A 72,089-nucleotide genomic window follows, 5' to 3' on the forward strand; every position below is an offset into this window, starting at 1 on the left:
GGTCCTGAAACAGGATACCGGCATACTGATGCACCTGCTGATGCACCTGTTACAGCGTCTACTAACGCACCTGTCCGACCGTCTAATAACGATGATGGTGAGGATCAAATCATCAACGAGATCTTAAACAATGTACCACAAAGGAGTTTAAAAAACATATAAAAATAAAAATACCGTTTTCAACTATAAGTAATCCACAAGTTAAACGCACGGTCGAGGTCCTTAAAAGAAAAATGTCCACACAAAGCCAGCAGATGTTGCCAGAGACCTCCACCCCATTGAAAAAACTGAGAGGTAAAAAGAAGCGGGCGGTTACCTCGCAATCTAATACGCCCATTTGAAATATGTTTAGTTCGCCATCTCTTGATGCTAGTGCCTGGTTGTCTTTTTAACTTATTGTTTGAAAATACATTTCTAAATATGTTTGAAATATTTGTATTAAATCCTATGCTGAATTATCAACATGACTGATTAAGTTTGTCTTTTATTTATACATCACACACACACACAGATACATTTGATTACATATTTATTAATCACATCTTCTTTCATTTTATACAGTATGTATGTTAGTACATTTGTCTTTTATTTATTAAACATGAAATTTATAGATGCGTTCTAGATGCTTTACAGAGATTTACAGATCTGTACACACCGAATACAATTAAATGTATCGCAGAGTCTAGGTTTCAGTCTCTTTACAAAGCGAACGACCATGTCATCATTTTTAATCGGATCATCATAATACATTTTAACAATATTTTCATAATCGACACCTTTTGACATGTGATACAGAAAAAACAGGCAATGTTGCCCACACGTATCTGATGTTAAATTTTTAACCTGTTTGTTAGAGTATTGTACGCGAATATAATTGTTTTTTAAAAAGTCCCTGACGGTCTTTGGAAAACGCTGATCTTTAGGGTCTCCGCCAAAGCTGTCAAAAAAACAACTAGTGTGGTCGTTATGTAGATGGCCGCCCAGTGTTGACCCGGTTCTGTGGACGGATCTGTGTTAAAAATAACCATGGCCGGTAAATTCTTTAACGTCGTTTTGGGGAGGTAATCGCAGGGGAGCACTCCTAAAAAATAGGTGTTGTGCACAATTTTATCCATGACTGCCGTTAGTTGGACTGTATTAATTTCAACGTCTCAGTAATAATCGACCAGCACCTGTCTTCGATTGGTTATTTCAACGATCGAATCAAAAATCGCGTATACGATAATATTTTGTTTGAGAGGCTGTCTGAATCGGGCCTCCAATCTAATGTTTCCCGATCTGATTAGAGATACGTGATTTGAACAATTTTCATCGGGTGATAAATTAAACCCGTAGAGGGTGTATCCGTTGAGAAAATCCTGACGGTCTATTGCCAGAGGGTGATTTTTAAGATGTCTTCAGGTAGGTAACACGAGTTGATAAAAGTCCCTCACGGCAGATCCGTTCTCATACTCCGGCTGTAGGGGTTTGGACGGTATTTGTATACCGTCGCGATATGAAGCCAAAAATTCCAGATTAAAATGTTTAAAAGCAAAGGGGTTTTTATCGTAAGCCCCTGAAAAAGCAGAATTTTCTGTCATTGCTAAAATTATGGATTTCGGCAGCGTACCGAGAAAAAGATTTTCTTGATTAGACACGCGAGATCCTATAGGGATAGAGAAATTCTTCAGACATACGCGTTCTATAGGGTATTTAGCGGTGGTTGATAAAAGAGCTTGTGCGTGTCCTAGCCGTACACCCGGCGAAACAGAGACTTTTTTCACAAAAAGAGATGCTGATACAATATTGAGTTTATATGCGACAAGGTCATCTCGCATCAGACAGAACTCGTCTTTACCTCTCGTCATTCGTATTTTTATATCTACGCCGTTCAACATTAATTTTTCTTGAAAGAAAATGTCGCTATGAATGGGGGCTAGTAATTCTACAACGTTGCTAGCGTTGGTAAATGCAGCAAGTTTCATTAACCCCGTATTTTCTCCAGCAGGATCGGTAGCGTCCATGTGTCCCGGCGTATCTCTGTAAAACAATCCTGCTGAAAAGACGCTTTCGAGAGTGTCTTTTCCGAAATGTATCAACGCTTCGATCAAACACCTGTAAGGATAAGTGCTAGAACTCTGCGTTATTAGACCATCGCCTAGAGAAACATCCACCTGCGAGAATATACACGCTCCGGGGTAATTTATTAACCCGACGGGCGCACCGTCTGCAATATCGCTGCCGTCCGGCCTGGTTATTTTGATCCGTGTATATAACAGAGTGTTATTTAGATCGATGTAATCTTCACCTGTCCCGGCGATAAAAAATTCTAGTGGCGCTGAATCCGTTATCGCGGATAGAGGTGGTATTTCGACGTATGTATTTTTTTCAATAGCTGTCTGAGTCATAGGTACGGTAAATAAATCTAACTCGGATTTAATACATTCCTCCGACATGTTGTGAAATAGAGACATGGTTTAGAAAATAGTATCGAGCGGTCTTTTGCGCCGGACAGTTTTCTTTACACGTTTTGCACGGACACGTCGTGAGCGTTTTGCGACCGTGCGTTTCCTACTTGAGGGTTTAGCTTTCTTCACGCGGCCACTCCCCCTACGCATTCGTACTCCGGGCGGTTTAAAAGATCCGTGTGACATAACCATTAATCCGTTACCGTTTTGGATGTCCTTGTTATTATCATTATACGATCTCGATTGAGCTGTGGTTACTACGTCGCTAGCTATATTTCTCGCAGCAGCTTTTAGATGCGGTTTTACTATGCTAAAACCTCTTTTGAACAGAGGTAGTGCGGTTCTGAAAAGTGCTTTGAAAATTACACCAATAGCGGACCCGTACATAACAGGATCACCGGTATAACCGGGTAAACCATTACCCGCTGGGTTTCGGTAATAAGCAATATATCGTTCGGGGTCCATAGTCCTTATAGTTTTGTTAAAAACAAAAAATTATTTCACAGGTCTAAAGTGGAGTTTAGCCACGACTTTACCGTAAGTGAAACGGACGTGTTTGTTCTGATCGTCTTTGACTTCGATGCAAATGTCTGTAATATTAGACTTATTCACAGGTGCGTAATGCGGCTTATCGAATCTAACACTAATGATGTCGTTAGCCACGCCCTCTATATGTACAGTTCTCAGTAGCGGTACATACGAATCACAGACTGATTGATATTCGATTATGTCTGTGTATATATACATGCTATAAAAGCACCCTCTTATGTCGGCCTGATGCGGTGCATATGTCACGAGGGGTGCGCCATCAGAACGATCTTTGAGAGGTTGATTTACAGAACCTAGAGACACACCAGGTTTTAAACCTAAAATATTAGCCAACTTTCCATAAAATATCAAAGATGTGCTTGTCGGTGCTTTTAGAAATATCCTGTTTTTGACGTGATCGTAACCGAGGCTCACTCTAGGAGGTAGATTTGCGTTTATTTCTCTAACCAGAAAAAGCACGTCCTCGTAATATCCTGGTTTTAAGGTATTACACACTTTCGATGTGCTTTGAAGGTTTTTTCTTTAATATAGATAATCATGCCCTCTGTCTTTTCGTAACGATCCTCATCATATCCCAGTATGTCAGGTGTCGTGTTGATAACAAACGCCGCATCCTCCTCATTAAACGCGTACCAGGATATAGGATAATAAAATTCGATCAAGCCAACTTCCCATTGTCCTTTGAAGTTCATACTTCTGGCTGTTTTGTAATTAGAAATACGATTGTCAGGATACACGTCCATTGATGCGTTGCAAGGAAGCGTAACATAAAATCCACCTTCGCTCATGATATAGATTTTCACGAATGATGCTTATGACAGACTCGTTGTTACTTTAAGGGATTCTGTATGTCCAAGATGTCCCGTTCTGGCAGCCATGACGAAAATTTAGACGGCCATCCCCACCATTTCACGAGACAGTACACCTGTTTCCCCCTCTTTTTTCGATCTAAAATTTTTTCTATTTTAAACGATTTATTTTCATTCACAATAATTTTTTGTAATTCTTTTTCATAAAAACATCCTTCGATAATATCCCCGTCATAGTCTTGTAATCTGTACACCGGTGGGGTCCGGGGTATACAGGCGGCTATAGTGAAAAACTCTTCCGTGTAATTTAGCGCATATCCCTTAGAAAATACATTGCTGACTTCAGACACTCTAACCACATCGCCGATTTTATACCTAGAGACAGGTGCGTCTTTACGCATGCTTCCATACAGATTATTAAACACCTCCGCTTCGTTTTCTTTATGAACATCCAGAGGTCGCATTTGAATGCTTTTGTGATAACTCGCTGTCACGTATCCTGTGGGTGTGCCCTGGTTGGCCACCAGATGTCACTGTCTTGTCTGAGCACATGGGTTTGTGTTGTGATTGTTCCATGTGTTCAGACAAGACAGTGACATCTGGTGGCCAACCAGGGCGCACCCACAGGATACGTGACACTCGCGTTATATCCGTCTATAAGATCTTGTAAGATGTCATAATAATGCTTTGAATTGACAGCTGTTAAAAATCGTGCCATTCTACCTCGAAGTGTACGATTAAAGTGTTCTACCACACAAGACTTCACGTCACTCGCCGTAGCAAAATGATGTATGTTATGCTTTTTCATCAATTGCTGGAAATGTTTGTTAAAAAATTCGGTGCCTTTATCAGTTTGTAATTTTTGCGGCACGCGGTTTTCTTTGAGTATAGATTCGAACGCTTTGGTAACCTCCTTCCCCATCTTATTTTTCAGCGGCCGGGCCCATGCGTACTTACTAAAGATATCTATACACGTTAGTAAAAATTTTATATTATCGTTTTCTTTTGAATAAGCAGACATATCAGCCAGGTCTGCTTGAAACTGAGCACCTTTCCCGTACACCACTACCCTATTGCGCTTGTATTTGACAGGTGCAGTTCTGTGTAATGTATAGGCATCCTGAGATGCTAACCAATCCGTCACTTCTTTATCCTTCAGAGCTACTCCATATTCCTGTAACACTCCGCGTTTTAACCGTGCTTTACCCACCAAAGATCCTGGATCTGAAGGATTGTAGTACACTTTTTTCATTAATTCAGACATCTTACTCCTGTGTTTTTTCAGAAAATAATGACAAAACGTTGTTAGCGTCAAGGACTTTTATTTACAACATATGTAGAAGCAATAGTCAAACATTAAATATGATTGGTTACACAACATCTAGATATTGAAGGAATTTCACACACATTATAATATTTTTCTCAATCATATATTCGGTTAATACAGCAATAATTTTACACACATCCGTCATTTCTTTTCTTGACAACATCATCACACACACGTCTGTTACATAAGTACAAAGACACAAAATGTTACTAATTTTAAGACTTCATATTCAGACATAATTTCAAGAATGTTTTTAACAGTCGTGTGGATATCATAACCCTTCGCAATACATTGACATGTCATAATGCCCCACTCATCCGACATACAGCATACAATACTCATTTGATTTTTTAATTTCATTAAACGTTTATTATCCACATAACAATCACTCTCATCATCAATAATCTTATACAATAAATGTATTATTTCTCTCTTAATTTGTTGTTTAAATAAGAGTTTTGTCAGGCAGGTCGTGTTGCAGAGGTTTCCCATGTTCCCAGTTAGTCAGAATCTGCAGGTGCACTTTTCTTCCAGTTGTCAACAGCGTCGTAAACAGCCTGTTCACAGGTTTCGTTCACAAGCGTTGTCCTGAGTTCAGCCAATCCTCCAGCTATGAACATTTCATCCCTGAGCTCACACAGAACAGCACCGACGACACCCTGAATCCTTCGGAGGTGTGGGGATAAACCAAACAGTTTCAATGTTCGGGACAGAATGTGTTTTAGGTCAGGTTTACACACTTTATCCCTTAGTTCTTCAAAATACCCGAGAAAATAGTACGCAGGAGCCTCATAGAGACATGAATGCTGCGTTTGCGATAGATGATCCACTGTACAGCCGTAACAATCTTTTTTTAACTGTCTGTCTACCAGATGTTCCAGAATGATCCCGACAACAGCTTTAATGATTTACACCGATACATCCGTCGACGTTGTCCGAGACGGTATCAGAGGTTGTAGCATTGTCCGCCGCTGATTGAGACGGTCCGTACTTCGCCAAGAATGCAAGGTTATGGTATCCCAGTTCTTTACAAAATTTGTCCAAGCAGTCGATGTTGGCCGTAGACGGCCATGCGGCGCATGCGTTGTCATCGCATGCACGACTAGGTGCCGTTGAAACGTTTTCTTGGGACATGTTGCTGTCGTTAGCGGTCGAAGCTTATTTCCTCTGAGTCCTGCCGGGGAGGTCTGTATTTAATGGTTATAGAATGTAGACGGTGCTACGTGAACTCCTCTCCGACTGGTCACACACCATTCAGGGTGAAACAATTTCACTTTTATGTTGTTGTATCTGTCAAACGCATCACACCACTTAAACAATTTGTCAATCTTTCCGAATATGTCTTCTAATGCAGGCACATCTTTCCATTGGAACAAGAATTTAATGCTATAGTATTTGAGATGATCCTCTTCAGATATCGGCCAAACGCGTTCAGGCAGACCTTCTGTGGTATCGCTGCAAAGTATATAGATGTAGTCGTCGCTGTGTTTGTTAACGTGATCCCCTAACACTCTGTACCGCATTCCAGGTGTGACACCGTTCCACTCCCCTATGAATCTATGTGACACCGTCCCCACTCCCCTATGGTCATCGCATCCGTCCTTTAAATCACGCCAAACGTAGTTGTAAAATAAACACCAGTCTTTTACTGTGAAAAACAGTCCGGGGTCATCGCTGGTGTCGTACGTGCATCTTTCATCGGTGTCCACGGTGCACAGCCTGACCTCCCTGTTGGTCTTGTCAAAGTTGTAACTGCATATACGATTACCGGATAAATGAAACTCACGCTTAACGTTATCCAAAGGTTCGTAGAGGAATTTGGTCAAACACGGTCCGTGTTTCATCTTCCTAGGCGCTAGAGTGAGATCATCCATAGTGTCCACAATGGACTTCTCGGGGGTTTTAGGTGTTGATGCCTCAGCCATTGCAGAATAATTTTTCTGTTTTTCCTATTCGTAAAACAGATGTTTGTATTTTGTGTCTAGGTGAAGATAAGTTATCCTCAGCTCACCTTTTTAAACCCACCGTTACAACCGGGGACGCTATCGCTACACCCGTGTTAGGAGGGCGGTGATGTAGGTGTGGCCTGACAGCGGTCATCAGCTCATTCTGAGTCTGACACAGAAGGGAGAGGGTCTCTGAGGGACGCTGCGCAAAATATGCTCTCCATATTTTTTATTGCTCTTTAATTTTCTAAGTTGGGACAAAAGCTAGCTTTTAAATTATATCTTATACTATCTTATACTATCGTTTTAACGGTCTGATATTTTTATTTCACATCACGGTAAGATAAGTCAACTCTATTTTCTTTAACTTTGTATCTGTTATAAAACTCATACTTTTAAAAAAAAAAGTACGACATAGATTTGTACAAATCGTATAGTTTTAACTAACAAGTACGATACTCTTTTGTTTTAGATGAACAAACCGCTCAACTCTTCTTTTTATTTAACTTTGTCAAACGAACTAGTTTTAAATTGTAATGATAGAAAAGAAAAAGAAAAACTAGTGTATCTAATGCTTTTTTGTTTTTATTTTCTACGTTTTTCCTGTTTTAACAACGCTAGCACGTCTCAACTTGTAGGGGAAAAACAGTCCTTGTACGTTTTACGTACACGTTTGATGTTTCTTCTTGATATGTGTGTGAAAACACTTTAATAAAAACTTCCCTTTATCCCATTTAACACAATTTCACCATTTAAAGTTTAAAGCACATAACAATGTATTCCCCCACACACAAAAACACATTGTCATAAATTCCTTAAGTTCACTGGGGTGAATAACCAGATGGTCACTTAGACGGGGTGGGGGTGTACAAACAGGTGTCCAAACAGGTGTCCAGTTATGGGTGGGGGATGGAATTTTTATGAGGGGGCAATAAATCATTTTTGAACGATAAGGTGCCCTACTACCTCTCTTACCTGAGCCAGATGACCAAGAACAGCAAGATGGTTCTGAAGTCATGTAAGTAGATATATTTTGAAACTGTTGTTTGTTTAATTTTATGTGACCTCCTAGTTGTATTTGAAAAAAATATTTTGATTAGTTGTTTACTTAATGGCTGACTGCTGTGTGATGACATTGTCAGGTATTTGGAGGACCTTGTCTCTTCTACAGAGGAGATACTTTTGGAGCTTGGGCGACAAATAAACTATAACTTAAGCTGCAGATTCAACATTAATCGAAAAAATGTTCTAGATGGTGCATTCAGAGCATTTGGATGAAAATCCTATGATCCTTTCAGACTTTGAAGAGGCTGTGGATTTGGGAGGCCCAAGGAGGGAGTTCCTTAGTTTGCTCATAGAAGAAATTGAAAAATCTGCAATGCTTGCAGGCCCAGATGGACGAAAAAACCTTGCTCTTGACTCAGTTGGTGCGACCTTTAATTTGATCTTTGTCAATCACACAAAAATTAATTTCAGTAACTTAGAGACACCAATTCATATCTTTTTAAGTTAATTTTGAACAAAGGTAACCTGTTGTGGTTTATCCCCTTTTCACATTGTAATAATAATTGTCAATTTTCCACTTCAGCGGTCAGAGAAGACAGATACTATCTTGTTGGAAAAACTGTAGCTGTCAGCATGGTTCACGGGGGACCATCTCCGGGATTGTTTTCGTCCACTTTATTTGAATGCATCAGTAATGGACAAGTCTCACCCACCATAGAACATGTGAATGACTTGGACTTGCAAGCAAAAATCAAAAAGGTAATTTTTGTATATTTATAAAAAATATTTGTACACGCAACTGCAAACTATTTTATAAAAATGTTTTGACTTTATTTAAAATGTCACTATTTCCATAGTAATGGATTAAAAAAATGTGTGCATGGATTTTTTCCCAGATTTCACATGCTGCAACCATGGAGGAGTTATGAGAGGCAACAGAGTGTATGAGTGAATACCTGGCAAATGCAGGATGCCTTCGAGCTGATTCTATTTGGTCAGTTGCACCTTTAAAGGGATAGTTTACCCAAAAATCTAAATTCTGTCATGTACTCACCGTTAAGATGCTCTAGATCTGTATGCGTTTCTTTCTTTTGATGAACACAAAAGATGATATTTTGAAGAATGGGTAACCAGACAGTTGTTTGGTCCCTATTGACTTCAATCTGCTTGTTAAGTGGTGACATAAGAAGTGCTGTTTCCGGGTCCAAGCCTCAACTCGCTTCACTTGAGAATACTACCTCAGCAGCCGTTTATGAGTACTGTTTATATTATTAAACATTTAAGCTAAACGTTTTCAAACTTACAGTGTATACAACAGTCTCCATGCTCACAGCGTCCCAAACACAAATCATTTTTATATTTATATTTTCATTGTCTGGCTATCTGGGATTTCGGTATGGAGTTGAAGGTTAGGATTATAATGTTTTGGTAGTATTATATCACATTGTGAGTGTATATTAGCACCTTTTGTTGTTTTCTCGTGGTATCTGATAGAGCGTTTGGACACGGAAGCGGTCAGGCTTAACAAGCAGATAGTATGGATATAAGTTGTTGTGTTCAGCAGAAGAAAGAAATGCATACAGGTCTGGAGCTACATAAGGGTAAGTAAATGATAACAATGTTATTTTTGGGACAACTAGCCCTTTAAGTCTGATATTTATTGATAACAGTTGCATATTTAAACAGTAAGGCAGAGCTCTAAATAACTATTACTACTTTTTATTACTTAATACTATCCATACTACTTGTACTTGTACTTGTATTTACTATTTAGGCGTAAGAGTGGTATGGGCAGTATGCCATTCCCAATTTAGTGGAAGTCATTTCATTTTTATGTAGCTATTGTATTCTTCCTTTTTTGTTTTGTAAATGTGCTCTTGTTCTCTCATGTCACTACAGTCCTTAGTTAGTGTTAGGGTTAACAAGCTAATAGATAAATAAACATGAAATATTGTTTGAGGTTGAAATAATATCATATATTTTGTTTGTCAAAAACACTTTTAACACTTTTTCTACCAAATTTTGTAGCATTTCAAGTTTTTTTTTTTGTTCTTGAAGACTCAAGGAGGGCCTGAGGACTCTAGGATTGTTGGCGGCTGTTGTTAAACATAAAGAAGCCTTCAGACCCCTTTTTTGCAGCCCACATCAGCCACTTACTGCAGATGCCCTTGATCGGTTGTTTGATATTCGCTACTCCATTGCTGGAAGTAACAAGCGGGCAGAAGAAAACACTACAGTCGCTTCTGGAGGGACTACCTTCTAGATGCAGAGGGCAAGTAATTTGACTCATTGCTATGTTGGTGGTTTCCTGTGTAATAGGAACTGTAAACACTTAAAACTGTATGCGTTTACACCAAAAAAAAAAGGATTCACTTAATTACTTTGGCTTGATATCTTTAGTAATTAGACATTAAAATAAGCTTGAAAATTGAAAACATGCCATCCAACGGGACAGTAATTCCTCTTGTGTTTTTTTGTGCTAAAGCAGGGATGTCCAAACTTGGTCCTGGAGGGCCACTGTCCTGCAGAGTTTAGCTCTAACTTGCCCCAACACACCTGCCTGGAAGTTTGAAACACAGAGGTTGTCAACTCTGGCCCTCAAGATCCACTTTCCTGTAGAGTTCAATCTGGATCATATTCACCTGCCTGTAACTTTCTAGCAATCCTAAGGACATTAATTAGCTTGTTCGGGTATGTTTGATTAGGGTTGGAGCAAAACTCTGCAGGAAAGGGGCCCTCAAGGGTCAGAGTTAAGAACCACTGTTCTAGCATGCTTAGCAATACCTTGATAAGTTGGTTCAGGTGTGTTTAATTAGGGTAGGAGCTAAAAGGTGTGTTAGACTGCATGCGGCGCTGCGCAGACCGATCAACTTGAAGCAGTGCATGCTGGTTAGAAATTTTGTCCGACTTGAGACAATGCCGATGCCAAGTCACTGACACATAGCATCAAAGTACCGCAAGAGTGTTTTGAGAGTAGCCGGCTAAGTCAGTCAGCACAGTTTCTCCAGACCAACTGCAGGAGCTCCGATGACAACACAGCTGCTTTAGAATTCACCACGTTCACCACATGACAACGATGACGTGTGTTTTGGGTTTATTCTAACATCTTCAATTGCAATAATGCACACAAATCTGTGTTTTTAGAATAGTAAAAGCTTTTTTACTGTAGTCGCAATGTTATTGAGTTGTAATCATCATAAAACACTGATAAAAGCATATATACCCCCACTTTATTGGTATTTAAATAGTATGTTTATACTGAATTTTACACCAGGACCAGGATTGGACACCACTGATCTAATTATTCAGCCTTTTCATGTTTATTTATTTATTCTTTTCACAGAGGGCAACTCTGGCTGCTCACTAGACAAAATTCTTAAATTTGCAACTGGATGCAGTGTTCTGCCTGCAATTGGATTAAAGCCACAGCCATCCATTGAGTTCTTACACCCCGTTGATGCTTCACCTTGGTATGCCTCGCCGAGAGAGAAGTTTCCAACCGCAAACACGTGCATCAACTGCTTGCGTCTCCCTTTGCACAAGAGCTATGACATTTTTAAGTCTAACATGGACTTTGCCATTTGCAACACCCAAGGGTTTGGTCAAGAGTAAGATGAGAAAAATTTAAACAACTACTTCGTTGATAAGTTTGTTGTGTTGGGTTTCAAACATTGAGCTCTCAATTAACATTCTGCGAAGTAAAAAACAAATTAAGGAGTTTAGAAAAAGTTAGTTGGTGACAAGCCAACAAGTTCGTGAAAAACCTTAAATATTAAATCACAGTAAATTTCATAAGTTGTATGCTGAAAGAGTTTTAAACTGTTCTTAATACTGATTTAGAAAAATAAGGGTATCAAAAAGGGTCAGAGTTTTGCATCAAATTTTGTATCAATTTTAATGGACATAACTGAAAAATAAAGACATGCAAAGAGTTTTGAAAGGGTGTTGATTTGTTTTTTTTTTGTAGTATGACATACTATACAAAACTACATTAAGGGCACTAAATCATGAAACAATATTTTGTTCATGCTTATGAATGTTTGTTTAACAGAATGGAAGTTGAAAAACCTGACAAAAGATAATGTCTCAGCAGACAATTAACAAATATTGTAAAACTTTGGTTGTACAATAACAAAAATATTGAAACAGAAAAAAAAAGAGAAAGCAGGTTTTCAAATCGGTTTTCATTCAGTGAGTGACAGTCGTTGGTAAATTTCATTGCAGCACATTTGATATTTCAATTTCAAGTTTGCAATGCCTTCTGTGGCTCTCAAAACCTCTTCCTGTTGCTCCTGGCTAAGGTCAACACTGGGTTGTTGGACGTTAACAGCAGGGAACTGGTCATCCAATTCAAATGGGAAGCTGTGAATGCCATGTTGTGCCAGAAGTGCCTCTATATTGTGCTCTCTGAATGGATCATCACCAAATACATGGTTGATAGAGGTGCTATCTACTCCCATGTTTGTTAGCATCCCCTCTGTCCAGATCTGAGAGGGTGTTCGGTTATTTTCTGTCCTTAGACGGTGACGATTCCATGCTTCACGAAGCCTGCTCAGTCTACCTTGTATTTCAGGTAAGTACACAAGCTGAAGAGAAACCTTGTGAATGTCTCTGATTTACCTGCGTTACCTGTCAGTGAAAGCAGGTGATGGAGTTTACTGCTAATTACAGAACTGGGTTTACTGACAAAATGCGCATGGAAATCGCATTAGATAATCGTGCAGCCCTAATTCAGAATCAACAAAATGATTTGTTTGATCACTCAATACACTGTTACATGACATTTTTATAAGAAGTGCACCAGTTATTTTTTCTAATTAATGTAATTGTCTATTAAGATTAGTTTTTACTTGTTTAAACACAGTTTCATATCAGCTAACATGTTGTATATTTTACAGATGACACATTCAATGCATGACAACTGTTTTACAGATGAAATGTTGAACTAGCGACAGTAATATCCAGCACTAGAAGGAGCTAGAGTACCACTTCCTCTAGTGCCACGCAGAGGAATCACTCAAATACATCTAAATTAAAGTTAAAACAGTACATTTGAATTTAATCTTTATTAATAAAGTAAAGTTGCTATTACATTTAAATACAGTACAGTTCTTATTTAACTTTTAGGTAAAACACATTTTAATTAATTATTGAAGTTTTTTATTTATTTACCTGTATGTAAGCACAGTGCAGTTAATGTTCAAACTGTGTATTTACAATGGTAAAGTGTTTTTTTTTACTGTGCAGAGCTGTAGCTGAATAGTTAGGCCTATTACTCTATATATTTTAATGTCATTATGGTTGTACTTGGAGAGCCAAATATTTTCTGAGGTGGTACTTTGTTTAAAAAGTTTGAGAACCACTGATTTACACGATTCATGTGATTCCTAGCTGAATGTGACAAGAAGCTGAATGAGACAACTGCTCTGCATTTTCAACATATTTGGCAAACAAATAAAAGTGCATGAGTGCATATTTTAAATTATTATTTGCAAATCAGTTAAAATGATCACTCCCCAACTAGAATTAGACCTAGAATTTCCATTTATTTATTTATTTGTTTGCTTTCTTTAATTTATTAATTAACAAAAAAGCCAGTCACACCAGAACATGGGGTTTAACAAAATTGTAAATACCTGATAAGGCGCATATTGACTGTTTGGATATGGCACATGATATGTTCTTCTGGCCACAGCAGCACTCCATCTACGTGCAGCAGCTGCTGGGTCAATGTTTCTTAACATCACTCTCACTCTGTGTCGTGTGACCAGCAATCCCTCGGCTCGCAGTAATGCTCTCATCATCTGTGATGTGGTATGCAAACAATGACAAAGAATCTGATTGAAAGTATTATCATTTAAGAACTTCAGTCTTAACATAAAAAAAAAACACCAAATAAAAAGCATTTTTATAATTTACTCACTTTTATAACACACTCTGCAAACCGGTATGAATTCAAATGTATTTTATGTTTGTATTTGCATGTTCATAATTCCCAGTTGGTTTTATAAGATATAAAGAATATTGTTAACACCGTTTAAAAAAAATCAGTAGCTACAAAGTTCATATTTACAGTCATTTAATGTTGTAGAACAAAACTTGAAATGAATAGGCTAACTGAAGTACAATGACAATTAAATTAAAATAAATTCATATTTAAAATTAAATTATCATATAGATGTTAAAAATTTTAAAAAGTAAAAAAAAGTGACCTCATTTCCAGATCTAGGATAGAGTCTATGAAGTCGTCTAACGTGCCTTTCCAACTCCTCGTCAGTCAGTGAACTTGATTGCCTAATTGACATCCCCAGTGCTTTTGTCCTCTTATATAGAAACGATGCAGAACATCCCAAAAGTCGAGCCATGCGCTTGATGGTGTAGCCCTGTGCCATAAAGAATTCCAACTGCTGTCTCGTCACTGTGATTTTGGGTCTCCCTCGCCGACCTATTAATATACACAGAACCATTATACAAGTGCTGTTAAGCAAAATTCACTAGCAACAATTAGAAACAGACATTTAAATCAAAATAAAAGGTTCGCCTTGTTAAGTCTTGTTGATTGTGTAAAAGTATACTGGACAAATCACATTTAGCCTACTTGAGAAGCAGCACACTTATTAAAGTTGCACGAATCTGGATACATTTGGAATATTTTTAAATAGAAATCGACATGATTCTGAAGAAAAAACCATGAGACAAACAAAATAACGTCTACATTTACTAGAAGTAAAAATGTTCATTGCTTCGGTCTTAAAAACTTTAATATTTCAATGAAATATTGAATACTAATTAATGGATTAATGAATCAGTGTCTCATTTATAATTTTTCTCTTATAATTATAATTGTAAATAGGCCTACTTGTTTCATTATTAGAAGAATCATCCCTCACGAAAATGAACCATAGTTTTATTACAGTAAAAGTCTGTTTTTTGGCAGACTGCTTACCATTGGTATAACCACAGTTTTACTACAAATAGCCTACCGGCTAAACTGTAGCAAAACCATCTGTTTCATTTGTGGTTACAATGTTTGAACCATGTGTTTTGGTTTTATTTGTAGTAGTTAATTTTTTTTATAGGCCTACATTTAAATGAATGATTCATTGTCAAAAGCTTTTTAAACAGTCACTTACATGGCTAAGGCCTATAGCTAATAATCGATACAATACATTAATGCCAAAATATTTTCAATAGGTAAGGCTAAATTGCTTGGATCACTAGCACTGTTTATACTCTTAACTATACAATTTTCCCGCACATTCGGACTTCTGCATTCAATTAGTTTGTTAAGCACACTACATGGACATTCAGCGGACAATCGCAAGTAAATATGACATTAAAACAATACTTGCCCAACTTGATTGATTGTGAAAAAAAATGTAGTAACGTTAGGTTGACAATGATGTCGCTGATTAGAATTTGCAAAAAATAACTTTATTGCACATATAATTAGAAAGTTATTGAACGCGGAAATGTGTGAATGTTGTGAATGTGCCAATATAAAACCAACTTTACCCAAGTCTCTATAATCACTTTTCACCTAAATAGTGCTAATTCTCTTGCCGGTGTGTCGCCAGAATCTGAGCCGGTTATGGGCTGCTGTTCGGCGGGGGAGCTATTAGACCGCCGCCTCGCGTTTCACTCGTAGCTGAAAGATGCCGTGACTCCATAATATCTGTATTGATAGCCTACCTGAGCGAATTCGAGGGACTGTGAAAGCTTCTTCTCCGCACTCCCTGAGTGACTGTCTGAGGAAAACTCTGAGATCTGATAGGCCACTGACAAGTTCTTCCATCGTTTCAGAAGATAACAGTCCTTCAACTCTTCTCAAATTTAATAATGATGACTCAATGGCCATCAACTGTGCACTTCTAAGGTTTCCCTGACTTAGTGATCTTTCAACAAACTTGCATTTTCTACATATTTGTATAAGCACTTCTGCCATGTTGCACCTTCTTTTTTCTCCCTTCTCATCCTCTTCTTTCTGTCTCCTTATTTCCGTTTCCTGTCTAATCTCTCTCTTATATGTTGTTGGTTCATTAATATTCAACATACTATTAGCATACTGAGCAGAAATGCAAATTTAAACAGTACTAGTATCTATTAAGTTCAGGATATCTTTGATCTAAAAAGTTACTAGTGATTAAAAAATAACTACTAGTTCTAAGTTTTCCTTAACAAGTAAAGCATAATTACGTACTAGTCACTATTGGAATAAGCACTAGTACCTAATGAATAAGTACTAGTAACTTTACAAAAGGCACTAGTAGCTAAAGAATAAGCACTAGTACTTAAAGGAAAAGATACTAGTATCTAAAAAATAAGTACTAGTAGCATGAAAATAGATACTAGTACGGCTTATAGATTAAATGCTAAAACGGCTTGCCGTAATCTTGATAAATTATTGATGACGACTCAGTGTAGCGGTCAAGTTCACAGATCATATCAGGAATCTCATGTCTGACAATGTTAGCTGTTAGTTTTGTGATGTTATGATAGTCAGATATTGTAATTTTCTCTTTCATCATATAGGAAGTGGTTTGAGCTGTGTCTTTTTGACTCACACAAAGATCAAGAATCAGAGCATGAACCTCAACAATGGTGACAATCAATGCAAACCTTTTTTGTGACTTTAGTAGCTTGTTTTGTGTTGTTCAGAGTTGACTGTCAGCATTGTTGAGGTTCATACGCAGATTCATGATGTCTGAGAGTCTATGTGACTTTAGCCCAAAAATTGCTGCATAATGATTTAAAAATTTATAAAACTTGAAAGCAGGATGAGATTTCAGAATTAGTGGTGGGAAGAGTGAGGCTTCGTAAAGCAGTTGAAGCACATGTGTCGAGGATTTGAAATATTTTGACACCCGTCTCTACGGTGATGCCCAGTGATCATTTTCAAGTATTGCTCTGAAACAGCGTGGACGAAGAAACAGTTAAGCGAATTGATGAATTATAACGTATGTTGTGTTAGTTGGTCCACTAAGTGATGTGGGGGAGTGGTTAATGTTCTTGAATGGAACGCTGTCTCCTTGGGTTCGAAACCTGGGTGAAGCAGTCATCTTTACAAAATTATAACAACAATTAAATGTGTGTTTTTATTGTTCTGTTCTTGTAAAGTGTTGAAACATCGGTCTGACATCTGAATAAACTCTTTGTGAATAAATAAGTGTTATTTTGGTAATGAAAAATAGACAATAAATTACATCAAGCCGCAATGTCTTATTTTTTTTATTACATATAAAGATTTTTATTTAAAAATGTGAATTGTTATGCTGTTGATGGATTTAGCCTACTTCTTTTTTTACATAGAATTTCTCCAGCCTTTGAAAAAATCCTCGAAGTGAAGATGCGTTAACTCCACTTTTATATTTTGAGTTAGGTTGAGACAGATGTGTGATTGTGTGAGTTGTTCCCGACCCTGTCAATCAAACACAGAATCGGCAGGAATGCCACCCCTCGAAACACTCGTGACACGATGCTTTGAATCGCTTTAGTCACATGACATGGGTGCTTCGAATCACGCTTCGGAGCAGTGTTTCCAAACATCTGCGCCTCGGGATCTCGACATCGTGTCGAAACCTCAGTTTCACGTCAGCCATCACCATACGGAATGTGAAACTAATAAACCTAAACAACACACACCAGATGTGATTTGTGATCACTGCTTGATAAAATTATTATTTCATCAAATTTTGTCAAGCACTTTCAGCTGCATCAAATTGTCAATAAAACATCTAGCTAACTGGAGAAATCAGGTTACATCTACTAACAGTTATGCATCAGTAAAACTAGTTTTTTTCAGGTTGGTGTGTCAATGTCAATTTATTGTCCATCACCTGAGAAATTTTTAATTTTATTTTTGTAGTGATATTGCCCAATGAAAAATTGTTGTGGGATTATAGGGTGGCCTGCTGGATGAGCGTGAGGTGTCCTGGCCAGAAATTCTTCTTGGAGTAGTCGTTGAGGAAATTGTGGTTGACTTTAAGATCATGAAATGTTAGTGCCCATGTACATAATGTGTATTTATATTGTGATTTGTCTTCATTGTGTTCTTTCTTTGTTTGTTAACGTGTTCACCTGTTATTGTAAATAGCGTTCACACTAAATGTCAATGATTCTTTCACCACAGAAGCTGTAGTGGTTGGCTGCCAGTCAGGAAACCCGTACAGACCCTGTGTTTTTATTTAATGCTTAGTTAGTTAGTTGTGTGGGGGTTCAGAACCCAATTTTTTGCTCACTGTTGGGTGAAACAAGCTCTGATTGACCACGAAGCAAGAAAAAAAAAAATGCTGACTTTCAAAAACGCCTGCTTCTTGCTCCAGATACAGAAGTGAAAACAGCATGTATCAGAAAATTGAAGAATAAACTGCAAACACTGCATTTATGTGACAGAGCAGCATTTAAAAGTTCTCCAAATGATTTCTATGAAATCAAATTTCCAGTACATGTGAGCACTCTAAAATTAGACCAGGTTCCTTCATATTCCTCATTTCTTCTGATGTGTTATTTTCAGTCACACCCACAACAGCATCTCTGACTCTGGCTGTGTATTTAAAGCAGCTGTGATTCTGGTGTGTGTATAGCACGAGCAGCATCACATCATGTTTCTTCTGGCTCTGCTCACCTGTATTCTGCTGAGAGCATTCAGTGCTCAGGCAAAAGTGGTCACCAGTTTTGATGAGTGTAAAGGGTTCTTTTACAAAGATACTGAACCGAGAGGAATTGGTCAGAATGGTAAAGAAATTTGTCAGAATATGGAGGTTTTTCTTACGCTACGCTGTACTCAGTTCATCACAGGATCCCCTTCTACAGCGCTTACACATTGGACCCTGAATGCTCAAGCATCGCTGGAAGGACAGAAAACTGGCACGTCGAGCCACAGGTAACTATGTGCTTCTCTCACTGTCTAACAAAAGAATTGTATTAGCACTTCACCCTCATTAGCAGGTAATTGAATTATTGGTCTCTTCATACTGTTTTGTCACTCAGCACATTTACATGCATCCTCATAATGCGATTATAATGGGATTTTGGAAATAATGTGATTAAACTTTACCTCATGTAAACATAATTTTTCAGTCAAACTAATGTGATTAAGCTCATAATCATAGTAACCATACTCACATTAAAGGGATAGGCCTTTATTAACCCCCGGAGCCGCATGGAGCAGTTCAATCTATGATGGATGGATGGACTTTTATGAGCTTCAAAAGCTTCCCACCTGTTTACTGCCATTATAAAGCTTTGAAGATCCAGGATAAATTTTATTATAACTCCAATTGTGTTCGTCTGAAAGAAGAGAGTCATATACACCTAGGATGGCTTGAGTAAATCATGGGCTAATTTTCATTTTTGGGTGAACTATCCCTTTAAACTATGTGGCGTACGCTGATTTTAATCACAATAAACAGACATGTAAACACATCTTAATCAGATTATTACTGGTCTGATCAAAATGCGCATGTGCTCGGATATACATGAATGCTGTCACACAACTTCATGTATGAACTCCGTGACATTATTCACTCCAAATCACTAAACTGTCAACACAACTCACTGCGCAGTCTCTGCTCCATCTTCATCCAGAGACAGCGCAAAGAAAGCAGCGAGTGTCTGCTAATGTTCAACATGGTGCCAAATAATATTCAGTGCATCTATAGAAATATGTTTTGCATTTGCTGTAAGTAAAAACATGGCCTGTAACATGCCCAATGCATCTGAGTTCATCATTTTTATAACACACTTTTATTATTGGAAATAATCACATTATTGGTGTACATGTAAACATAGCAATTTTAAATAATTTATAAAATACATTAGATGGACAGTACTTCATGGAACACTCTATTACAGTAATTGTATTTATAAACAAATCTCAGCCAAAAAATTGTATAAATAAATAAAGCAGCTAGAAAGAACAGAACAGAAAAGCAAAATCTTTTCTAAAAGTGGTAAAACATCAAACTAACCATCTAACATAATATTTCTTCTGTAGATTTCCCAACCTGAATCCCAAACTGATTATATGGTCCAAGAGAAGGACTCTGATGGAAACACGATTAAAAGATATCAAGCCATCAGCAGTGACTACAGAGACACCAGATATGATCGTGGACACCTGAACCCCAGCAGCTTCCACTGTGAAGAAGCCTCCACGACAGCGTTCACACTGACCAATGCTGCACCTATAGATGCAGGCTTTAACCGTATCCACTGGAAGAACTGCTGAGAAGCTTCTTAAGAAGCACGATTGACAGTGATGGTGGTTTTGCAACAGTCTACATCGTCACAGGTACGGTACCCGATGCAAATCTACGGATACCACAGAGAGAAATCTCTGAAGAGTCTGAAAGGGTGACAGTGCCCTCTCACATCTGGACGGCCGTCTGCTATAAACACCGCAGTGATGACACAAAGTCTTTCTCCTTCGGCTGTGTGGGAGAAAACCAGCCTGAAGGTGGCATACGCCTGATGAGAGTCACAGACCTGAACCATGAGCTCAGCAGACTCTATAGTGATCAGTCAATTAACATTTTTGTTGGTGATTGTTTTGGTGACGGTGATAAATTAAATGAGGTTGAGGGTATGTTTGACAAATTAATTAATCTGCCAGTGAACCAAGGAGACCCAATGGCCATAGATGTGCAGAACGTGTCTCGCCCGCTGAAAAGGACCGTCAGAAGTTACCAGCACTCACACCTCACAGTTGACGGGTACTGGTGCAGGTATGATCACCCATGTGATACACACGGTGAGGACTACTACTGGTGCTGGACCGGTTATGGTGTCTTTTTCGACAGCTGGGACTACTGCAGTCCTCCAGTGTCGGGAAGCAGAGCTAAAACCGGGCTGTACTGCCGCAGCAACCATGCCTGTTCCACATATGGTTCAGGATATAGGTGGTGCTACACAGATGATGGCAATGATGACATGTGCTGTATTTCTGATGACTGCTTCTCAGCTGTGAAGGACAAGAAATGCTGGTCTAATCACCGCTGTGGCTTCCATGGCTATAGTTACCTGTGGTGTTACACGGATAATGAAGCCAACTGGGATTACTGTTGCAAAAACTGTGATCAGTAGGGTTACAGTGTTTATTACAATTAATACCAACGTAGTACTTCGATAAGTTTTGTACTTGGAGCACTAACTAATCTAGAAACAAATAAAATACAATAATTCTAACAAATTCTAACACAATTAAGACTTTCTGTTGAATGATAAGGATTCCTCATAGCAACCTTACATTTGTGTTGTGTTTTACCTTGTTTTAAATTTGTTTATTTTGAATCATTTATCATTTAATTATTCCATTTCATCATTTAAAATAATAAAGATTGAAGTCATTTATAAACTCATTTCATTTATTCACTTTTTGATTAGTCACTTATATTGTATTGTTTTATTTTGTTATTTCCATTGTTGTAATCTTATGATTGTATGGTTTCAAGAGATATTTGTCTTTATGAAGGTCTGTGATTCAAGCTCACAGGACAATGTTGTGAAGCAGTCATTTCCCGCTGCTATTGCTTGTGGTATAATAACACTTGTTTGATTTGTGCTGGTCAGACAAAATCTGAGCATTGAAACATACCAGTGGTGGAAAGAGTACTAAGAAATTGTACTTAAGTAAAAGTAAAAACAGTGTGAATAGAAAGGTGCCAGAATAAATAATGTGGGGTATGGGTAAGGTTGGACATTTGAATTTTTGAACATTTGACGTTTGAATTTTAATTATTCCAATTCTTGTCAATTCCTTATTTCAATTCCAATAAGGTAAAAAAAATATTTTTAAACTTATTGCTTAATATTTCATAGCTGAATACTATGAATGAAAATCAACAGGCTAAAGAACACTTACACAAGGATGTGTGTGCAGCAAGTCTTCCTGACTTGAATGGTTTAAAATCACATTGAAAGTGTAGTTCGTTATAATAAGAAAGGTGGACTCCAGGCACATTTTCAGTGGGACAAAAAAAAAGAGCATGTTATTTGATATATTTGTCACGTATCCTGTGGGTGTGCCCTGGTTGGCCACCAGATGTCACTGTCATGTCTGAGCACATGGGTTTGTGTTGTGATTGTTCCATGTGTTCCCCCGGTTGATTGTTTGACCCCGCCCTCCTTGTTATTCCCTAATTGTCTCAGCGTGTACACCTGGTTCCTCCTCGTTTGTCTCCTTTAAATGATCCTGGTGTTTGCAGTCCTGTTCGGCCACGTTGTCATATGTTCTTGGTGCAGTAAGTCATGTGTGTTTCTAGTCCTCGTTTTTGCATTGCTCTGTCAGTCTGTGTTTCCCCTCGGGGTAATTTATGTTTCTGTTTTGTTTGTTTTATAATTAAAACCACCATTTCCCTGCACTTGAGTTCTCGCTTCATTTTCACTGCACGTATCATGACAGAACATGGCCGACCTCAGAGAACTCAGCGGGGAATGGATTCTTCCCACCCTCCAGCCCCTAACGTGAGGAACCCTTCTTATTTACGAATCCTCCAGGATACAACGAGGTGGCTCTCAAGGACTTCTTTAACTTTGCCCTTGATGAGCCCCTCGATGAGGAGTGGATGAGGGAGCTAGACCGCTTGACTTTTGGGGAATTGGTGGAGTTTTTGACGCTTCTCCAAGCGGCGGTGCCCGCTCACAGCGCTCCCGAGGCGGCGGTGCCCGCTCACAGCGCTCCCGAGGCGGCGGTGCCCGCTCACAGCGCTCCCGAGGCTTTGGAGTGGCCTAGTCAAAGTCCTGACCTGAATCCTATTGAGATGCTGTGGCATGATCTTAAAAAGGCGGTTCATGCTCGAAAACCCTCCAAATGTGGCTGAATTACAACAATTCTGCCAAGATGAGTGGCCAAAATTCCTCCATTGCTATTTATATTATAGCTATAGTAGCACTGCCGTGGCATGATGTCAGCCTTGCTACAACTGCTCTCTTCCCTTCCCCCGCACTGGAAAAGCAAGTCAGAGGAAATTATGTTTTATTTACACAGAATATTTTCCAGGCTTTCTCTTTCTGTGTTATTTTCCCCTTTATCCTTATTTCTCTCACTTCTCTAATTTCACTCTCTCATATCCTCTTACCAAGCAACCGACACTGCGCGAGCTGCTGATGAGGGAAACAAACGCTACTTCACTTTGAAATCGCCTTTTGCAAAAAAAGCGTAAGGCATTAGTCACTTGCACTACAACCATGTTCCGAGACACTTTTGTTGGTCTCTATAACGCTGGTTGCAGTTCCTGTAATATGTTGTGTGGCAGTCTGTAATTACTTATAAGTGTTTTGTAATCAAAATATAACACATCTTCAGGGTCCTCCAAGAGTCTTTCTACCATTAAACATCTTTGTTCTTCATTTTCAACTATTAATAAATGTAACACCATTGTCGGACAGCACAGTTGTAAGCGTTTTTTTTTTCCATTAGCTTTCAAATAATTTTGAAGTTAGGACAGCTGTGGGGTTGTCCTGAAGTTAAGACAGTTTTTACAGTTAGGAGGTTTTGTGATACCCCTTTCCTATCTGTAGTTAAGATGAGATAACACACATAGGAAATGCTGTTCTGTAGTAGCTTTTGTCCTGAATGTGGTCTTAACTGAAATGACCATGGTTACTAAACAGATAAGATAAGATTGTAAAGTTAGGATCTTTCTGTAATACGCCCCCTGGAGAAGAAAGAAACCCGTTACCTTTTGAAACTTAAAAGGGTTCAATGTGAGCAGATGATTTAAAACAGGGGTGGGCAAACTTTTTGACTCGAGGGCCACATGAAATTTTCCACATTAAGTGAGGGGCCGCATAATATGATTGACAAATGAAGCTTTGATTTTTTTTTTTATTCTAAATTGACTCTCACTTACTACTGTACTGTATGTATACTTATACATGCATGGCAGTTCTTTTCTTGTACCATCTCTGCCTATTTTTATGAGCACTTTATGACACACAGATGAGTTGCATTGGTGTACAAGTCTATGTATAAGACATTTTATCATTTCATTCAGAATTCAGAAATAATGTAAAATAAATGAAACATTTACAAACATTAGAAACATGTTTTTATATTCCCTATACTCCACAAAAAGTCCTGTAAATTTAGCAGTGTTCAGAATAGAAAAAAGAACAAAAACATAAGTAAAAAAACAAGCACAAATTATAGTGGCATTCACCATAAACATATATTATAAACGCCCAGCCTAAATATTTAAAGCGAAACTGAAACTAGCAGCGTGATTGCTGGAAAATGCACAATACAAACTCTTTTGCCTTTTCTCATTCATCACCAATCATAATGTGTGCGCTTTGCGCTTGACTTTGATTACTTTATATTTCACCTTGGAAATTACAGCACGTTTCAGATGAAAAAACACGATTTGTAATCCAGAAAAAAACTGTTCTATATCCATTTTCATAAAAATGTGTGGGAAACAGAAGAAATCATATCTTTGCAAGATAAAATGACAAATTATTTACATGTTTTCCCCACAAAATGACAGCACCCGTGAGCAGCAGGATAGCATTTGTTTTGATACTGGATAGTCTTTTAAGCATTTTTAAAACAGCTCCAATACAAGGCATTTTTCAAAACAAATGAACACTTTCACATTTTTAAAACATGTAACTTATTTACTATTGTGCCAGTTTTGTAGTGTATATAGCCATTTTGACTTTTTATTTTGTATTCGCTGTGCGGCTTGAACGCGGCGTCCATCAAAAAATAGACTAGAAATCTATCTTTGGTGAAGCCGCGCGGAGAGCCGCTTCTGAAACGTGCCGCGGATCGACTGGAGTGGCCGAGATCCGCTCCGGTGGCGTCTGCACTACAGGCTACAGCGCCATCTATTGGATTGTACTGATATTGCATATTGGAACAACTGCCTCATGGGCTGGATGAAAACGCCCGTAGTTTGCCCACCTCAGCAGATTCGTACCACTTTTTTTATCATTTTTGGACACCCCTGATTTAAAGCATCGTCAGAGCACACTTCCACAGTACATTCAGCATCTGACTCATATTCACAATCTCAACCATATTCTCAAAACTATCGTTTTCAATAACTTCAAAATCAATATTTTGATCACTGGCAGCTTATTCACCACATCCACCATCAAATGACAGTGACATATTTCACTGCGTACAGTAATTGCTCTGCAGTAAAGCCATTCAAACCAGTTCAATTTTTGCTGTTGATATTCTTTTGTTTTATGCCTGCTGTAATTATGAGTGAAACATGGCGTTGTCATTGTGTATCAAACAGTGCCACCTCGAGGAATAAAGATGCAGTGCACATTGAGTCGTCAGATATGTAGCAATATAGCTGTGCAGGAAAAATATACTGACACACATTAACATACCTCGTGTCTCTAGCGACCCTATACACTTTTACAAAACAAAATAATCAGAAAACAGGCATTCTTTTATGTTTTATTATTTTTTTCTTGTTATATTGTTTATAACGCATATATTGAGGAATAGCCTACTAAGAAATTTGATGTCTAACTTTAAAAAATGAAGGAGGAAGAAGGTAATGAATGATCTCCCGGTTCGCTAAAGACACGAGGTAGCCTATGCATTTAAAAACACAATATATAACATTTTTTATTAAAATATCCAAAAACCACTAGAACAGTGTTATATATTTTGCTGACTTGTGTACTTACATTTTCCCAAATGTTTCGAAGAATGTTTAAATCCAGAGAAATAAGCAATTTTAACTAGTGAAACGGACCGTGTCCTTGCTCCGCTTTTGTTTTGTAGAAAACATGGAAACACCAAAGACGCTTTAATATGTTATGCATTTCATTATACAGGTGACGACCGCACAGAGTAGCATTATAACATAACTTTCAAATGTATCTAGTATGATAAAACAGCTCTGGTTTACCACACATAAGCACAAGCGGAAGAAGTGAAAGCTCCGCTACATTCACGCTGTGTCACGCTCGTCAATCTTCGCACTCATTCAGCGTTTCGCCTCGACGGCTTTCTGCCTCACTGTGCTTCATACTACGATGTTAATAAATCTTTAATATATTAGCACATCCATGAACATGATTTCTGCCCGAGTCCAGTCAGATTGCATCAGCTGTGGGGACGAAGACCACAACTCCCATGATTCCACACTAAGTCTCAGCGTCATCAAACTACACCTTTGCTTCTTTGTTTATTTTTAATGCGTGCCCTCTAGTGGTGAAAATTACATACTGTGCCTTTAAGGGCTCTAGATGAGGTAAAAGTTAGTAACATTTTATCTTGGCCTAGTCTAGAAAGCCTGCACTGTAAAAAAAATAGAAATAAATAAATAAAAACTAAAAAAAAAAAAAAAAAAGTTGAGCCAACTTAAAATTTTAAGGCAACCAGCTTTTTGGAGATTTTTGAGTTCTCTCAATTTATTTTTGTAGGAGAATCTCAACTTTTTGTTGTATAAACTTAAAACAAAGAGTTGAGAAAACTCAAAAATCTGCTGAAGCTGGTTGCCTGAAAATTTAAAGTTGGCTCAGCTTTTTCTTACAGTGTATAGTCTAAAAGTTTAAAATAGGGTAATAACAATATCTGGAGTTCCAGAGATCCCAGATTTTGTGACATAAGTGTCATTTTTCATGTAACACGACAACACGTTTAATCCTATTTTTACACTATAGTTGTGTAGTTTTTGGGGATTTGTGATATTTTTAATTTGAATTGGCTATTTTAGTAATGTTTGTACAGGCCTATAACTGGGCTTATTAAACTAGTAAAATTAATGTCAAATTCACTTTAAAGATGCACGTTTCTCAGTAGGCTATAATTCATGGTGAAAACATTAGAATGGGCTAGTAGAACATTGCTGCCATCTTCTGGGAATCGAACACTTTCCAAATGTATTTTGAAGATTAAACAGTAGCCTACTGTATGCTAGTACAGTTTTGTGCTGGGATACCAGATGTTTAATTGTGTTTAATTTATAAAGTGACTTAGGCAGCACCTATATTTTTATAGTTTCACTGGAAACAATTTAAAATGAGGTTGATTGTCAATAACTAAACACTAACAAAAATCATTATGCTTTTACAAATGTATTGTTCATTGTTAGTTAATACTCACTAATGTGAGCCAAGGGGCACCGGGTAAAATCTTGCCTAGGGCAGTAAACTGGCCAGGGCCTGCCCTGCCAAAACTAACGGAGGATGATGATGATGATGAGGGTGACGTAACTGTGACATAACATAATGAAGCTGACCCTCATTTCAGGCTATATGCACACTTTTATTGAGGACGGTAAGAGCTTTTTCATGAGTATAGAGGATGCATGTTTTCTGCAACTCTGAAACATTTTAAGTTTACATTTTAAGCACAAATGTATAAGCTTAAATGCATACCAGCGACCGAGCCCAGATAATTATATAACACACTATAGGTACACATAAGCACAACTTGCAGACTTCTCACCTTTTCTATGCTGACTATTTAGAAATATCGGCAAAAAAAAAAAAACTGTGAAAAGGGATTTAAAATAAAGTGTTTTGCCTTTATTCTTCCTCCTAGTTTTGCATATTTGTCAAATGTTGAATCCATACAAATAATACATTGCAAAAACAAATTATATTGTATTCAAAACAATATATATATTATACAGTGTGATATAAAAATGTGGTATGATATACAGTGTCACAGCATGATTTTAAGTAGTTCCATCAGAAACAACATTTTGTACAGTTGTTCATGCATCTACATTTATATTGCATAATTTTGCATTAAATTAATAAATTGTATGCTTAGTTGTAGCATCACCAGCTATACTGAGCAGAATCTGGGTGGGTGGGAGATACCAGAAGAAAACCTTGTCCTAGAATTTGTGACTGCTGAATACCAAAAAATAAAAATACCAAGTTAGATTTGTTGCAGTGGGCTACTCTGTTATTTAAACTTGTAGAAATGACAGGTATTTTTATAAGCCGTTGTTCTTAAGAAGTAGAATGTATTTCAGGATTGTAAGATAAGATTGAATTACATTCATGTTTTACATTTTGCCCTTTAACAAAAGTTTATATCCAAGAGAACTAGGATAACTGTAAGCAAAACTGTACAAATAGTAGTGTTACAGTTTTTCTCGATTGCTAAAACACTATAACCAGGCTTTTGAACTAAAATTTCAAAACCATAATGGCATTTTTCAAAAAGCACACCCATTTTGCTGAACTATAAACACTATTCTCTGCTTTGACCCACGAGTCAGATTTGGTGAACTGTTACTGTAAAACTCTACACACAAATCCCTTCATTTCTCAGCGCTTACACCACGTGCTCATTTAGACAGCACTAGCATTCAATATTGTTCACTCAAGTCTGCAGTTTGAGCTCAGTTAGCACACAATTACCCAAGAGCAAACACTAGGAGTCTAAATTTATCACACATCAATCTGAATCTTCGATGGATAGATAAAAGGGTTAAAGAGTTTTTTTTTTTTTCAGAGGCTTTGCTGCATTTCTCAGATCAGAAATGCAATTCTCAAAACTACTTGTTCAACCTCCACATGATCTAGTCACTCGTGCACAGCATAAAAAGCTTCTCCTTCTTTTGAACAAGTTGGGATTGCTTTGGTACATTCAAGCAACTGATTATGTTCATTTCTCAGTGGTTTCCTACATTATCAGTTGCTATTACTGTCATCCAAACTTCCCTCCAGAGTGCACCGTTATATTGACATCATGACTAAGCATGTTGATTGTGAACAATGACACAACACTGTAAACCCTAATATTGTCTTTACTTAAACAATCAAGTAATGTTGACTAAACATTACTTAAAATTTTGCATTTTGAACCTGTTGCTTAAAAATATTAGTTAATTTAACTTATCTTCAAAATGCATAAACGTAAGATTTCAAGTATTGTGAGCTCAAAATCACGATTAATAGGTCATGGTCATTTTCACAAATGTAGTTTTCTTGACTGTACAATTCTAATACCGTGTGTATCCTTTAAGTGCAAGGTCTTTTCTATTTTTTATCAGAAAACAAATGGCTTCAATTACAATTATTGACCATAATGGGAATAAATTTAGACTATTTATTTTTATTTAGGAAAAAAGTTGATAAATTAACTTCAGTATATATACAAGTGTTTTTGTGACATTGATATATAAAATATATATAAAATTTAACTATTTATTTTGGATGCAATTAATTGTTTGACACCCTTATTCAGAATGTTTTCCATTTGTTCAATCAGTTTTGAAAAAGTGGCAAATTGACGATTATTTACGTAGCATTACTAAACCGTATCATTTTCAATGGGGGAAAAAAAAAATCTAAATAAACTGCATTTTGATATTTCAATTGTGTGTTTGTGTGTGTGCATATATAAGGAGAAAGAAGTTCTTGAAAAACAGTAAAAACAGTATATTTAATGGTCACACTGACAACTCCAAACAACTACACAATGTATCCAAAATTACTACACTAAACAGTCTTTCTGTGGTCCCTATAGTAAACTAGCCTGTAAAATCTACACAGTACACGCAAAACTACGGAATCACAATACAACTAGTATTAGCGGAAGTGCTTTCGCTTTCTTCTTCTTCTTCTTCTTCTGATGTTGTCTACGTAAGCGCCCGCGCTTACGTTCTGACGCTCACATATCATGCTTACGCTATTCTTCCTTGTGATTGGCCATGCAATGAGTTCTGCCTAGCAACAAGAGAACTAATGCAATGATTGGTGGATTTCAAAATTGGTCCTTTTGCCCTTTTTGACACCACGTTTCAAGACGAAGTTTTCTTCTATGTTCGGTAAGTAAAATTATATAGATATAGTTATTTTAAGTGAAATATGCTTGTTTAAATCCTTGTGGTATGTTTCTATAATAAAAGACAACGCAGCCATAATTACAATATTTCCCGGTCAAACTTTGCCAGCGTAGCCATCAAGTAAGTTAACGATATGGATCTGTGATGGTATGATAACTGAGATATCAGATTGTTGTTTATTTGATTTGTAATACTGAACCATATTAGTTATACACTTAATCGTAGTGTAAACGTGTATTTCTGTGGGAAAGAACTTGGCAGCCACTTCTGAGATAAATTAACGTTGCCCCCCCGTTCAAATTTTCCAACCTTGCCATTAGTTAACGACTTTTTCTTAATGATTTTGTGATTTTAAAATTTTATTGAAACGACAACGTATTTATTTTTTCACCAGTGAGGTGTAACTGTTACATATTTGATGGTCACCTAATCGTTTTTCTTTGAGAGAAAGAACATTGTTACTGCTTAATGTTAGACCATGTGAGGTAACGTTAACGTTAGTTTTTCCCGGGCGAACTTTGTAAGTGTCGTCATTAATTAACAATATTTTGAGGATAATCTTCACAATCATACCTTGAGAACTCGACTTTTTTCACAATTAGACATTTTGACAGTGAATTCTAGGTCAATTGTATGTTATGAGAACATTGCAAGTTTTTCTTTAGCTGAGCCTAATTAGGGTAGCTAGTGGCGTTTCATAGATGGTGAAATTACAGACCATCTTCACACTGGTCACCAGTAATTAGCTACAAAGTGATTTACTTATTTAACAGCTGTATCTGTCTGATGTAACGTTACCTTCCTGGATAATTGTCACTTTTTAGAGCCAGAGACCTTTATTTGCACATTTAGGTTTATGTTAGATAACATTGTAAGATTACCATCTTAATTATAGTGCAATTTTCTTTGTTTTTGCACTGACTTTGTTCAATTTAATATTATCAACTTTTCTGTTATAGGTGAGATGAGACAAGGACATGTGGAAATGTAAGTATTGCATTTTTGACTCTGTAAAAAGAGGGGTGGTACTTAAACATTATCGTTTAAAACATGGTGCTCATACAAAAACTGTACCCTTTCCATGCCTACACAATGACTGTCTTTGTACGTTCAACTCCATTAGTAGTTTAAAAGTTCATCTGGCAAAAATTCATACAATTTTGGAGTTTTCCTTGGTGTGTTCACATTTCAGTCAATATTAATTACTATGTTTTACTTTGTTAGATGTCTTCTCAAGAGAAAACTCTCCTAAGAGTTATACTGACAGAAGGGGACATAAGGAAGGTCTCACTGGCCAAGAAGCCTGATTCAGTTGATGCCTTGGTTGTTGCTTTAAAAGAGAGTTTGTGGCTTAATTACAACTTTTCGCTTCAGTATGAAGATCAGGACTTTGGGAATGCACTTTGCAACCTAACAGACATATCAGAGCTTCAAGATAGAGCTACACTGAAAATCATTCCTGTAATTGAACTAGTACCACTGAATCGAGAGGAAGTACTGGATGACTCTGCAAGCACAGCCGACACAGAGATACTTTCTACCTCATCACAGGAAAGGAAAAACAGAAGGACAGTCTAAAATTAAAAATGGGGAATTTTAGATCCAAGATGAGAAACTTGGGATACCCTGATGTAACCATTAATGGAGGAAGGAGAGGCACAAACAACCCTGAAGGAATGCCATCAAGAAAACACAAAGAAGCCAAAGAAATGTGAAATCAACTTTCTTCCAAACTTTCCAGGACATAATGATGACAGCCTTGAATCAGTTCATAAAGAAATTCAAGATGAAAAGAAGACGAGAACACCCAGTTCATCCCTTCTGGCACAACAGATGGACCTGACTTTTGCACTTAAGCGTAAAGAGATGGTTGAGTCCGCACCTGCAATCAGTGACGTGCTTGAACGTTGGCCTGCCCTCTTCTGTGAGCCTCAGGTAAGTCGTCTTTCTGTTTTCAATGCATTAAAAGGACTGTTCACCCAAACAATTTTCTCATTTAGTCACCCTTATGCAATGTAAAGTTGGCATGGAGTACTTTTGCAGAACACATTTAAAGAAAAAACAAACAAACAAAAAACACTTTCTTAGCCTCTTCATTATTTCGTAATTATTTCTTAGCCATGTAAAGCATTTCTGTGTGAAATCTAATGTGATTGTGACCTGGCCTTGTCTCCCCCCAGGTTTGCATGGAGTTCAACAGAATTACGGGCAAAAATCTAAAGCAGGAATTCTACGAAAACCTGGACAGACACAGTTCACGGTTCATGGAGCTTTTTAAAAACAGAAGGGGGACTCCTGGTCATCGCTTGTTGAACTTTTTACAGCAAATAAAGGTCAGCAATTTGTCTTATTTAACATAACTTAAAGGTACTGTGTAGTTCATCCAAAAATGGAAGTTTTGTCATCATTTACTCACCCGCAGTTGTTCCAAACCTGTATAAATTTCTTTGTTCTGCTGAACACAAAGGAAGATATTTTAAAGGAATGTTTGTAACTGAACAATTTTGGGGCAGCATTGTCTTCCTTAGTATTTCTTTTTAGTATGTACATGTCAGTGGTGCCCCAAATCTGCTTGGTTTGGAACAAATTTAGGGTGAGTAAACAATCACAGAATTGTATTTTTTGGGTGAACTATCCCTTTAAATTTTGTCAACATGTAATTTATTTCTTATTTTCATATCAGTAATCTGTTATGTATAATAGATAATCCAATATTTAATTTAAATCATATATTCTCATTACAATGCCTAAAATAGATTGATAGTGAGTTTTTCTGGCATTAATAGAATTTCATGTTTTCCTCTAAAGTCAGCACAGCCAACTGAGGTCCGAACCCTTGTTCTTCAAGGACTGCCTATCATGCTTGGAGATGATGACTCTTCTTTCTTCAAGTCATGTTTAGTAAGTACATATGTTCTTAAAAGGAATAGTTCACCCACAAATGATTACACCATGTTTACTGACCCTCAAGCCACCCAATCAGAGTTATAATAAAATATATCCTGGCTGTTCCAAGCTTTATAATGGGAGTGAATGGGGGATGAGATTTTGAAGCTCAAAAAATTCCATCCATCCATCATAAAACTGCTCCACGTGGCTTCAGGGGTTAATAAATGCATTGTGAAATGAATCAATGTGTTTGTGTAAGAAAATATCCATATTTAAAACTTTATAAAGTGAAACTGTAACAGTAACACCTCTCGTAGTTCAAAACACTTAAGGTACATCCTACATCATACATCACATTACTTGCACTTTTATTGTAAATTGAATATGGTCCACCGGAAGCTGGATATTTTACTTTATTGAAAGGCCTGAGTGTGAGTATATTTTAATTTTGGGTGAAGTATTCCTTTAATATACAAATGTGGCCAACTTTTCTTTATTAAATATCATTTATAATGCATACTTTAAAAAGTGTATACCAAATTCTTTGCAGGAAGCATCTACATTTGCATAAATTCAAGTGTATACATGTCAGTATAATGTTGGATTAGGGTTAGTGATTTGAAACTTAATGCACATTCTGATAAACATGCATTGATGATAAACCTTTGATTCCTGATCTCAATACTATGTTTATACCTGTTTTTTCACTAGGTGGCTGATAATCGCAACACTATCCTTGATGTGCCAGTGGGGATCTTATTCGAGGACACTGATCTTCAGCCCCCCAACTCCTTGCATTTGACTTCTTCGATTGGAATAATTCTTGAAGGCCAAGTGGTGATGGACAAAATGCAGGACCTCCCACAGGCAATCTGTCTTCTCTTTGGTCTGATTTGCGCACTAGACCTGAATTACCCAAAATCACTCGCCAACACGTTTGATTTCATCCAGCGTGTACTAATGTCAATGGGACAGAATGCTCTCAAGCCTAGAGTGCAGTCTCTGGCAAACCAGCTATTTGCTTAAGAAACGTCACAGATACTTTAACACCACTCTTTGTTTGGGGTTTTAAACAAAGTTATCCATTAATCTAATTATCCAGTTATCTCCATTATCCATTTATGAAGAATAAAAAGTATGTTTAAATTGTTAAATGCAGAGTTCTACAACTGATGTGCAGTAGTTACTTTGGGTAACTCGTTACAGTAGTTACTTGTTACCATTGTTACACCTCTGTAGTGTGGTTGTGACCCAGTAATATTTTCATTACAGTATAGTTTGGACTGTGATATTGTGACATTTGGGCCAAAGGCACTGAACATGTTCAGTATGTTTTATTTTAGTTTGCAGTCTTTGCACAAAGCTTAAACATTGAAATGTAGTAAGAAAGTAATTATTATACTTGGCATACATGTTTAGTACATTAACAATTGTGAGGAGTAAAAAGTGTAATTATTAAGTGCACAGAGTTGTACAATTGCACTTATGTTGGACATTTTTACTGTTGTTACCACTTTTACAGTGTGGTTGTGACCCAGTAAATTTCAACTACAGTATAGTTTGTATTGTAATACTGTGAAATTTTGGTGAAAGACACTGAGTATGTTTTTAGTTCGCCATGTTTGCACAAAGCTGAAACAGTCAAAAGTAATAGCTATGTTTACATTAACATAATTGTGATACTTGAGTGAAGTATATATGTGTAGAGTTGTACAATTGATGTACTGCACTAGTTAATTTTGTTACAACCTTTACAGTGTAGCTATGACCCATATCCATTACAGTATAGTGTTTACTGTACTTTAATATTGTGACATTTTGTCAATAAAAAGTCAAAGATTAAATATGCTGTTCATTTGTTTTATTTAAATTCAGTGTGCACAGGGCTTGCAGTAAAAAATAAGAACATCATTCAACAGTTTATTACATTTCCATGTTGAGTTAACTTAAATGTATAAGTACACTTAAAATTAATACCAAGTTAAGTGAACGTAATCGTGTAAGTACAATAAATAAGCACCAAATTTGGTGAACTGAACGATTTAAGTATAGTCTACAAAACCGCCAAGTTAAATTAACTTTAATATGCAAGTTTTGGGAGACTCCATTACTCAATTGAATTGAGGCAACGAGTTTACTCAATCAATTTAGTTCAGTAAACTTATTAGGGTTTTCAGTGAAGGACATCAGGCATGCAAGAGGATTTTACCCCCGCTGCCTGAACCGGGCCAGTATAGCCTGTATAGTCCCTTGACCAAAGACGGGATACTGGGGCAGAATTATTCTTTTTGTTGTTTGCTGTATTGTACTGTACTCTACAGTACATTAAATTGAGGAATAAAACATTTGGGGAGTAACACGAGCAACACTTATCACCGGGTTTTGTAGTATTGTTTTGAATTGATCTCATCAGTGTGTAAAACTGTGTTTTAGTGTGTGTGTTTTTGACTGTTTGTGTGTTATGTCTGAGAGCAAAGTTTGGTTTTTCAGCAAGATTAAGTTGTTTTGAGTGAAGAGCTTCATTTTGACCTGAATATAGGACGTTTGGGGAATTGAGTTAGAAGTTATGGATTCATGTTTACTGTTTTGAGAATACGAGGCATAGTTTCAAGAAATGTGTTTAATCAATTGAGAAAAACTGTAACGTATATTTTAAAGTATATTAATTATGTATTATATATGTATAATGTATGTATACCACTGACCTCTGACACGGAGAAGAGTGTAAACTCCTCACATGACCGGCTACAGAACACCTGAACATAACGAAACAAATGCACATTGACGGATTTTCTTCCGTCTGTTCTGCAAAATGCACAAATGTAGCCTATATTTCTGCAAGTGTAAATATTGTGAAAATATCTGTATTAATTGTGTCTAGGCAAATGCATTCATCCTGGAACAGGTCGCTCAACGCTCTTGATGTTCTTAAACTCTCTGTTACAACCCTGAGTGAGAACCGCTTCAGACGACTCAGCTGAACTGAACGAATCATTCAAACTGATTCACGAAACGATTCACTGGTTTGATCAAGCCTTTGAACAGAATTGACTCAAAAGAATGAATTATTCATGAACGGGCATCGCTCATTGCCCAGAGAAAAGTAGATGGCACGTTTGGAATATATTGAAGCATATTTAACTTGTATTGCATTAAGATAAAGTAACTAGAGGAGAGTCGCCCACAGTAACGAAGTAAAAGTACCGTTTTTCACTAAAAATGTACTTGAGTAAGAGTAAACGTACCCATCTTTAAATATACTATAAAAGTTTTAGTTACCCAAAACATGTACTCAAGTAAATGTAACTCGTTACTACCCACCTCTGTATGGCACATATGAATATATCTTTTCCAAAGGCTGTTGAATTCAAGCCTTGAATATTCCGGCTGCAGGGTTCTGTGGCTGTTGGGCTGCTGCGGCGTAGCTCTGTGATGGGGTCCAGGGGTCGAGTCCTGTCTGGTTCTTGGAGGAGGATGGATGTTTCTTTGTGGTTGGGAGCTGCTCTTGCTGTGTAGGTTTCTGCTGTTTTCTGTTTTACCAAATACTGTGCTTTTCAGCACTCTTGCGAAGAGTTGTACTCCTTTCTTGTTGAGGTGTATGTAGTCATACATATGATGGGGCCGGATGTCTTTAAGCCAGGTGAACGTTTGAATGAATGCACAGGTTCTGGAAAGTTCTACATTGTTTCCATGGATCACGTGAAAAGGCACATCACTCCGTGGCAGTAACGTGGACAGAGTTATTTTAGCTTCTGGGAAGCGTTCTGAGGCTCTGAGCATAGGAGCCACGTTACCCTTCGCTGCTCGTAAGTCGTTTGTCGCTGTGTGGATTATGATGTGCTTGTAAGTTTCTTTCAGATTTTTATCAGATCAAATCTGAAGAGCCTTGCTTGTATTTGGGCACCACGTTTTCTGTGCTTTCATTTTTGGAAACAAGAGTTTCTCATTTATGTATTTTCTATTGGAGTGGATGAGAATAAAAGCTTCTGTTTGAGTGAGGTTATCTGGAGCAGTGCTGTGGATGTTGGTCTGTGGATCTGATGAAGAGTGAGGATGGTCCACTGCGGGTGATTGTCAGTGGGGAGACAGGTGAAGTGTTTAGCGTGAGATCCTTTGGAAGTTGAAACATGAAGAAGTTGTTCCTTCATGTTATTTATAAGTTCATCTTTCTTTCGAAGTTCTGATTTCAACACAGACAGTTCTTCCTCCATTTCTGTATTAATTTCAGCTACTTGTCTCCTGAAAGCTCTTCTCTGGCTTGGTGAAGTTCCTTCTGTTCTTTGTTTCTCAGCAGGTATTCTCAGCATGTCCTTTGTACGCTGCTCCAAGTGGCTGTTGTCTTTTAGCTGGGACTATTAATTATTTTAGTTCCACCACATCTATTTCCAGGAGTGAAAATTTCTCTTTCATTTTTGACAAGGGAGACTGAATTAAGGCTATTGTAGTCGTTTTCTTCTTTTGGATGTCTTTTACGGGAGAAGAGGATGTATTTATATCTGTATGATCTCGTATGAGACTTGTATTAAGATGTGTCTGCTGTTTAATTTGTATAAAGTCAGCTGTAAATGCTTGGAGGGCAGGCTTCGAGCCTTGGATCATGACAGTGCCGTTGTGGTATAAATTCAGAGATAAATTCTTGATTCCTCATTTCCCTCAGCATCTTCAAATACCAGGATCTGTCTGCCTTTGCAGATGCCTCTCTTAGTGGTGAAAGTCAAGTGTTGGCAGAAATCAGTATGGCATAAGGAGCTGTTTTCAGTGTAGAAGAGCAGGTTGGTCATAGTCAGCAGACAGTGTTTCAGGATGGTCCTTTATCTGTTTCTGCCTGTGGAGCTGTTAGAATGTTCAGAGCTCCTCTGAGGCAGAGCCGCTGAGAAACAGAGTTGAGACAGTCCCATAGTCTTCCATAGGAACTTAGGAATGCAGAAGTAAAGCGTGTCATGGAGCAGACGATAGTTCCAAACAACCCATAGTTTCAGCATTGAAGCCCATTCATTTCAGTGCTTCTCAAAAACACTCGCCAGAAATTTGAGGAAATTACTGCATTTTTTGACATTTTAACGCATTAGTTTACTTCTCGGAAATCTGACCAGTAGTTGTATTTTATGAAACGCGTTATAGTTAATGTTTATTTTTAGATAATAGGCAGTATATGCTATATTTGCAGTTAGATAACGTGAGAAACACCTTAATAGCGATCATAACCAGATGCTACTTGATGCTAGTTGTTTTACATCTTTCTGTAATCTTTGTCTCCCTGAAGGAAGTTGAATTAACCCCATTAATTTCAGTGTCTTTGGAGCATTTTCACTGGTAAGTTGATGAAATAACTGCTTTTTCAAATATTTTAACACCTTAGCTGACCCATTCTTGAATAGTAATTAATAGTGGTATTTTCATGTCGCCAGGTTTAATCATGTTTATCGTTAGATAACAGCTAGTGAGACTATTAGATTTTCATTATATTATTATAGATATACTAGCTACAATAACTAAACTAGTTATCATAACTGCCTGTGTGCATACGCTTGGAACAGAAGACATACTTATAAGTTGTTATAATATAGTTATGAACCAAAACACAACTCCTCATGTTTATTGCTCCATGTTACTAATAACAAATATTTTCATTTAATTTCCCAGAAAAAAACAAAACAAAAACGTTATTCACTTTGTGCATAAAGAAATGTGTACACCTGAAACTGTGTTCTGGTAAATAAGGCATTTGTGAGTTGCAGCTCTATTTTGAATAAAGGTAAGTTTTATTATATTTGATTATAACATTACAATTTGTTTATTGTACCATCATTGCTTATGTACTTTTGGATGACATTTAATTTAGCATAGTCGTAGAACTTTTTAAATCTCTGTTTTAGTAGGTGACTGAGAAGTCTAAAGAAAGGAGTACTGGCATCAGTTGTCTGCTGTTGAACAGTAAAGATTTTCTCATTAATATTTCTTTCTTCTATTCATTTTATACAGGCAAATAATACAACATCATTACAAATATCATACAAGCATATACATATTTAGATGAAGAAATATATATTAATACAATAACACATTTTACATACTAATTAGATTTCTTGTACTCTTTAAATGAGCATAATGTATTTCCTCATTGGTCTGCACATCCACAGGAATAAGTGTAACACAAAAGTATCCAATCTTTATTAAGCAGTTTACACTAATCCTGTGTTGCATTGTACTATGTTTTTACTCCTCCATAGTTAAACAAGAAAAACCCATTAATATTATCTCCATTAAACTCCACAGACAAAATGCTACTATCAGTGTATTAAACTTATTAATCAATAGATGTTTTGTGTTAATATTTTCCGGAAGAAATATGGCACATAGTCTTAGAGTTGGTACTTGACTAACTGGGGCCCAGGTCAGGAAGCAGACAGACTGGCTAAACCGACCGTCTGCTAGCCGCCTCACGTCACAGAAGTCAGTTAATTCTCAGCACATAGAGACTCCTTCACCTAGATATCACACTATAGAGACTGTGTCTGTTCCCCGAACTAGAAAATACAGAAAACATCCAAACCAAAGTAAGAGTAACAAATTTAATTGATGTTCAACAAATAAAAAATGTTTACAATACAGAGAAACAAATGATAAAACCTGGCTTACTGAATATCAGGTCCCTTTCTACAAAAGCACTTTTTGTAAATGATTTGATCAATGATAATAATCTAGATTTGCTCTGTTTGACAGAAACATGGCTAAAACCAGATGAATACATTACTTTAAATGAGTCCACCCCCCAAGTGTCACGGTGCACACACGAGGGAGGAACCAGGAACACGCAGACGAGGATAGAAACTCAAATAACACACTTTACTGACATCAAGGCAGGGCAAGACTAGGCAAGGCAGGGTACGACACAGACATCCAACACCGGGGATAACGAGTAGCCCAGACAAAACCTAACTGAACAGACAGGACTAATATACACAGGTAAATCATAGATAACGAGACGAACACGGCTAGACAAGAATTAACTAATGATTACGCTTAACAAGGACAGGAAACAAACCAAATATGGTCACAAGAGGCAGGAACACATGACACACACACAACAGTTCCCTTTCACCAAGATTGCTGCTATAAAAATGAGCCACGTCCAAAAGGTAAAGGGGAAGGTGTTGCTGAAATTTATAGCAATATTCTCAGTATTTCTTGGAGGGCAGGCTTTAAGTTTAACTCGTTTGAAGTTATGGTGCTGCGTATAACATTATCTAGAGAAACACGTGTTAGTGATAAATCCCCTGTGATGTTTGTACTGGCTACTGTATACAGGCCACCAGGGCACCACCCAGACTTTATTAAAGAATTAGCTGATTTTCTGTCTGAGTTAGTACTGGCTGCAGATAAAGTCTTAATTGTTGGTGATTTTAATATCCATGTCAATAATGAAAAAGATGCATTAGGATCAGCATTCATAGACATTCTGAACTCTATTGGGGTTAGACAACACGTTTCAGGACCTACTCATTGTGGAAATCATACTCTAGATTTTATACTGTCACATGGAATTGATGTTAGTGGTGTTGAAATTCTGCAGCGAAGCGATGATATCTCAGATCATTATCTAGTCTTGTGTAAACTCCATATAGCTAAAACTGTAAATTCTACTCCTTGTTACAAGTATGGTAGAACCATCACTACCACAAAAGACTGCTTTGTAAGTAATCTTCCTGATTTATCTCAATTCCTCAGCATATCCAACAGCTCAGAACAACTTGATGATGTGACAGAAACTATGGACTCTCTCTTTTCTAGCACTTTAGATACAGTTGCTCCTTTACGCTTAAGGAAGATCAAAGAAAACAGTCAAAGACTCTGTGGTATAATGAGCACACTCGCAACTTAAAGAGAGCAGCCCGGAAAATGGAGCGCAGATGGAGGAAAACAAAACTAGAGGTATTTAGTATAGCCTGGAGGGAAAGTACCCTATCCTACAGAAAAGCATTAAAAACTGCTAGATCTGATTACTTTTCATCTCTTCTAGAAGAAAACAAACATAACCCCAGGTATTTATTCAATACAGTCACTAACTTAATGACAAATAAAGCATCAACAGGTGTTGGCATTTCCCTAAAGCACAGCATTAATGACTTTATGAACTACTTTACTTCCAAGATCGATACTATTAGAGATCAAATTGTAACCATGCAGCCATCAGCTACAGTATCGCATCGGATAGTGCACTATAGATCCCCTGAAGAACAATTTCACTCGTTCTCTACTATAGGAGAGGAAGAATTGTATAAACTTGTTAAATCATCTAAACCAACAACGTGTGTTAAGACCCTGTTCCATCTAAACTACTAAAAGAGCTTCTTCCAGAAGTCATAGATCCTCTTTTGGCTATTATTAATTTGTCACTGTCATTAGGATATGTCCCCAAAACCTTTAAATTGGCTGTTATTAAGCCTCTCATTAAAAAAACACAACTTGACCCCAAAGATTTAGTTAATTACAGACCGATCTCAAATCTCCCTTTTCTGTCAAAGATACTAGAAAAGGTAGTATCCTCACAATTATATTCCTTCTTAGAGAAAAATAGTATTTGTGAGGAATTCCAGTCAGGATTTAGACCGTATCACAGTACTGAGACTGCTCTCATTAGAGTTACAAATGACCTGCTTCTATCATCTGATCGTGGTTGTATCTCTTTATTAGTTCTACTGGATCTTAGCGCTGCGTTCGACACTATCGACCACAACATTCTTTTAAATAGACTAGAACACTTTGTTGGCATTAGTGAAAGTGCATTAGCATGGTTCAAATCGTACTTATCTGACCGCCATCAAGGCAAGGCAAGGCAAGTTTATTTATATAGCACATTTCATACACAGTGGTAATTCAAAGTGCTTTACATAAAAGAAAGTGAAATAGACATTAAAATCAATAAAAACATGGAAATAAGAATAATAAAAACAAGGAATTTTAAAATGATATAGAAAATGATTTAAAATAAATTTAAAGAAAATGATTATACATAAAATTCATTGCAGTCAGTTCGGACATATAGCACAGTGCTCATTCAAATGCACAGTTAAACAGATGAGTTTTGAGTCTTGATTTAAATGTGGCTAATGTTTTAGCACATCTGATCTCTTCTGGAAGCTGGTTCCAGCTGCGGGCCGCATAATAGCTAAACGCAGACTCCCCTTGTTTTGTGTGAACTCTTGGTATTTCTAACTGACTCGATCCTAATGATCTGAGTGGTCTGTTTGGTTTATATTCAGTGAGCATATCAGCAATATATTTAGGTCCTAGGCCATTGAGTGACTTATAAACGAGTAAAAGTACTTTAAAATCAATCCTAAATGTAACTGGAAGCCAGTGTAAGGACCTGAGGACTGGTGTGATATGCTCAGATTTTCTGGTTCTAGTCAGAATCCTGGCAGCAGTGTTCTGGATGAGCTGCAGTTGTCTAATGGTCTTCTTGGGAAGGCCGGTGAGGAGACCATTACAGTAATCCACCCTGCTGGTGATAAAGGCATGAACAAGTTTCTCCAAGTCTTGATTGGAGACAAAACATCTAATTCTTGCAATATTTTTGAGATGATAGTATGCTGATTTAGTTACTGCTTTGACATGACTACTGAAACTAAGGTCTGTCTCCAGAATCACCCCAAGATTTCTGACTTGATTTTTCGTTGTTTGACCCCTAGAGTCAAGATATGCATTCACCTTGAGAACTTCATCTTTGTTTCCAAATGCAATGATTTCAGTTTTCTCCTTGTTTAACTGAAGAAAGTTCTGGCACATCCAACTGTTAATTTCATCAATGCATTGGCAGAGGGAGTCAATGGGGCTGTAGTCATTTGGAGATAAGGCTAGGTAAATCTGGGTATCATCAGCATAGCTGTGATAGGCAATTTGGTTCTTCCTCATTATCTGACTTAGTGGGAGCATATACAGGTTAAACAAGAGCGGTGCAAGAATTGAGCCTTGTGGGACTCCACATGTCATGGCCGTCCACTTAGACTTATGCTCTCCTATACTCACATAATAACCTCTCCCTTCTAAGTATGACCTGAACCATTTGAGTGCCATCCCAGAAAGCCCGACCCAGTTTTCCAGTCTCTCTAAAAGTATGTTATGATCGACAGTGTCAAACGCAGCACTAAGATCTAGTAGTACCAGCACTGATATTTTGCCAGAATCAGAATTGACGCGAATATCATTTATTATCTTAACGAGTGCTGTCTCTGTGCTGTGATGTGCTCGGAAACCAGATTGAAAATTGTCCAGGTATCCATTTGACTTTAAGTAGTTGTTCAGCTGATTAAAAACTACCTTTTCAATAATCTTACCTATGAAAGGAAGATTTGATATGGGTCTATAGTTGCTCAACATGGTGTTATCAAGATTGCGCTTTTTCAGAAGGGGCTTAACAACTGCAGTTTTAAGGGAGTTTGGAAAAGTCCCAGAAAGAAGTGAGGCGTTCACCACTTCTAAGAGATCAGCTTCTAAACAGTTAAGCACATTTTTGAAAAAGGATGTGGGAAGTGTGTCAAGATAGCAGGTTGAAGATTTAAGGTGCTGTACTATTTCTTCCAAAATTTTGTTATCAATTTCTTTAAAAACACACATAGTCACTTCTTTTTGAAATTGCGGTCGAATCTGTGTGACCTCTGCATAACTTGAGGATGTGCCAATCTCCTTTCTGATATTATTGATCTTCTCAGAAAAGAAGGAAGCAAACTCATTGCATTTGCTGTCGGAGAGCATTTCACTGGGAATCTGACTTGGGGGGTTTGTCAGTCTCTCAACAGTCGCAAAAAGAGTGCGGGTGTTGTTTAAGTTACTGTTTATAAGGTTTGAGAAGAAGGTCTGTCTAGCTGTGGCTAGTTCCACATTGAAAGCATGAAGGCTGTCTTTATAGATGCTATAGTGAATTTCGAGTTTCGTCTTCCGCCACATCCGCTCAGCTTTTCTGCATTGTCTTTTCATGCTCTGAACTGCTGTTGATTTTCTCCAAATTGATTTCTGTTTCCCCGTCTTCTTGCTGACCTTTATCGGGGCAATATCATCAATAACATTCTTAATTTTTGAGTTAAATGACTCCAGGAGAAGATCAACAGAGTCTGCAGAAATGCTTGGTGTTAATGATATTGCCTCCATAAATAGCGCACTAGTGTTCTCGTTAATGCATCTCTTTCTGATAGAGACAGATCTAGATTCAGTGGTGACCGAGATCAATATATCAAAGAAAATACAGAAGTGATCAGATAGTGCTACATCCTTGATTACAATGGATGAGATGTTTAGACCTCTACTGATGAGTAGATCTAGGGTGTGTCCACGATTGTGTGTGGGTCCGTGCACATGCTGACTCAGGTCAAAAGTGTTTAAAACTGTTATAATTTCTTTTGTAGTTTTGATTTCTGCATTATCTATGTGAATATTAAAATCCCCTGCAATAGCAAAACAGTCAAACTCTGAGGAAATCATTGATAACAGTTCAGTGAAATCATCAACAAAGGCTGGAGAATATTTTGGAGGCCTGTAAATAATGATAAACAGGGTGCGTGGAGCACCTTTCAGCACAATACCTAGGTATTCAAAAGATGAATACTGACCAAATGACATTTGCTTGCACTGATAAACATCTTTAAACAGAGCAGCTACACCTCCACCTCTCCTAACAGTCCTGCAGACACTTATAAAATTAAAGTTAGGAGGGGCTGTTTCATGAAGGACTGTTGCACTGCAGCTGTCTTCTAACCATGTTTCATTTAAAAACATAAAATCCAGGTTGTTTGTGGTTATTAAATCGTTGATCAGAAATGATTTATTTTTAAGTGAGCGAATGTTTAAAAATGCTAACTTGATGGAATTACATTTTGTCTCTACAGCAATCTTAGATTGATGCATTATAGGCCGCAGGTTAGATGGGTCAGCCGTACGGCTTGAGAAGGCCTTAGACTTTCTATCACGTGATAAAACAGAAATAGAGGAGGCTACAGGCACACTGGGTTCCCGCTTGTTCTGTAAACATTTGTGAATGTTGCTGCTAATATAGCGGGGACCCGACACATATCACTGAGAGCTGTTATCAGTTGTTTTTGGTTCACCTACACCAGATGGAGAGGGGTTTGGGCCCTGACGTTGTGGCAGCGGCCGGAGAGCTCTCGCAGGAGGAGGAGGGTGAGCTGGGCCTGCAGTCTTTGGTGGTTGTGGGGCCAGCCGTTTTTTAGTTGATATCTGGGGGCTTGAAGCGAAAGAGTGGGAGAGTTTGGTCCCAGCATATACCAGTTCCTCCATTTTCTGTGAGAAGCTTAGAAGTGGAGATTCTGGGGAGAGTGATAGTGTATCTGGTGAGCAGGGCTCTGGCTCTGGTGTTTCCGCTGGCTGTGAGATGTCGTTCTGGCTTCCCTGGCTGTTTTCCAGAAGGTCGTCCTTGGGTGCTGAGTCTTGGAGCTGTTGTAGTACGTCACAGTCTGCATGTGATGAGCTCTGTGGGCAGGGCTCAGCTGGGATGTCCATGAGCAGTGCTTGTTGTGGCTGCGTGGTGTTATCAGTATCCTTGTGGGATGTGTCAACCACATGTTGACTCAAAAGCTGACATGAAGTCCTGTGGTCACTCATATTCTGTCCAGGTGTGTGTGTGCCATTCAGGCCGAGTAGATTGGCACACACCGCTGAAGGATGACGGAGGGAGAAATAGATATTGTCCTTAAGCACTCTTGCACCGAGTCTGTTTGGGTGGAGGCCATCTAGTTTAAACAGTTGTCTGTGGCCCCAGAAAAGGTTGAAGTTGTCGATGAAGTTGACTCCTTTTATACTGCAGGTTCTTTGTAGCCATGTATTCAGCCCAAGCAACCGTGAGAACATGTTAGTTCCCCTTGCTGGGAGTGGTCCACTGATGAACGACTGAACTTCAAGACTTTGAAGCGTTTCAGAGAGTTCACTGAAATCCTTCTTAAGGAGTTCTGACTGCTCCTTCCGAATATCATTCTTCCCCACATGGATGATGACTCGATTTGCAGTCTTGTGCTTCATCAGAATGTTCCGAAGTTCTTTGTTCACATCAGAGACATTTGCTTGAGGAAGGCAGTAGGTAGTTGTAGTCCTGCTACTGATGTTTCTGATAATAGCATCACCCACTATCAGAGTCCTGGGCTCGGCTGCGCTCTGAGCTGAAAGCCGCTGTCTGCTCGACCTTGAGCGCCTGTTAGTAGCGATGTTAGCTGCTGGCTGATTCGATCCGTGTTTAGTCACATTTGCAGATTTCTCACCCACATTCATTAATGCTTCAAATCTGTTCTCAAGATGTATAGGGGGTGGTAGAATGCCAGTGTTTACAAGTCTTGTCATAGCCGTATCTGGGGTAGAGGATGCTACAGCAGCAATACGAGATACTCGTGATAATCTGATGTCTCGATTGCCTTTGGGTCTCGCTCCCTGTTTGTGCCATCGATTTGTCTGTCGATCTGTTTCGGCTTTTTCCTCTACACTTTGTATAAACTTTTGAGATTCAGAGGACTCACCAGCTGTATGCTGAGGGGGTCCGTGATGACCGTCTGCTGTGTGTTCCGCCTGTTTTGGAAGTCCAGTAAGCAACTTTGTTTCAAGAACCGCAATCCTTTGTAGAAGTTTGTGGCAGTTCATGCAGCAAGTAGATTCCACGAGAGGCATTTTCTCTAGTCTGTTTAAATGTAGACAGCTGTGTTTTTCCGTCTCTGGAATGTAAACTGCTGGGAGAAAGTCTTAAGTTTCCCCCAAAAAAAATGTGTTGTCTGAGCACTGTGCTGATCTGCTGAAGTTAAAGTTAAAATCTTGGAGAGATATGAGAAAAATGCAAAAATAGGGAGCAAAGCGGAGAGCAATAAGCAAGAGCGTCCGAACAGTAGCAAAGCCGGAAGTAACGTCAGTACGTAGCAGTGAATGAAGAGGTATCATATCGATCACAAGTGCAGTATGGAGTACCTCAAGGCTCAGTACTAGGGCCCTTACTTTTCACGCTTCCCATGTTACCCTTGGGAGATATTATCAGGAAACACGGGGTTAGCTTTCACTGTTATGCTGATGATACTCAGCTCTATATTTCTTCGCGGCCCAGTGAAACACACCAAATTGAGAAACTAATGGAATGCATAGTCGATATAAAAAACTGGATGACGAGTAACTTCTTACTGCTAAATTCTGATAAAACAGAGGTGTTGATTATCAGACCTAAAAACCCCACATGTAATAACCTAGAACACTATCTAACACTTGATGGCTGCTCTGTCAATTCTTCTTCATCAGTTAGGAATCTAGGTGTGCTGTTTGATAGCAATCTTTCATTTGAAAGCCATGTTTCTAGCATCTGTAAAACTGTGTTTTTCCATCTCAAAAACATATCTAAACTGCCACCTATGCTCTCAACGTCAAATGCAGAAATACTAATTCATGCGTTTATGACCTCAAGATTAGACTATTGTAATGCTTTATTGGGTGGTTGTTCTGCACGCTTGATCAACAAATTACAGATGGTCCAAAATGCAGCAGCTAGAGTTCTTACTAGAACCAGGAAGTATGACCATATTAGCCCGGTTCTGTCAACACTGCACTGGCTCCCTATTAAACATCGTATAGATTTTAAAATCTTATTAATTACTTATAAAGCCCTGAATGACTTAGCTCCTCAGTACTTGAGCGAGCTCTTATCACATTATAGTCCTCTATGTCTGCTGCGTTCTCAAAACTCTGGCCATTTGATAATAACTAGAATATCAAAATCAACTGTGGGCGGCAGATCCTTTTCCTATTTAGCACCCAAACTCAGGAACAATCTAACACTGTTCGGGAGGCAGACACACTCTGTCACTTTAAATCTAGATTAAAGACACATTTCTTTAACCTGGCTTACACATAACACACTAATACACTTCTATTATTCAAATCCGTTAAAGGATTGTTAGGCTGCATTAATTAGATCAACCAGAACCGGGGACACTCCCCATAACACATGATATACTCGTTACATCATAAGAAGAATGGCATCTACGCTAATATTTGTCTATTTCTATTCTGTTTCTCAGTCCGTGTCCGGATTGGATGGTGGATCGGCAACCAGAGACAACCTCTACAGCCCTGAACGTCAGCAGAGACCAGGGAACCGAGATGAGCGCCAGAGACAGATCCCCAGTGAGGACCCCGCCACTTAGACAGCCATCGGGAAAGACCACTGGAACCAGTTGAGCCCTTACAATCTGACTTTTCTGCAGTTGGAATTAAACTGCTGGTTTGTTTGGCCAGAGGAGAACTGGCCCCCCGACTGAGTCTGGTTTCTCCGAAGGTTTTTTCTCCATTCTGTCACCGATGGAGTTTTGGTTCCTTGCCGCTGTCGCCTCTGGCTTGCTTAGTTGGGGACGCTTCATTTCCAGCGATATCATCGACCTGATTGCAAAGACACTATTTAAACTGAACTGAGCTGGATGATGACATCACTGAATTCAATAATGAATTGCCTTTAACTGAAAATCTTTCTATTTTTATAATCTTTCATTTTACACTATTGACTATTTTCCTTTTTTGATACTGTGCAGTTGCTTTGACACAATTTATATTGTTAAAAGCGCTATATAAATAAAGGTGACTTGACTTGACTTGACTTGTTGCTGTCTGACCTGATTAATCCCATTCAAACCTATCGACAGCGCGGAGTTGTTTGGAACTATAGAGTCTGGGAATCTACGTCACGTCGCATCGGATTCCGCCATGTTTTAGGTCACACTCAGGAGCACACAGTGTAAACACATGCAAATCAACACAGAAAAAGGCGTCCGTTTACTATCAATATTTTTTTGAAAACCATCTTACATACTCTTAGAATAAAATGGACTAATATGTAAATCTATATATATATATATATATATATATATATATATATATAAAAAAAAATAATAATAATAATAATTGCTCTGTGGTTTGTGTGAGAGGCTGCAAATATTCATTATTCCGTCTCTTAACTCTTTGAGGACTTGGGATTTGACTTGAGACTTGCTTGTGTCTTGAAAGGAATGACTTGGTTCCTCCTCTGGTGAAATCAGCTGCTGAGTTCAAGGATGGAATAAACATATGGCAGAACATTTACTTTCTGACCCCTGGACTGTCCACCTCTGACTTTGACACTGCCACTTGCAATAGTGCATTGAACAATTAGTCACCACATGACACATAATTACATTTATATAACCCTAAAAGGGAAAACTGTATAGTTTTGGTTAATTAATGGTGCAGCAAATGAATAAAAAAATAATCATGGGTCTTGTAATTTTCATTAAAAATAATTAAGATGATACTTAAAAATAGTGTGTTTATTTCATTAAAATATCGAGGACTTTTTACTAATAAAACCAAGAGATGTGTTTTCCTCTTTTTTTTTCTTTTTAAGGAAACTTCAGCAGTTTTGAGGCTTGAATTGAGGAACTGATTAAACTAAAAACTAAAAAATAAAAAAATAAAGAAGGAAAGAAGGCTACCTATTTATTTTAAGAGAATTAGCTCAATTTTGTGCTTTTATTTTAGAGGTTACTGTTAGTTCCCAGCATGCTTTGCATATAGCTGGATGGAGAGTAAATGTTGAAATGAAATGCTATTTTATGTGTTTTTGAGTGAAGGGCAACATCTATTAATGTTCACATTTGACAGAGTTTCTGTTACATTGAAGTTTGAGTAGAGCTTACTACTCCTCTAAGACATTAAGCCTTGTCCTGATGAGCAGAAGCTTTGCTCGTGACAGTGCAGTACTTTCCAGTATTTCTCGAGTAATTTCTACTTGAGCTGTTTGGCTGTATACAGTCTTTTAATGTACAAAATAACTCAAAGTCAAATACAAACAGGCCTCAATCAAAACCACAGACTTTTGAGAATCAACTTGAAATAAATTAGCACATTTCACTAATTATATTAAATTCATTGTGTCATAGATTAATTCATCTAAGAGATGTTACATGATTTTTTTTTCAGGTAGATTCCATTAAAAAATCAAGTTGTAAAAACTACTCAAAAATATAAAGTGTAATATTGTTAAGTAAATAGCCCGTTCCATTTTTACAGTGTACAGGCATTGGTCAAAAACACGGATCACGATAAAATGCGATTACAATACACACTCACAGTCTCTCTGGTCTCTGGCACAAAACTCAGAACAGGACAAACAATACTAAATGGAAAAAACACACAGTATGAAGAGCAGTAGCACAGAATAGGCTCACTAGCTGTGGGAGCACTCGGCGGTGAAATCCTCACGGGGGAGGATTCATGCTCAACACCACATCAGTCAAGCTCACAGTCCTCTGTTCTTCACATCTGTCTTCACAGACATCTACACTCTTCTTATATTAGGCTGGATGGTAAACAGTCAAGGACTATGTTTTGTGCTTTTGCTGTGTTTGGTTTGAGCTTGTGGCGTCTGGCTGGTAAGTTATGAACCTGTTTTCTTGTCATTTTAGTGGAGACTTTAGACTTTTTACATGATAAAACATTCTGTCCTTGATTCTGTCCTTGATTCATGATTTACATATGAAAACAATGATATTAAAATATTATTGTGTAGTTTCAGTTAACTGTCCAATAACCCATGTGCTTTTAGTTTCCTTTAAAAGCTGTAATTATTTGGATTGCTCTATTTGCATTTACACTAAATGACCCGTTTGTCATAATAAACAGAACTAGAGACACAAGAGTAGGAAGAGTTTGTTAGTCTATTAGTGCTGTCAGTCACAACACAAGGACAGATTAGCAGCGGCGTACTCCCTCCACCAGCCTCCAACCTTCATGTTATCTCCTCCATATATAGAGCAGCTTGAAATGTAATTTCAGGAGGCTGTTTAAAGCTTGCGTCGAGTCTCACGCTTGAGCTCTTCTTTACAGACAGCGAGTCAAATGTTTGCCCATAGCATCTGTTCATCTTTACCTCTTTGAATGATTTTATATGAAGTGAAATTACTTATTAAGCACAGAAAGAACTGATGATGAGTGTCTGTTGGTACTTCTGCTTCTGCTACTTCTGTTTTGTTTTTATTTTTAAAAACAAAGATCCAGTTCTTGATCTGCAAACATGCACATCTCTTATAATAAGGCCTCAAGGTTTTCAGTTTATTTATTTATTGTGTGTGTGTGCGTGTGTGTGTGTAATAAATATTAAACTTTTAATAAATCTGGTTCAGTCATCATTAAGAAGCATTATAAAGTTATTTGAGAAATTCCTGTTCTTGATTGTTCTCTAGATGGGACAGATGAAGTGTCAGTGATGGAGGGAGAATCTGTGACTCTAAACACTGGTGTTACTGAAGTACAGAAATATCATCTGATTCACTGGAAGTTTGGAGAAAATCGAATAGCTGAAATCAGCAATCTGACCAAAAGCAGCTCCATATATGGCTCTGATGACAGACTGCAGCTGGACCCTCAGACTGGATCTCTGACCATCACAAACACCAGAACCACAGACTCTGGACTCTATCAACTAATACTTACCAGCGATGAGACCAGAGACAAGAGTTTCAGTGTCACAGTCTCCAGTGAGTAGAGAATTACTGTCAGTCTCCTTCACTATTGTTTGAAATGTTTGATCAAAGTCACTGACATTTATTCTTTTATAATTGACACTCATTCACTCACTGACAATCATTTACTGTGGTGTCTGTTGGGTAAATAACCGAGATAGATATGGTGAAACTACTTTTTCACTTTTGTCCTCTCATTCACACACCTCAAACTTCCCACTTCTCTTTCTCAACATGTTTCTATTATCGGTACATTTCAACATTGCATATAAAATAACAATATTCTCAACAAAACACCATACATGTTTTATTGACAGTTTTAATGATAAAGATTAGTAAAGATTTAAAGTAATATAGTAAGAAAATAGTAAAATATTGTCACAATAACATCACAGTAAGATCTGTCATTATCAGAAACTACTACACAAAGTTCTTCATCACCAGAAAGTTCATCAAGCTCCAGTTGTGTGTCGTCCAGCTGTGCGGTGAACAATTCAACGATCACACACACGGAGAATCTCAGTCCAGGTCCAGGTCCAGGTACGTCAGCTGTGAGATTACTGCCTTCAGTCAAAGCCTCTGAAAGCTGTTCCTTCTGTATCAGTCGCTGTGTGTTTGACTGTAAAGCTCATGTCTTAGTTCCAGCTCAAGTCCAACACGTGTCAGAAAGATTTTATACTATGCTGATCTGAGTTTATGCCCTAATTGTGTTTATATTTGCCAGCTAATCTCTCACGTCAACAGTAATGGACAAGCACAACTGACAAATGTCAGTGAACTTTTAGGTTAAAGAGTATTTTATCCCCCTTTTTCTTCAATGCAGGAGTAAGTCTATGGGTGAGACTTCCGGTTCATTAGCCTCTATAGATAAATAACGAGGAGAAAAACAATGTTCAGTAAACGGTAAAACTGTTTGCTCTACAAACCAGTCTGTTCAGAATTAAGATAATACATTAAAATAATATGATAAGACACATCAGTTTTCAATATCAAGCAGCATAACTAACTGTTTTGTATCTTAAAATAGCTGGAAGTGGATGAGACCGGAAGATACACCCATAGCATTTACTAATGGCCCATTATTACAGCAAGAAAAAGGTGGTAGGAAAGTGTAGATATTTTAGGTCCTGTAGCTGGTCAACATTGAAGTGTTTCTTTATAATTATAATCACCCTTAATTTGTTTATAGTTCACTGTAATAGTCCTATGGGGTGACAAATGAACTTGTATATCAGTCGGTTAGCATACAGCCTTTGTTTCTATTTTAAAACAGTGTTGATCTGTGCTGCTGCAGCTGCTGGATCTCTGTTGATTTTAGCTGCTGTCGGGATCTTCTGGATCTGCAGGAAACACAGAAAAACAGACCAACAGGGCAAGTGTTACCTACTGTTGATACATTAGTCAAATAAATGTTATGTTATTAACATGAATGATGGGAGAAAACTGAAGAAATGGCAACAATAATTCTCAAACCTGATTTTATTCAGTGCTGTATTGTTGTCGTCACACATCTGTCATTATTGTTGAAGCAGATCAGACTCGTGAGGAAGAAATCACATACGTGGTGTACGCTGGAGTCGCTGATCAAACTTTTCTGGAACCCAAATACACATAGATGTTATTAAGATTATCTTAAGAAGTACTAAAGAACAATTTTTAGTATATTAAGTACAAAATTAGTGCATGAAAATAGTGCACTTTAAACACATAATGGAAGTGTTTCTTTTTCTCCTGGGGACTCACACACAGAGCTTTGAATATTGAAGATCTCATGGTCTCATACTAAGATAATGATATTTAGTAAATCTGACCCTCATTCAATTATAATGTGTCATGAATGTATTTTATCTCAGGGCTTTTGAGCAGTGCTGTTGTTTTGTGCATATCTGTATTGTTTTCAGATGGTACTGTAGACCCTACAGTTCAGTGTTATGTTCTTTCCAGAACAGCTTTCTCTGGCTCTAACATATTTTACAGCATTATTTCTCAACTCTGGCCCTCAAGGTCCACATTCCTGCAGAGTTTAGCTCCAGCCCTGATTAAATTCACCTGCATGTAACTGTTTCAGTATTCCTGAAGAGCTGGATGAGCTTCTTTGGTGTGTTTGATCAGGGTTGGAGCTAAACTCGACAGGAAAGTGAATCTCGAGGGCCTGAGCTGAGAAATGCTGTCTAATAGAGTAAAATGTTGATGTGTAAAATATATTTCAGATTCTTCATATTTTAATGCCTCGTGCTTTGTGTAATTTTTTGGTTTGTACTACATCCAAATAAACACATAGATATATTCTTCTGCTTCATTCAAGTGGGTGTGCATTATTTTCTAATAATTCAACGGTCCGAAGTCAATTATTCCGCTCATACTACGGTTGCCACACCTCAAGACATCGATTAGATGATATATTTCAAGGCATTCGTCCGGTTTTTCTACTTAAATCGCTATTGTGAGGAGGATTATTTCTTCTGCATCTCATCCATCGCCTCCCTTGCTAATTCCAAAACATCATTTTAAACTGTAACTGAGACTTGAGCCGTTGATAGCAGACTAATGCAGTTAATACACTTAATAACTAAATTATGAGAGAGAGAGAGAGATAAGATATTTCCTCTGTGAGTCTGTGTGTCTCTCAAAAGTGTTCGGCAGCAGTGTCTCTAGTTCTAGTGAAACTTGTTCATTTTCTTCACGAACAGCGCCGTTGTTGTTCCCTCGCTTGTGAGAAGTCATGTAGTGTTTAAGTTGTTAAACTATGTTACTGATAATCGTCAGAGTAGCTCTAACAATGTTAGCCTGTATGTTAGCATGTGTGCAACTGTCTGTGAGGGAGAGCAGGAGAGAGATAGAATATGTGCTTTCCATACATAAAGCATGATTTTGTGGCAAAAACATGGATATGATCTGTTGTTTTTATCCTTTTGATTACTATATTTATTTGTTTGGCCAGTGTTGCTGTGGGTTTGGGTTCTTTTGCTGTTTTAGGCTGTAAGGACCTTTGAAATGTGGCCATGTAATGCAGTGCCTGGAACTACGTTCGCCGTGCGTTTACCTGAAAATAATTGCACACCTCAGAACGTTCATCAGCCAATCAGATTCAAGCATTCAACGGCCCCGTAGTATAACAGAAAATAACAGACACCACTAGGCCATTCACTGCAAATAAAATAAATAAAACAATTATAATATAAATAATAAATAAATAATACAAACAACAAAAATTAAATAAAATGATACATGACTTGAATACAACTATTACATTGAAAAAATATATATCTGCAGAGAGATACACTTAAAATAGTAATACATATTCAAACCTTACAAATGTCTTTTAAAAGGTGACAAACATTAACCTCGTGCAGTGGTTAAACAGTTCTAGAAAGATGTTGACCACTGGAGTGAAAAAAAAACCCTGTTGAGCGTGAAATGAGAAGCAGAGAGAAGAAAAAAAAGCTGACCACAGCCACACGGTCACAGAAATAAATGCGTCAGTTTCTATTCCTCCCTTCTCTCAGTCTTATATTTATCTGTGATCTCATCTGTTTTAGCATGTTTCTGCAGGCTTGACTGTTGAACCACATGAGTTTGCTGACATGTATTGATCGACAGATGTTTGGCCTGATCGAGTATCTCCATTGTGTTCAGCTGTTAAAATCAGATTCAGGTGTGTCCTTTGGTTCCTTCCAGGGGGTTTCACCTTAGTTGAAATTGCACTCTGGGGGGCAGGGGTTTCTACATGGTTTAGAAGCTCTGGCTGCTATAGAAACTGTTAGTATTCAGAGATGTGCACATTGGCTGGTCTAGCCTGATACATGTTCTGTTTTAACGCTATTTGAGTGTAAGAAACATTTTGTTGAGACAGCTCTTGTCAGATGTTGTGATTTCAGATATGAAATTTAACTTGGTGAGAGGCTAAGGCAAACACAGATGAGTTCAGTATACCAATCTGAATGTTTTTTCTGAGGATTTCATGTTTTATATGAACAAAATATATATTTATGTGCAAACACAGAAGCAAGCGATCAACTGATAGCAGAAGAGAAAGGGGAAAAACACTTTAGAAACTGTAGAGACACTTTAACTGAAAATGTGCTGTGGTTTTAATGCACTTCTGCTAAATAAATGCTGATCAGCAGTCCTTCACGAAACTGAAGCGCTCAGGGGTCCAAAGTGTCAAAACAAGCTGCAGTTACTTCTGCTTTTTTGCATGCAAACGGCTGTGTCAGATATAGGAGTGAAAATCAGACAAGAAACTGACCAGTGCATCAGAAAGTTTGCTTTTGATTGAGCATTAGTGATGAACACCTGCTGTTACTGAGAATCACAGAGGATCAGATGTTGATGTTTTATTGGTTAAAAGGATGCCACCATCATGGAGATCAGTGTTTGATTTAGTAATACTGGCATCTACAGGTTAGAGGAAAAACTTTAGGAATTACAGTTAAAGAAATAAAGTGCAATGTCCACATATATCCAGCAGAGGTCCATAGGGACTCATTCATATTCAGTTCAGTTTCAAGTCAGTTTTTCTTCATGCTTCAACTTCTTGCAACTTTATGATATACATTTTGTGAATATATTTTTAAATATTCTAAAATATATAAAAAATTAATATTTTTGTCAATGGTTAGAATTTGCTGTTACTGTCTGATGTCTTTTGAATTGTCTGCTTTTGCAAATTGTTACATAAATTTGCAGAAATGTCTCTGTCTGTCTGTGTGTGTGTGAGTGTATGTGTGTGTGTGTGTGTGTGTGTGAGTGAGTGTGTGAGTGTATGTGTGTGTGTGTGTGCGTGTGTGTTTCATGTAATATTTATTTTAAATGACAGGATTTTTTCTAAATAAATAGTCTAGGTCATGTATTAAGTTAATACATATTTTAATATGAATAACTATTATTAACAATATCTATGAAATGATACTTTTTCTTATTGATGTCACACTGAAGCTGTGATTTTCATAGCAGTGCACCCTTTAAGATCACCTTAAAATAATATGAAATCTTTAAAGATTACAGCACTGTAAAACCACAGACCAGCAATAAACTGTAAATTTATGATATTATGGATGTAAAAGTAGACGCTAGTAATGCCTGTGCAGTAATATGTTAGCGTAGCACACAATCTTATACAGCTAGTCAGCTAACTGTGTTCTGTAGCATCTGCGCTATGCTGCTAAAACTATCTTTTGGATCTAATGTAAATATTTCCCACATCCAAGTTCCAGGTTATAATATGCAAAAGTCTGAACATTAATCTCTTAATTTTCTCTCTTAAGTAGTGAAACTTACCCAAAATAAAGGCTTTAACATCTAAAGAATGTACATTTAAGGGTCTCCTCTTTTGGAGAGTTTTCAGACAGCTTTCTAAATGTCTGTCAGACAGAGAGAACACATGGAGACTCGTATCTCAGCGTGTAATGATCTGATTGACTTCAAATTACAGGAGGTATATAGTAACAAACATATCAATTGGTTAAGACATCAAGTAGGATAATAAATATTTTTTTTCTATTTAGGGTGGATAGTAGGCCCTATGTGAACTGGGACGCAGCATGTGACAAACATAACAATCCACCGCACAAATACCTCTGCCGTAATCCAAGAGTGTAACGCTAACTTTATGATAGAGTGGGATAGAACCGCTGTGTGACTCAGCTCGTTGCTTTAGGCTAAACACAGAGTTATATGGGCCATTCTACACTGGTACAGTCCCACACTAAAGTTAAATGACCAAAGCCATTCAGATTTATGCTGGATATTTCAAAAGAATAGAAGCTTTGTTGAGATTCCGATAAGCAAAATATATCACAAAATCATATTTATTATAGGACGTAGCAAAACGTTGTTGTTGTTTTTCCTTTTGACATTTATTTATGTGAAAGGAAAGAAAAATATTTAGATTGCATTGGTTTAATAAAAAGTCCCATCTTGAGTGTTTTATAGAGGTGCAGATGTTCAAAGTGCCTGCTAGCATCATTGCATTGTTATGCTTCAAACAATCACGTAAGTTATCATTAGTTTGAATAGTGACAGAATGTGTGTGTTTTTTAAAAATTAACTACATTTCTTTGATAATGGTTGTAAAATGCATGTTCAGTTTCATTAATCTAAAGTTTTAAATCAAATCAATATGATCAAATTGATGTATTTTACAGATAAAATATGAAACCATATGGAAAAACTATTTTACGAGATGTACCTAATTTGTTGTCCAATATAAATAAGGGCAAGTTTTGAAAGTAAACCATCTAACTTCAAGAATAAACCACTTCAGCAGGATTTGTTCTTCACACAGATTATACATGTGTTTGTGTATATTATATCAGTTACACCAAAGTCTCTTTAAGACAAGTCTCTGTCACTCAGGGGCCATCTTTGAAACGCCTCTCGGAGCAGCTTGGAGTATCTCTGAATGAGGAAACATTAAATTCTCCAAAACTCACTAAGCTAACGATTAAATTTCATATTTGAAATCACCAAAGAAATCTGACAACAACTGTGTCATAAATGTTGTTTATTTTGCTCAAATGGCGTTATATTTCTCAGGCTAGATCAGCCAGTACGCGCATCTCCGAGCGCTGACTGTTTCTATAGCAACCGGGACTTCTAACAGCAGCTGTAGCTCATTAGTGATTGGCTCTTTAGTTCAGAAGGCGGGGCTTCCTGCGATGGAGCGGCCATTTTCCCCATTCAAAACTATATTTTATAGTCTCATAACTTGTTATTCTGTTTACCTGTATGTTAATTGCTGTTATTTTGATTTGCTTTTATATAATAATTGTAATACGTAATGTTGATTCATTGCTGCACAATGAATCTCTTATTTACTTTGTGTCTCAGCATTGATGGTTATAATAATCATACAATAATTGCATTTTTTTTTTATTAATTGTGCAGCTGTAATATTACACATTCTTATTCAGTTTATAGAACATATTTAACATTTGTTGTGAAAGTTGATTTTGTCCTCATTTGTAAGTCGCTTTGAGTAAAAGCATGTGGTAAATGACTAGATGTTAATGTAGTTTACACCATCAAAACAAAGAACTGTGTGGAGATTTTCTTCAGGAAAAAGATCCTCCAGCAGCTGTTGGTTTGTGTTTCAGATGTTCCTGCTGCTGATGTGAAGTCAGTGAAGGAGGGAGACTTTACATCCTGGTGTAATAAACAACCCAAACGACTCGATGACGTGGTATTATAATGATATTCTCATCGCTGAAATCACTGGAGATCAGAGTCAGATTCAGAGACAGACTGGATCTCTGACCATCACAGACACCAGGACCACAGACTCTGAGCTCTATCGACTGGAGATCATCAGCAGCAGCTTCAGCATTCTCCGTCGTCGCCGCAGCATCAGCACCACCATCAGCACCACCATCAGCAGTGAGAAAAGCTTCAGTGTTTCTGTCATTCACTGTAAACCCTAATATTGTCTTTACTTAAACAATCAAGTAATGTTGACTAAACATTACTTAAAATTTTGCATTTTGAACCTGTTGCTTAAAAATATTAGTTAATTTAACTTATTTACCTTCAAAATGCATAAACGTAAGATTTCAAGTATTGTGAGCTCAAAATCACGATTAATAGGTCATTGTCATTTTCACAAATGTAGTTTTCTTGACTGTACAATTCTAATACCGTGTGTATCCTTTAAGTGCAAGGTCTTTTCTATTTTTTTATCAGAAAACAAATGGCTTCAATTACAATTATTGACCATAATGGGAATACATTTAGACTATTTTTATTTAGGAAAAAAGTTGATAAATGAACTTCAGTATATATACAAGTGTTTTTGTGACACTGATATATAAAATATATATAAAATTTAACTCTTTATTTTGGATGCAATTAATTGTTTGACACCCTTATTCAGAATGTTTTCCATTTGTTCAATCAGAAAAAGTGACAAATTGACGATTATTTACGTAGCATTACTAAACCGTATCATTTTCAATGGGGGAAAAAAAATCTAAATAAACTGCATTTTGATATTTTAATTGTGTGTTTGTGTGTGTGCATATATAAGGAGAAAGAAGTTCTTGAAAAACAGTAAAAACAGTATATTTAATGGTCACACTGACAACTCCAAACAACTACACAATGTATCCAAAATTACTACACTAAACAGTCTTTCTGTGGTCCCTATAGTAAACTAGCCTGTAAAATCTACACAGTACACGCAAAACTACGGAATCACAATACAACTAGTATTAGCGGAAGTGCTTTCGCTTTCTTCTTCTTCTTCTTCTTCTTCTGATGTTGTCTACATAAGCGCCCGCGCTTACGTTCTGACGCTCACATATCATGCTTACGCTATTCTTCCTTGTGATTGGCCATGCAATGAGTTCTGCCTAGCAACAAGAGAACTAATGCAATGATTGGTGGATTTCAAAATTGGTCCTTTTGCCCTTTTTGACACTACGTTTCAAGACGAAGTTTTCTTCTATGTTCGGTAAGTAAAATTATATAGATATAGTTATTTTAAGTGAAATATGCTTGTTTAAATCCTTGTGGTATGTTTCTATAATAAAAGACAACGCAGCCATAATTACAATATTTCCCGGTCAAACTTTGCCAGCGTAGCCATCAAGTAACGATATGGATCTGTGATGGTATGATAACTGAGATATCAGATTGTTGTTTATTTGATTTGTAATACTGAACCATATTAGTTATACACTTAATCGTAGTGTAAACGTGTATTTCTGTGGGAAAGAACTTGGCAGCCACTTCTGAGATAAATTAACGTTGTCCCCCCCCCCCGTTCAAATTTTCCAACCTTGCCATTAGTTAACGACTTTTTCTTAATGATTTTGTGATTTTAAAATTTTATTGAAACGACAACGTATTTATTTTTTCACCAGTGAGGTGTAACTGTTACATATTTGATGGTCACCTAATCGTTTTTCTTTGAGAGAAAGAACATTGTTACTGCTTAATGTTAGACCATGTGAGGTAACGTTAACGTTAGTTTTTCCCGGGCGAACTTTGTAAGTGTCGTCATTAATTAACAATATTTTGAGGATAATCTTCACAATCATACCTTGAGAACTCGACTTTTTTCACAATTAGACATTTTGACAGTGAATTCTAGGTCAATTGTATGTTATGAGAACATTGCAAGTTTTTCTTTAGCTGAGCCTAATTAGGGTAGCTAGTGGCGTTTCATAGATGGTGAAATTACAGACCATCTTCACACTGGTCACCAGTAATTAGCTACAAAGTGATTTACTTATTTAACAGCTGTATCTGTCTGATGTAACGTTACCTTCCTGGATAATTGTCACTTTTTAGAGCCAGAGACCTTTATTTGCACATTTAGGTTTATGTTAGATAACATTGTAAGATTACCATCTTAATTATAGTGCAATTTTCTTTGTTTTTGCACTGACTTTGTTCAATTTAATATTATCAACTTTTCTGTTATAGGTGAGATGAGACAAGGACATGTGGAAATGTAAGTATTGCATTTTTGACTCTGTAAAAAGAGGGGTGGTACTTAAACATTATCGTTTAAAACATGGTGCTCATACAAAAACTGTACCCTTTCCATGCCTACACAATGACTGTCTTTGTACGTTCAACTCCATTAGTAGTTTAAAAGTTCATCTGGCAAAAATTCATACAATTTTGGAGTTTTCCTTGGTGTGTTCACATTTCAGTCAATATTAATTACTATGTTTTACTTGTTAGATGTCTTCTCAAGAGAAAACTCTCCTAAGAGTTATACTGACAGAAGGGGACATAAGGAAGGTCTCACTGGCCAAGAAGCCTGATTCAGTTGATGCCTTGGTTGTTGCTTTAAAAGAGAGTTTGTGGCTTAATTACAACTTTTCGCTTCAGTATGAAGATCAGGACTTTGGGAATGCACTTTGCAACCTAACAGACATATCAGAGCTTCAAGATAGAGCTACACTGAAAATCATTCCTGTAATTGAACTAGTACCACTGAATCGAGAGGAAGTACTGGATGACTCTGCAAGCACAGCCGACACAGAGATACTTTCTACCTCATCACAGGAAAGGAAAAACAGAAGGACAGTCTAAAATTAAAAATGGGGAATTTTAGATCCAAGATGAGAAACTTGGGATACCCTGATGTAACCATTAATGGAGGAAGGAGAGGCACAAACAACCCTGAAGGAATGCCATCAAGAAAACACAAAGAAGCCAAAGAAATGTGAAATCAACTTTCTTCCAAACTTTCCAGGACATAATGATGACAGCCTTGAATCAGTTCATAAAGAAATTCAAGATGAAAAGAAGACGAGAACACCCAGTTCATCCCTTCTGGCACAACAGATGGACCTGACTTTTGCACTTAAGCGTAAAGAGATGGTTGAGTCCGCACCTGCAATCAGTGACGTGCTTGAACGTTGGCCTGCCCTCTTCTGTGAGCCTCAGGTAAGTCGTCTTTCTGTTTTCAATGCATTAAAAGGACTGTTCACCCAAACAATTTTCTCATTTAGTCACCCTTATGCAATGTAAAGTTGGCATGGAGTACTTTTGCAGAACACATTTAAAGAAAAAACAAACAAACAAAAAACACTTTCTTAGCCTCTTCATTATTTCGTAATTATTTCTTAGCCATGTAAAGCATTTCTGTGTGAAATCTAATGTGATTGTGACCTGGCCTTGTCTCCCCCCAGGTTTGCATGGAGTTCAACAGAATTACGGGCAAAAATCTAAAGCAGGAATTCTACGAAAACCTGGACAGACACAGTTCACGGTTCATGGAGCTTTTTAAAAACAGAAGGGGGACTCCTGGTCATCGCTTGTTGAACTTTTTACAGCAAATAAAGGTCAGCAATTTGTCTTATTTAACATAACTTAAAGGTACTGTGTAGTTCATCCAAAAATGGAAGTTTTGTCGTCATTTACTCACCCGCAGTTGTTCCAAACCTGTATAAATTTCTTTGTTCTGCTGAACACAAAGGAAGATATTTTAAAGGAATGTTTGTAACTGAACAATTTTGGGGCAGCATTGTCTTCCTTAGTATTTCTTTTTAGTATGTACATGTCAGTGGTGCCCCAAATCTGCTTGGTTTGGAACAAATTTAGGGTGAGTAAACAATCACAGAATTGTATTTTTTGGGTGAACTATCCCTTTAAATTTTGTCAACATGTAATGTATTTCTTATTTTCATATCAGTAATCTGTTATGTATAATAGATAATCCAATATTTAATTTAAATCATATATTCTCATTACAATGCCTAAAATAGATTGATAGTGAGTTTTTCTGGCATTAATAGAATTTCATGTTTTCCTCTAAAGTCAGCACAGCCAACTGAGGTCCGAACCCTTGTTCTTCAAGGACTGCCTATCATGCTTGGAGATGATGACACTCTTCTTTCTTCAAGTCATGTTTAGTAAGTACATATGTTCTTAAAAGGGATAGTTCACCCACAAATGATTACACCATGTTTACTGACCCTCAAGCCACCCAATCAGAGTTATAATAAAATATATCCTGGCTGTTCCAAGCTTTATAATGGGAGTGAATGGGGGATGAGATTTTGAAGCTCAAAAAATTCCATCCATCCATCATAAAACTGCTCCACGTGGCTTCAGGGGTTAATAAATGCATTGTGAAATGAATCAATGTGTTTGTGTAAATATCCATATTTAAAACTATATAAAGTGAAACTGTAACAGTAACACCTCTCGTAGTTCAAAACACTTAAGGTACATCCTACATCATACATTACATTACTTGCACTTTTATTGTAAATTGAATATGGTCCACCGGAAGCTGGATATTTTACTTTATTGAAAGGCCTGAGTGTGAGTATATTTTAATTTTGGGTGAAGTATTCCTTTAATATACAAATGTGGCCAACTTTTCTTTATTAAATATCATTTATAATGCATACTTTAAAAAGTGTATACCAAATTCTTTGCAGGAAGCATCTACATTTGCATAAATTCAAGTGTATACATGTCAGTATAATGTTGGATTAGGGTTAGTGATTTGAAACTTAATGCACATTCTGATAAACATGCATTGATGATAAACCTTTGATTCCTGATCTCAATACTATGTTTATACCTGTTTTTTCACTAGGTGACTGATCATCGCAACACTATCCTTGATGTGCCAGTGGGGATCTTATTCGAGGACACTGATCTTCAGCCCCCCAACTCCTTGCATTTGACTTCTTCGATTGGAATAATTCTTGAAGGCCAAGTGGTGATGGACAAAATGCAGGACCTCCCACAGGCAATTTGCCTTCTCTTTGGTCTGATTTACGCACTAGACCTGAATTACCCAAAATCACTCGCCAACACGTTTGATTTCATCCAGCGTGTACTAATGTCAATGGGACAGAATGCTCTCAAGCCTAGAGTGCAGTCTCTGGCAAACCAGCTATTTGCTTAAGAAACGTCACAGATACTTTAACACCACTCTTTGTTTGGGGTTTTAAACAAAGTTATCCATTAATCTAATTATCCAGTTATCTCCATTATCCATTTATGAAGAATAAAAAGTATGTTTAAATTGTTAAATGCAGAGTTCTACAACTGATGTGCAGTAGTTACTTTGGGTAACTCGTTACAGTAGTTACTTGTTACCATTGTTACACCTCTGTAGTGTGGTTGTGACCCAGTAATATTTTCATTACAGTATAGTTTGGACTGTGATATTGTGACATTTGGGCCAAAGGCACTGAACATGTTCAGTATGTTTTATTTTAGTTTGCAGTCTTTGCACAAAGCTTAAACATTGAAATGTAGTAAGAAAGTAATTATTATACTTGGCATACATGTTTAGTACATTAACAATTGTGAGGAGTAAAAAGTGTAATTATTAAGTGCACAGAGTTGTACAATTGCACTTATGTTGGACATTTTTACTGTTGTTACCACTTTTACAGTGTGGTTGTGACCCAGTAAATTTCAACTACAGTATAGTTTGTATTGTAATACTGTGAAATTTTGGTGAAAGACACTGAGTATGTTTTTAGTTCGCCATGTTTGCACAAAGCTGAAACAGTCAAAAGTAATAGCTATGTTTACATTAACATAATTGTGATACTTGAGTGAAGTATATATGTGTAGAGTTGTACAATTGATGTACTGCAATAGTTAATTTTGTTACAACCTTTACAGTGTAGCTATGACCCATATCCATTACAGTATAGTGTTTACTGTACTTTAATATTGTGACATTTTGTCAATAAAAAGTCAAAGATTAAATATGCTGTTCATTTGTTTTATTTAAATTCAGTGTGCACAGGGCTTGCAGTAAAAAATAAGAACATCATTCAACAGTTTATTACATTTCCATGTTGAGTTAACTTAAATGTATAAGTACACTTAAAATTAATACCAAGTTAAGTGAACGTAATCGTGTAAGTACAATAAATAAGCACCAAATTTGGTGAACTGAACGATTTAAGTATAGTCTACAAAACCGCCAAGTTAAATTAACTTTAATATGCAAGTTTTGGGAGACTCCATTACTCAATTGAATTGAGGCAACGAGTTTACTCAATCAATTTAGTTCAGTAAACTTATTAGGGTTTTCAGTGTTGGTGAGTATAACTGCAGTTTTAAAATGCAGATCAGTAGTTTTGAATCCAGTAAAAAAGTCTGTCTTTATTGTTTCAGACTTTGTCTTCAGGTGCTGTAGCAGGAGGATGTGTTGCTGTTCTGTTTCTGGCTGCTGCTGCTGCTGCTGTGATTTACAAGCGTTAAAAACAACTTTTCAGTACAACAGGACACACGTATTACAGCCGATTTAACAAGATCTGTGATTTTATTGTGCAGTGTGCTTTAAAAAACTCCATTACACTGTAAAATAATTATATGGTTTAAAACAAAGATTATAGGAGATTATTTTACAAAAAATAAAATAATATTTCAGTTAAAATTTCACATTCAGTTCAATCTATTATTTGCTTCCTTGTAATTATTTGTGAAATTTACTAGCAACTTTAAAATGGGTATAAATACATTTATATATTTTATGTAATTATGATTATTTCAGTTAATTATATAATTTATATATCGCATGGTGTCACAGCAAGTCAGGGTGTAAATGTACGCTGTAAAACTTTCTTTTTTCACCATTTGTTTATTATGCAAACAGAAGTTCACAGCTGAGGTGTTGTCAAAAACAATAAAACACAAATGATATCTTTATAAAAAAGTCAATCACAAATAATATGGAAACAAAGTGCAACTTTATTGAAAGAGTTAGTCGGGACAGCAATAACCAGTACTCTTATAGACTGATTATTAATACTTACTGCATGCATTTGTAGTTGATTAGGAAGATGAATGTGAATTTTCAACTGCACAATAAAAATTCAGTGTTTGTAATTACATGCAAAAAATAAACGAAATCTCATGATCCAGTATTCCTTTTGTTTTCCTGAATAGTATGAAATTGAAATCAGAATCCTCTTGTTTGTAAACTGTAAGTTGTGATTTAAGGAATACTGTTTCTGTGCCCAAGCCTTCATCATTGAGAAGAGGACTTATTCAAACTCATACCTCCTGTGAATCTGTTTTCTTACAGGATAACCTGTAGAAGAGTGCTAATCAGGGGTACTGTAGGCCGAAGAATCAGTCGTGCCGTAACAAGTGACGTGATCCAGCTCAATATCAGCGGTATCAAGTGCTGAAGACACGAGCGGTAGTGACACTTGGTGAAAGGATGTGAGAAAGTCCAGCCACGTTAAGAAAAGAGCAGCTTTATGCACACGAGTTTTTGAATGTGCCTCGCACAGGAAACAAGAAGAAACTCGGGTACTTAGGAGAAATTGTGTAACAGTACTAGAGGTTTACAGATTGAATGGTTTCGCTGATTATTCAGCAGTGATAGCAGGTTGCTGGTAAATCAGTTATTGGTCAAAATATCAGAGCGAGAGCAGCCTCTAGAGGTGAATCAGGCCATGTGTTAATTAATAACACATTTCTTGTCTGATGGCCATTTTAACACGTGTTGTGTAATTTTAAGTTGATCATGTGTAAAGAGAGATAGAGAGAGAGACAGCACAATATGTGTTAACTCTCATCCAATCACATTGCTGCCTGCATCACTCCACAAGCTGTTAACCAAATTCATGCCTCTTTTTTCATCGGTGGATAACCTGGATGCACTCATGTCATGTATATGGATTTCCCCGCTCGAGATGTAATGTTCCCAGATCATTCTCAGAGCGTCCCGCCAGTGTCAGTGATGTTCCCAGAGCGTTTCCTGAGATGCTCATGATGTGGAGCTCTTTAAAGTGTTGGGGACGTTATTTGGAGGAGCTTCAGGGATGAACACTGCTCAGAGTGTGTTTGGTCCCACGATACAGAGTGTTAAAGTAACACTGAAGCAGAGCTGAACTTAATGTTAACAAGCAGAATTACTGAAGGAAATAGAAACAGAAAAAAGAGAGACAAACAGAAACACAACTACAGCTGACTTGGTCACAAGCTTTGATGAAATCCACTGAAATAAAACATATTTGATCTCAGCAAAGGAGGATTAAACAAAAAGGTTTAAAAAGGTGTGATCATTGCCGGTTTCAAACAAAATATAATTAAAAAAAGAAAACAAAACAACCACCAGGCAATGTTTTGGGAATATTATGGTTACAAAAATATAACCTAAAAAGAACGTTCCCCTGACGTTAGTATTTGGTTCCCAAAAACTAACCAAACTGGAACCAAAAGCTAACTAATGTTCTGTGTTTGCTCATTCTTAAAAAGATGTTAAAACGGACTCAAAATGTGTTAAATTTGTACCCATCAATGGGTGAGTTCTGGGACGTTTGTTGTGTTCATTTTAACACATTCACTGTGTGAATTCACAATGATTTTAACAGTCAATGTGTCAGAAAGGTTAACATGAAGAAGAGTAAACGTGTAATATTAACACATTATGTGCTGTCCTAGGCTATCTTTGTGGTATTTTGGCATTAAATCAGTGAAATAAAACAATCATATAATTTGAATTCAAAACATTTATTGTCATGAAATATTCACAATAACAATCATTACAATACACAGAATATAATGATAAAGTTGTCAAGCATAGGGCAGTTTATTCCTCCATGCCAGGTAACCTTGTACATCATTTCAATACTATGTATCTGGGATTAATATATATTTGATCACCCAAAAAATGTGTCTGAATGTCAAGGGGTCGGGAATCAGACAGGTCAGAAGGAATCTTTACTAGTTTATACTCTTCTGTCTTTTCCACTACATATGAATAAAACTGATCATCAAAATACTTAACATTAAGAAGCCTTATAAAAGCCAACAAAACATTTTTGTCTACCACTGGGAACAAATGAGCAACTTCCCCAAACACGGATTCCTGTTCATAAGTGGATGCTCGTCAAAATGCTCCCTGTTCTGTATGAGTGACCACTGAAACTAACTGAGTGTGACACATGAACTGTCTCTGTTTCCCCAAAGGAGTTCAGTTCCTCACTTATTTTTTCACCATATTCAAAAGAACGTACAACTATTGGATATGCATTTGGAACAGATATTTTATGAATTAACGGCTCCCCAAATTTCCAACAATGCATTTGCTGTATAATTAAGGTCCAAACTTAATCATCATGCTAGGATAATGTGTCATAAAGTGGTGTTTTGGTTAAAGAGTATGAGAAGGATACATTTCTTTGAACAAACCATGATGATCTGTGATAAGCTGTTTCAGTGATACTGCAAGACCAGGAGCAGAAGCAGGAGCAAATAATGCTGCATATCTCACACAACAAAATGAACAACTGCCAGTGTGCACTTTTAGGACTGACAATGTCCCCCAAAAGAAAAGGCTAACATCTGCGATGCTGTTTGTTTGATTGCAGTCTCAGATTTCAGGTTAAGGATGACACTCAGTCTGTTTTTTTGCGTTTGAATACCCATAATCATAGCTGGATATTCTTTCATTCCACTGTTCCAGGCACAACAGTTTTTCTTCATAAATTAAGTGCAGAAGTAAAAGTTTGACTTCTAAAGGTGCGACACCCTCGAGCACATCATGCATTACATCAACACCTACATTTTCAGTTACATGAAAGAATTCCATGGTATTCAAACACGACTCTCCTTTGATTCCTGTAAGAGTTACATCATTCAACAGAACATGCTACTGGTCTCTCTTCTCAAGATCGTCTTCATTAAATACACTGTGTTCAACAAGGCAAGTATGGCAAAACTTATTTCCAGAAAAACTCTCTGCATGTCCACACAGTGCATGACAAGCCAGATTGTCGGTGGTTAAAAGGCAAACTGTTCCATGTACTGTGTGTGTTTCTCCTCTTATCATTATGTCAATGCCTTGTGTCTCTAGAACATCTAAAAGAGGCTCAAAGATTTTTGCAAAGCCATATTTTTCTCTATCAATAGAATTGAAAAGAAGGCAAAGATGAATGTTAGCCGGGCTTGAATTATATTCAGGGGTTACGTTTCTCAATGAAAAATACACTGCTCCCATTTTATGGATTTTTGTTTTTGACCCAAGAGGATTTACAGTCTCCAGATCATCAAAGTATAGTTGAATCTGTAGACCACTGGGATGTTTTTTGTACAGTTCATGCTTTGCAAAATGATCATCATCACAATAGTCATACATCTTACCATCTGTACTTCTGTGAGACTGAAAATAGAGGGTCTGAAATGTCTCAAATGTCTCATAGGGTTTCAAGGATGGAAATGTACTGAAATTTATCATCTGCGAGTGTTTGTCGTGTAACACAATTTTTTTTTTTTTTGTTCATGGTGTCAGCTATTACCCAAGAAGATATCTTTTGGCTTAACAAGAGAATACTCAGTTTCAAAGAATTTAGCCATTCTATATGGGTCATCTATAGGAACACGGCTATCCTCAGATAGCTATGCTATGTGAGCAATACTAGCCTGGATACACAAGACCCCCGAAGAGGCTAAACTAGAAAGCCTGTAGAGGAGCTCAAGAGATCACTACTTCAATCCCAGGTAAAGAGAGTAGCTGCTGAGCTAGAACAGAGCTATCCTCAGATAATCATGTCCAAAAGGTCCTATAGGCTTGTAGACCAGAACAACAATATACAGCTAGCCTAGATAGCCTTCCTGCAGAGCTGCCCAGACAGCAGAGAGTGGGCTATCTACTTACAATGCTAGAAGGGGAGATAGCACTGTCTAGGCAAGGGCTCAAAGAGACCGCCCTCGAGCTCAAGGGCTCAAGAATATGCCCTCGAGTGTTAGAATCCAAACACAGAGGCACACATTCCCAGGCGCTGCTTGACTCCAGCGTTATCTGCGGGATCCAATAACTCAAAAAGAGTGTCTTACACCCGAGAATCCTGCGATCTGAGTCTTCACTGTGGGACCCGAGACGCAAATGCTTGTCACTCATCTCTCTAGAAGAGGGACAAATGCGAATGGAGCTTCTCATTGGATAACTCTCACAATGAGTCCTCCGATGAGCCCTCGAGCACAGAACACACAAGCTCCTGACCAAGATATTGATGCATAGATCGTGTGTGTCCTCAAGTGTCAGAAATCTCGGGCATGGAGGCACGCTCTTTCCACACCGCTCAGCTGCCTTGGTCTCTCACACACACTTCAAACAGACAGCTCTAGAAGACAACAAAGAGGAAGATGCCCTTTTATACTTCCGGGCACCCTGCCTATGACATCATGGGCCATGTAGATTGGCGTTGTTTCACACGCGCTTCAGACACCGGTAATGCAGACTGCATTCCCCATAGTGCCCCCTAAGGGGCGCAGCGTCTCGTTCCCTCTCGGGGAACCATGGCTACATGCGTAACCCGAGACGTTCTCTAGCAGTTCCTCTCTGAGTAGGCCCAACAGCATGTATTAATAGCACACTCTATCAGGTAAAATTAGCGCTATTGTCTATTAGAGAGGCCAGTTTCTGCTTTAAACACTAGAGAGCGATGATGTGCACACATTTGTCCACTACAGCATATCAACAAGAAAACAAACAAAATAATAAACAGTAAGTGGTATCAATATTTGGTAACACTTTAGAATACTGTATCTTACTTAATGCATAACTAATAAGGTGTTACTGCAGAACTAATAGGTAATTCTTCATTAACACTCAAGTCACTACTATTAACTACTAAGGAATATGTGTTAACTAATCAATATGTAATAGCATTTTTTAATAGTGTTAAGTAACAATTAGTTAATCAGTAACTATTCAATTCTGTCATGCCTCCTGAAGAACCACCATTAAGTAACTACTAATTCCGCTTCAGGAGGAATAACTAATAAGGAACTACTACTGAACAGGGATGCACAGTATCAGGTTGCCCTTTCTTCTTCTTTAGTACTAATGTTTGTAGATAAATGTACTACTCTTATATATGCTATGTAAATATTGATTTACATTTGTTCGCATATGCGCCGATTCATGTTTCTGTCTGTGTGTGCCCACGCTATAATGCTCGATCATTTCCGTAGGTGGCGCTCGAGCATCCACTGGATCGGTGCGTGTTCGTTGGAAAGCTAATTTGCCATCACCTTACTCACAGCTAGAACATGATGAACTGAACCCCATCCCCACTCGAAGTGCCTTGCCAACATGCCTCAGGGATGTTTATGGTTTTTTGTGTGTCTGTTTTCCTCAGGATATTTAACATCACTATTATAAAGTGATAACAAATTAATTCTGTATTTAAGGCAACGACTGAGGGAAAATTAGAATAGGGAACCCTTGAGTTATTAATAAAGAATTACCACATAATTCTCAAGGAATTACTTAGAACCTGGAACAGTATTCTAAAGTGAAAACATAGGGAACCAGTGAGTAATTAATAAAGAACCTTAATTCTGCTTAAAAAATGACACATTTTAAGAACATTTAAATTTATTGCAATAAGTACTGATAACGTTTTCAATGAATTTTGTGTCTATTTCCACACAATAACACAATCAAAAAGGTGAACACTGTCTTAAAGAAAACATTCATACCAAAATTTTCAGCAAATTACTAGGAACTTACCAAAATATAACAACAGATAAGATGGCAGCAAATATTGTGTATGCCTGAACTTCAACCTCGGCAATGTTTCTCTAACACATGTAACTCAAGTTACTTTTTTTTCTGGCAAAGGTCAATAAGCATGCCATTCTTCTTTGTTTCCTCGATGATGCTTCGAAGTGGCTCCATTGCGCACAATTCTTTGCAATGTTTGGCAAACTCTGACAGTTTTTGTCCTCTATGGAACTTTTCATGCAATGTCTTGTAGGCTTCAGCGTCACAAGCGTCTAGCTCTGCTATCGCTGCAGTATTCACAATTGTTTTGCGGTCCACGCCACACTTGTGGTATGCCAGCGTTTTGGTGATTCCCTGTTCCAAGTATTGCGGGACCTTTTTATATCTTTGAACTGCATCTTCTGGTAGAAACACTGGACAAGATCAAAGGTACATGCTTAGTATGTAACGTCGCACTTTGGAAGTTGTAGTTTATGTGTGCTGAAAAACAAAGGAAACTGTGAAAGAGGAATGGAAAAGAGTTCGAGGTTAGCAGTTTTAAATTGTATCGCCATATCGCATTGATTATGCGCCATTTCATGTTGCATTTATATTGACTGGTCAGTAGACGTAGGCCGTAGTAGCAAACACACTGTGAGATGATCATGCTGAATTTCTGACACTGTCAGAAAATTCTTGTAGGCTATCTTTTGGTCGCAAGACCGAGACAATGTCCGTCTTTGAAGCGTTCTCACTCTACGACATAAGACCACCGCTTAGAAGCCACAATCCAGAAATCACCATGATTGTTTCACGATAGCAATCTTTTGTCTGGGACAGCCGAAAATCATGCAGTGTGTCCCTGGCTTTAATTG

At 37.4% G+C, this 72,089-nt stretch overlaps 3 protein-coding genes and 1 long non-coding RNA gene across 14 annotated transcripts; all 4 read left to right on the forward strand.

The window, feature by feature from the left end:
• The first annotated feature begins 18,536 nt into the window (after positions 1-18,536).
• Positions 18,537-20,171, forward strand: LOC306875147. The gene is made up of 2 exons (XR_013784713.1): positions 18,537-18,965; positions 20,079-20,171. It is a non-coding gene; the product is annotated as an uncharacterized lncRNA (long non-coding RNA).
• A 119-nt stretch (positions 20,172-20,290) lies between these two features.
• On the forward strand, positions 20,291-21,715 carry LOC306875299 (uncharacterized protein; the record flags this gene model as incomplete). Its single annotated transcript, XM_079425767.1, has 1 exon — positions 20,291-21,715. A coding segment is annotated over one exon (876 nt), but the record flags the coding sequence as incomplete, so codon positions are not given.
• Positions 21,716-29,603: 7,888 nt separating this feature from the next.
• Positions 29,604-34,592, forward strand: LOC306875140 (uncharacterized protein). 5 transcript variants are annotated; one of them, XM_079425569.1, is made up of 6 exons: positions 29,665-29,844; positions 30,822-30,849; positions 31,087-31,797; positions 32,043-32,195; positions 32,671-32,763; positions 33,463-34,592. In XM_079425569.1, the coding sequence occupies exons 3-6, from the start codon at positions 31,504-31,506 to the stop codon at positions 33,775-33,777; spliced, it is 855 nt and encodes a 284-aa protein (XP_079281695.1). In that variant the 5' UTR covers positions 29,665-29,844; positions 30,822-30,849; positions 31,087-31,503; the 3' UTR covers positions 33,778-34,592. The 5 variants fall into 5 exon arrangements, 3 of the variants coding, with proteins under 3 accessions (XP_079281697.1, XP_079281695.1, XP_079281696.1); XR_013784709.1 differs by having other exon boundaries at positions 29,794-29,844; positions 32,043-32,455; XM_079425571.1 differs by having other exon boundaries at positions 29,604-30,849; positions 31,660-31,797.
• Positions 34,593-49,947: 15,355 nt separating this feature from the next.
• On the forward strand, positions 49,948-66,798 carry LOC306875144 (uncharacterized protein). Of its 7 annotated transcripts, XM_079425579.1 has the most exons (11): positions 49,948-50,186; positions 50,997-51,290; positions 51,690-51,815; positions 52,549-52,647; positions 54,828-54,930; positions 58,373-59,724; positions 60,702-60,729; positions 60,966-61,676; positions 61,922-62,074; positions 62,550-62,644; positions 63,340-64,469. In XM_079425579.1, the coding sequence occupies exons 1-5, from the start codon at positions 50,138-50,140 to the stop codon at positions 54,866-54,868; spliced, it is 609 nt and encodes a 202-aa protein (XP_079281705.1). In that variant the 5' UTR covers positions 49,948-50,137; the 3' UTR covers positions 54,869-54,930; positions 58,373-59,724; positions 60,702-60,729; positions 60,966-61,676; positions 61,922-62,074; positions 62,550-62,644; positions 63,340-64,469. The 7 variants fall into 7 exon arrangements, 6 of the variants coding, with proteins under 6 accessions (XP_079281705.1, XP_079281706.1, XP_079281702.1 ...); XR_013784712.1 differs by lacking the exons at positions 60,702-60,729; positions 60,966-61,676; positions 61,922-62,074; positions 62,550-62,644; positions 63,340-64,469 and adding exons at positions 64,887-65,141; positions 65,456-66,798 and having other exon boundaries at positions 51,690-51,826; positions 52,526-52,647; positions 54,815-54,930; positions 58,373-58,685; XM_079425580.1 differs by lacking the exons at positions 60,702-60,729; positions 60,966-61,676; positions 61,922-62,074; positions 62,550-62,644; positions 63,340-64,469 and adding an exon at positions 64,887-65,218 and having other exon boundaries at positions 54,815-54,930; positions 58,373-58,652.
• Positions 66,799-72,089: the final 5,291 nt, after the last annotated feature.

This window comes from Barbus barbus (genome assembly GCF_936440315.1).
Source record: "Barbus barbus genome assembly, chromosome: 9".
NCBI lineage: Eukaryota > Metazoa > Chordata > Actinopteri > Cypriniformes > Cyprinidae > Barbus > Barbus barbus.

Excerpts from the sequence above, each read along its gene's own strand:
- LOC306875140 (XM_079425569.1), top strand. The coding sequence starts at position 31,504 with ATGGAGGAAGGAGAGGCACAAACAACCCTGAAGGAATGCCATCAAGAA. Across the intron at positions 32,196-32,670 it reads ACTTTTTACAGCAAATAAAG|TCAGCACAGCCAACTGAGGT; the intron begins GTCAGCAATTTG and ends TTTCCTCTAAAG. Across the intron at positions 32,764-33,462 it reads CTTTCTTCAAGTCATGTTTA|GTGGCTGATAATCGCAACAC; the intron begins GTAAGTACATAT and ends TTTTTTCACTAG.
- LOC306875144 (XM_079425576.1), top strand. The coding sequence starts at position 50,138 with ATGTTTTGTGCTTTTGCTGTGTTTGGTTTGAGCTTGTGGCGTCTGGCT. Across the intron at positions 50,187-50,996 it reads GAGCTTGTGGCGTCTGGCTG|ATGGGACAGATGAAGTGTCA; the intron begins GTAAGTTATGAA and ends ATTGTTCTCTAG. Across the intron at positions 51,816-52,548 it reads CAGTCCAGGTCCAGGTCCAG|TGTTGATCTGTGCTGCTGCA; the intron begins GTACGTCAGCTG and ends ATTTTAAAACAG.